Source organism: Pinus tabuliformis, chromosome Q (genome assembly GCF_031772625.1).
Source record: "Pinus tabuliformis cultivar Carrire ecotype Pingquan chromosome Q, CPIR1, whole genome shotgun sequence".
Classification (NCBI taxonomy): domain Eukaryota; kingdom Viridiplantae; phylum Streptophyta; class Pinopsida; order Pinales; family Pinaceae; genus Pinus; species Pinus tabuliformis.
Window position 1 is genome coordinate 1,123,214,603 of NC_142296.1, and position 72,089 is coordinate 1,123,286,691.

Genomic DNA, 72,089 nt, shown 5'->3' on the forward strand with positions numbered 1-72,089 from the left:
CCCAACAAGAAGGAAACCAACCTTTACTTTCAGAGAAATTTTCAATTCAACAAGCATGTTTAGATATCCAAAAACAATCTAATTTTTTTTTTTTTTATGACAAGTGTTGTCCAATTATAGATGCAAAACTTCAGGAAGATTACCAGACCAATGAGAAAGCACATCATGAATCATGGTTATTGTCAGATTTGCATCATTATGAATATTTGGAGCTGTGAAGTATACCCTTGGAGACATTTTCCCATTGAAGACCATACAATCGATCAAGTGATACTGAATAAAGTTTTCCTCCTGTAATTTTTTGGGTGTGCGAACAAAATGTGATAAAAGTGTTTTCTTCTGGTCCATACCATCAATTATCAAACCCAAATATTTATTTGGATTATCATAACACTTCTTTCGATGCTTGTACAACTTTTTCCTTTCACTTGTTTGTTGTTCGTGATGCTCTTGAAGTGCTTTGACAATGGAATCTACACAACATAAAAGAAAGTCATTAAGAAATATGTTTTCATAGTTGATGACTATACAATTTTAAAATTTAAAGTTATGAATTCTTACCTCTTTCTAACCCTTCACATTTATCCCTTTTTGATTTAAGAGAAGCACATGTACTACAAATCCCCATCCTTGTCTTATTAGGAATACAAACATTGTTGAATTTTTTCTTCTATATCTTCACAAAATATTGATATGTAATAAATTGACGATGTCCCTCAACACCTTCTGCATATTCTTTGTATAAGTTGTAGATTTCTTGTCTTGAGAAATTATCTGGAACATGTATTGTCTCTCTATTTTGCATACACTCTCCATGCTTTGAAAAGAAATATTTCATCCATGACATTGCAGTATTTGATAATGGCCCAAACTGTCGTTTATGACATACTTCTGAATAAAATGTGAGATCCTTTTTCAAATTTTCTTGGATTCTTGATAGATGAAAATTACCCATTGAATGAAACGTTTTGAAAGCCTTTATATAGATAAATAAAGACTCAATATGATGATCATAACCTGACAATATAGATTGCATGCACCCCACTAAATATGAATTTTGCATGCTTTTATTCATTGACAAATATATCTTCCTTTTCTCTAATGCAAACTTGAAATTCATATGTTTCAAGCAATCTTTTTGACAACATTCACTTGAAATGAGAGCAATGATAAAACTTCTTCTCGTCAGATATTCTGCTCTACCCCTTGAATAACTAGAATATCTTGAATTGATACAAAAATTTCTGCTCCTACTCCTCGATACAATATTTCCTGGCAACATCTCCATCATTGGATCATCATTTGTATAAGCATTTCATCATCATTATGAGGAATGCTATCCTCACAATGATCATCTGTGCTTTTGACATACTGACTTGGAGGATATTATTCATCTTTCCCCTCTTCAATGCTACTTTCATAGTCCTTAGAATTAGGATTAAATGGAAAATTTGACTCAATGTTTATTTGATATTCTTCATCATGTACATTGTTAGTGCTGCTCTCATAGTCCATAGGATTAGGATTACGTCGAAAATGTGACTCTTTACTTACTAAAAATTCTTCATCCTACCCTTCGTCACTGCTTCTCTCATAGTCCTTAGGATTAGGACTAAGTGATTCATCATGTCCTTCGTCACTACTGCTCTCATAGTCCTTAGGATTAGGACTAGGTGGAAAATGTGACTCTCAATTTATTGGAAATTCTTCATCCTGGCCTTCATCACTGCTGCTCTCATAGTCCATGGGATTAGGACTAAGTGGAAACTGTGACTCTTTATTTATTTTAAAATATTCATCATGCTCTTCATCATTTTTGCTCTCATAGTCCATAGGATTAGGACTAAGTGGACACTGTGACACTCTATTCATTTGAAATGATTCATCATGTTCTTCATCACTGCTACTCTCATAGTCCATAGGATTAGGACTAAGTGGACACTGTGACACTATTCATTTTAAATTCTTCATCATGTTCTTCATCACTGTTGCTCTCATAGTCCATAGGATTAGGACTAAGTGGACACTGTGACACTCTATTCATTTGAAATTCTTCATCATTCTCTTCATCACTGCTGCTCTCATAGTCCATAGGATTAGGACTAAGTGGACACCATGACACTCTATTCATTTGAAATTATTCATCATGCTCTTCATCACTGCTACTCTCATAGTCCATAGGATTAGGACTAAGTGGAAACTGTGACTCTTTATTTATTTGAAAATCTTCATCATGCTCTTCATCACTGTTTCTCTCATAGTCCATAGGATTAGGACTAAGTGGAAACCGTGACTCTTTATTTATTTGAAATTCTTCATCCTGTCTTTCATCAATGCTGCTCTCATAGTCCTTAGGATTAGGACTAAGTGGAAGATTTGAATCTCTATTCATAGTGGAAGAATTTCCGTTATATTCATCAATATGAATAGAGTTGTTACGCGACGAAGATGTTGATGCTTCACAAAGCGAAACTTCACTATCAGAAGAATCCATGCCTTTCAAACATAAGATTTTGAATGATACAAATGCACTCTCTCCTAATGATAATATATAGCTTAAAGAATGAAAATTTCCCTCCAAAAATTTCGTTTCATGTATTTTCCTCCTTAATTTTCTTCTACAATTTATTGAAAAAATTTAACCAAAATTTTCTTATGAAATTAATCTTCTGAACTAAATATTTAAATTAAAATTGTAAACTAAATCTTTTACCTAAATTAATTTTTTACTTAAACTATATAACATTTACTAGACAATTGAATGTTTATTTATTTATCTTATTTATATCTTTTATCATACATTTAAAATAAATTGATATATTGGCATAACACGATTTATATGTTAAGTTTTTATAAAAAATAAATTAATACCACATTCACCATGTAGTAAAACAATTCCATAGTGTTTGTTTTATCATAATTTACTATATCGTCATAACAAGATTTATATGCTAAAGTCTTTATAAAAACAAATTAATCCCACATTCATCGTGCGATAAAACAATTCCGTAATGTTCGTTTTATCATAGTTCCCTATATCTCCATAACAAAATTTACATGTTAAAGTTTTTATAAAAACAAATTAATTCCACATTAACTATGTGGTAAAACAATTCCGTAATTTTCGTTATATCATAAATTTCATTATCACTATTCCTCACATCACATCAAGGTTTTCTGAGATTCACTAAAAGATTTGGAGCGAATTTATGGAGTAGCTACATTGCTATTAACAACATATTCAATGAAAGATTATCGCATTTGAATGGTTAGCTTCCTTTTTGCTATTTGCAAGTTTTAAAATTCAATAGGTTTAATGAAATTTGTTTATTTTTTAGAAATTAAAAATTTAGATGAGCCAGATTTACCCAACAAGCTCATGGCAAGCAAAAGGCCACTACGTCTGCAATGGGCATGGTGTGCTTGATCGTGCTCGCCAGCGACACCCAACCCTATGGCGCAACGGGCCCGTGGGCGGGGGGGAGAAGGCGACCCAATGGCCCTGTTGAGCCGTAGGGGTTGGGGCAGAGGGGGCTGGGCTGCGAGGGTGGGGTGGAGGGGATGGTGCAGCCCCCTCCTACCACACTCGAGCTGCCCCAACGGGCCCATTGGGCCCGGGGGTGGGGTGGGAGGGGCTGCTCAGAATTAGGCCTCCACCCCTGGAAGCGCGTTGGACCGCGGGGGTGGGGCAAGAGGGGGCTACATTTTTTTAATTTCTTATATATATATATATATTTTAAGGTTATGTTTTACAAAATTATTTATCATTTATTATTTTGTTTGTTAATTTAAGCTATTATATATTTTTATATATATATATATATATATATATATATGTGTGTGTGTGTTTTTTTTTCAGGAAAATGACATCAAAGAATATTTTTGTGAATATTTTTGGACCAAAGGCTACTAAACCTAAAGGTGGATCCTCAAAAAGCACTGTTGAACGAACCAAGCCTAAGTTGATAACTACAAATCTATCAAGTGCTTCAAACAATAAGAAGACGATTTCATACTGGAAGAAATCAAAAGAAGTGAAGCTTACAGAAAATATATGGTATGTGAAAGGTAGAGAAGACGAAGATGTGCAAATATATTTATATGTTGATATCCCTAATGATAGTGGAATTTATGAGGTGTTGGGAAAGGTCATATACATGTGTTTGATACCAGACACTGAAGTTGTTGATGTACTTACAAAACCACCCAAGTCACATGACAAGATTAAATATCATTTATCATTGTCATTGTATGACACGACAAAGGAATCTAAAAAGTTGTGTAAACAAATTATAAATGACATTGCAAGAGAAATGGCAAGTATTGTTATCTATATTTGTGTTTTGAGTTATTGTAACTGTCCCATTATATTTTCATAACTTAGTTTTTATTGACATATGATATTTTGTTTGACATAATTTTATTGAAAATATTTCAATTATGTTGAGAGGAATCCATTTCATAGAGCAAGATATTATGAATGTCGTCAGCAGTTTCTACTCAGGGTCAGAAGAAGATATGTAAAACAAGTAAAAAGTAGTAATTCATGTTGCTACAAAACTACATCCAAGGGATCAGAAAAAAATGCCTCTAGTGGATAAATATAACAAAAGTAGACATGTTACTTTCGAAGATTAGGAAGTTGAAACTGATGTTGAAGAATATGTTGCCATTATTGAAGATGACATTAGAACTGATGTTAGAAAGGAGAAGAGCCATAAAAGAAAAAAGTAACAATGCCTAGGAATATCTTTGTTCTAGTTAATGATGAGAATGTTAGGAGGAACAAAATTAAAGTTGAACATTCTCAAGTAGTCATTGCCAATAGTGAAGATCCTAGTGAAAATTCAAAAGAAAATAGGGAAATCATTACACCATGAGTTGATTTAGAGGATGACATTATTAAAACAAAACAAAATGTCATTTGACAGAACTTGACAAAGAGAAACTTAATTGAGGGTGGTCATACATTTCAGCGTAATGTGAGACAAATCTATAAGCCAAGTGAAGGACAATGTAAATATCAAATCATAAAGCCACACCACCTATTTGTTCACAACTTGAGGACATTGATGAAGTAAAATCCATATACTCATGTGGTTAATTATGTGCTTCTTGTTGATCCAGTTCAAATTCCCAACAAAGAAGCATTTGATAAGTCAAATTTTTTTGAATACAATTATTATGTGCTTGGGGGGAACCATTCTGTATAAGCTCAAAGGCAATTGACGAAGGAATATCCCAATAACCCACATTTTGAAACAATGAAATGTATCATTTAAGCTGGTTTATCAGATACATAAGTAAAGTTATTGGCATGGGATCATAATTTAGATAATGAATATAGGATGTCTATGACTTTCATCCAAAGGGTTAGATTTATTCATAGTTAATTTGAAGAAAAATGTGGTGGACATAAGATAAATGTTACTATATAATTCCGAAATGAATGTTGTATGGAAATAGGCTATCAAATTGAGGAGAAAATCAGTTCAAAAGGTGACATAGTAAATACTGATACATTCAAAAGTATTGATAACATTTTCCAGTTGGCATTTAGAACTGTAGAGATATGGAAATTGATTAATGATATTTTTAGCATGTGGGAGAACGTTGGCATCAAAAACCAGAAGGTCAAGGGTCTAAACCATTGATATGTAGCAACAATAAATCAAGTCCTGAAATGAAGCAACTTCCAGAAGATATGACTATCACACCTTGGAGAGCATTGCAAAGAGTGAAAGATGAAAAACTTGTCAAAGCAATATTATCTCGTGTGAGGTCAGGGGAATTATCATTGGAGGAAATGTCTAAGGAATTTCAAAATTAAGTTTGTTGAATTATTTTTACTTATTTCTAGATTATAATTTTCTTTTAACTATAACATATTGTTCTTGGTAGTATTTGTTATACATATCATTATATTAACTTTTTTTTACTTTATCTATTCAGTCACAAAGTTTACATGAAAATACAAGAACAAATGGTTAAATTGTTGAATGAAGATAGTTGGGATGATGTTGTATGCAACTATCTAGATTCAAGTTCTACATCAACACTAAAAGTTTTTTATCTTGCATTTAAAAGGTATGTTGATTTATAAATTCATTTTTATTCATCTGTATAATATTTTTATTTTATAACTTATCCATATATTTGTTTATTTTACTGAAGACGAGGAAGGATGCAAATGGAGCACTAGATAGTTTCAGAACCTTTATTTAAAAATTAAGATCAAAAGACTGAAGAAGCAACATCTTAGGAATGTTGAACTTGATCCAACTCTTACTCATTTCATTTGGAATGGGCTTGAAACTATTCAATATCAAGTATTACAAGGCGACTGTGAAGACATTGCTAAACTCATACCTAAAAGGGATTATTCCTCAGTTATTGTAGAGATTCCCCATGGTTTCAATATCCCAAACATTGATTATGATAGTGACCCTTATACTTATCAAGCTCTTAGTAAAGTGGTTGCAGGATTTGTAGAAGTCACATCATCACCATTATGGAGTTTTGTGACATTTCATTTAGACACACAATTATCAAAATATGTAATTTTTTAGTTATATTTAAGTTCAAAATGGTTATTTTTATGTCAATTGTTAAAAATATTGTTTTTTAGAGTCAATTATTTGATGTGCATTGAAAAATTAATTAACGATATATAAATATATAGAATATCGAAAGTTTAAAATATCAACTTTCTTCTTTAACTATGCAAAAAAATAAAAACCTCACTACAATTTTTTTTTAAATAAAAACAAGAAAATATGAAGAAGAAGACCACTTCAAAAAATTGTTAAATTTAGAAAATAATTATTCACATTTAATACATTAGAAAATTTAAAGTCAAAAAATAAGTCTTTTAAAAAAAGGGCTTGATGCAGAATCAACACTTTTTAAAATTAGCACGCAAATCACTAACATTCTAAAAACTAACGTACATAAAAAATTAAAGTGTCAAAAACTATGCTAAAAAAAATATGTGTATTCTACATCACCACTTTTCAAAATTGGGTCACTTTTTTAATACCTCAACAAAACGAGTAATCATACCAGTTCCCATTTCAAAGTTTACATTGTTAACTACTAAAATAGATGTAAATTATATAATTATCCCTTCTATATCATTTTTATTATTATTGGATTTTTATTCAAAATAAGAGTAACTAATGGAAAGGCCTTGTTATCTCTATATAGTGGTGGGATTTCTCGCCTGTTGAGGAGTATTATGTTTTTTTGGAACTTATATTTGTGTTGTCTAGATTGTGTGGGGAGTTTGGCTATGCTAGTATTGGTTAGGGGTATTAGTTTTAGAGTATTTATGGTTGTCTTGGTTTTTCTTCTTATGAAGAAGGAGGTTTTGTATTTTATCTCTCTATGGGATTTCAGGTGTGTCTCCTTTCTATTTTATTTTGGCATACTTTGGTTAACTGGAAGCATGGCTCACCTTCCAACAAGTGGGCACCAAGGTGAAGGGGGTCTGATCTAGCCCCATAGGCCACATGCAAAGGCGTGTTGAAAATGTAACTAGTTTCGGTCTTCATAATTGTTGGTGTACTCATTTCAATATGTATCCCATGTAACAAGCAAAAGAAGAAAAGAAAAACTTGTTATTATAAAACATGGGTTTCATGCTCTTTATTTATGGTCTTATATGTAAAAGCATGTTCTTCATGCTTCTAAGGTTTGTTAGGTCTTAGGCTTTATTGTCATGAGTTAAAGGAGCCAACATCATGTTTATAAGACCCTTCTGGGCAAAATGTGATTGTTAAAACAATTATTTTTTTGAGTCTAGAAAGTCTGAGAATCTCCAAAAGTATAAGTCACCCCTAACAGTTACAAGTTGACCTAAAGTAGGGAATTCGACCCCCTGAAAAGGCTATATAAAGAAGTAGTTTGTCCTCAATTAGCACACACTCACTCAAGAAGTTTGATCTCTCAAGAAAGAATTTGATCTATAGCTGGGAAGCTGGAAAAATGAAGAGCGAAGGTCCAAGAGATGCAAGGAAGAAAAAAAATATTTCTTTTGGGCTCAATCTCTCTCACACGTGTGAAGTTTTAGGGCTTCTAGTGTTGCAGAAAGAAGCCGAAGTTGAAGGTTTGAGTTATAGTAGGACAAAGTACATAATATTGTAGCTTAAAGGAAGAATACCCTACCTTGACTTCGTTAACTTTGGGAGGAGTTTTCTTGCTCTAGAAAGGTCTCAGCAGGATGCAGGATTAGGGTTTCTAGATAAGCTACAAGGCCAAAATCGTAAAGTTGAACTTGTAGGACAATTTGCAGTAGTGAGGATGGAAAGACGAAGTTGCAATTTGTAGTTGTTTGGTGCTGAATCGAGGAAGGACTTCAAGAAGGGCTGACCTGGTACATAGGGAAGGACATGGTCTACGGTTTGGGTCTTTGTGTCTCAATTGAAGCAGATTCTATAAGAAGAGAAGATTTTTCTGGGTTTTCCCCTTGGAGGGGTTTTTCCCTCTCTAAGAGCCTATTTTCTGTGTCCTATGTAGTTGTTATTTCATTCATGATATTTGTTTGATGAAAATATCGAACTAAAGAACATAAAGAAGATTAACTAAGATTTACAAGCAAGTATTAAGGTTAAGGAAAATTCATATAAAAGCCACCACTTTGAATTTTCCAACATGGTATCAGAGGTAAGGTGAACAAGGAAGGCAACTCGAAGGACAATAGAAGGAATTGCCTGTCAAGGGGAAGGGGAAAGGAAACACTCAAGGAAAGCCTAGAGTTGAAGACTTCAAAATGGATTGTCTCTTAAAGGATCTAGTTGAAACACTCATTGATAGACCTGTCCAAAGAAAGAATAAAAGGATATTATCATTCATCTCTCTTGGAAGCTATTAATGGAGGAATCCTAGGGAACATATTTCAAGAAATTCTTTTCAAATATCTTGAAGGCATCAAGAAGGTTGAACACATCATCAAGGAAGAGGAGTATCTTGATTATCAAGTAAGTATTACATCATGTTTGAATCTACGGGTCATATGGGTTCTTTATGCAAGGAGAGAAATAAGCTCATCGAAGCATCAAATTATCTAGCATGGAAGAAAAGGGTTGAACTATGATCCAGGTGGATATTGGTGGCCACCTACCTATTCCACGTGGACCCCCACCATTGTTTCTTTCAGTTTTTCAGTTTCCTTAATTGTAGCATAGTTTACTATTTTTGGCAATTTTTTAGGTCCTAAACTTCTGGAGCTGTTTTGAGGCCCTAAATGACATTCTTTTGGCAATATTCCTCCAAGCAATATCTTTGAATTTGTGTTTTTCAGTTATAGTCCTTGGAGAGATATTTCCAACAAGGTATCATGCATGTCAAACGAAGATAATATGACCAAGTTACGACCCCAAGAAGTTGGCTGCCCAACTTACCCCAACGGGGCCCATAAACTCTTGGTGTTACATCTCTTCGGGTTATGGTTTTGGTTGTTTAGGATTTTATCTTATTATTCAATAATAGAAATGCCCTTGAGCCTCGTGAATCAGTTCAGAAGCATGTAGCTGCCACATCTCTTCTCAGAGACAAGCTACCATCGCCCAAGCTAGTCTCATTTCCACTATGTTTGTAAGCATATTTCATTATTTGATATTAATGAAAGATAGTGTTATTTCTGTTGCATCTCTGTATTTATGGTTATATTTGTAATTTTTTTCGTTCTTATTTAAATTCAGATTAGTGGTATCAGAGTGATCTGCTCTTTCTCTATTTTTCTTTACATGTCCCCAACGAGGTTGAGATATAAGGAGTTAGGGCTCGAAATGGTCGAACCTTTGCAAGACCAGCCTCAGAAATCCCGACGGCCTCCCATGGGGGAAGAAAATAAAGATGAGGGAGCAGGAGATCCTATCAAAATACTGCTCGAGGAGACCCTCAAGAAACAAAGGAATGCGATGATGGATAACTTTGCCTAGATCCTTAAACGGTTGCCCACCAGTGGCGCATCGACATCCAACAGCCACTCTGGAGATTCCACACCTTTTAAGGTACAAGTAAACTTTGAAATTCCCATATTTGAGGGCCAAATAGATGCAGACGTAGTAGATAAATGGTTGAATCTACTAGAAGGTTATTTTTTTGTTCATGATTTTTCCAGCTGAGAAAAGATTACTTTTTCTCTTCTTAAAGCTGCCCTCCACGTCAAGGACTGGTGGGAAACCTATTGTGAGCAGAAGGATGAAAATACGACCTCACTGTTTTCATCTGCTCCCACTTGGAATTCATTATGGGATGCCATCAAGGAGCAGTACTACCTTTTCGGGAGCTACAAGGACAGATACATAAGGTGTACCACTCTACGATAGGGAAGGGACCAAGATGTGCCAGAGTTTACCAATGTTTTTCATACCCTTCACATGAAGTTGGGTATCGAGGATTCTGAGAAACATTTTGTACTCAAGCACCGCGGCTGCCTACATATATACATCCAGGACAGGATGGAGTTCCTAGACATCTCCTTACTTGATACAACATACCGATACACCATCAATATCGAGCAGAAGTTTAAATAGAAGAAGCAAGACTTTGGATCTATGAATCCAAAGTAAGGGAAAGGTGCCCCCAAACCGTAGAACAAAGGACAAAGCCAAGGCAGGATGACCCATGACAACCCACCAAGGCCACAATAAAAGGACAATACTACGAAGCCGAAGAAGGACACGAGAAAGTGGTGTGAGTTCCATAAGAGCTCCACCCACAACACAAGTGAGTGTTGGGCCAAGCAGTCATTGGTGGCCAAATTGAAGGGTTTAGAATCAGATGCATGTTCTGACTTTGAGTCAGAACCCAACAAGGGGAATGAAAAAGGGAAGCAGATTATTGATGTGGATCCCAACACCACCATCACCACCACAAATATCCAAAAGGAGGAACCTGAAGATCTAGAGGAGGAGGAGTGTCTCTTCCACTCCTAGATGTGGGTAAAGGGTTCCCCACTACAGTTCATTGTCGATAGCGAGAGCCAAAAGAACCTCATTGCAGCAGAGGTCATGAAGTGGTTGGGCTTACCAACCACAACACACCCACAACCATACACCATCGGGTGGCTTCACCAAGGACAAGATCTGCGTGTGAGCCAACAATATCACCTTCCATACAACATCAAGCCCTTCATGAATGAGGTATTATGTGACGTTGCTCCCCTTGATGTTTGTGATGTATTATTAGGCCAACCATACTTGTGGAAGCGACATGCTATGTATGAGTCAAGGCCTCGTGCTATTATTGTTACATTGGGAAATAAGTTGTACAAGATACTGGAGGTAGCATCACCTACCGCCATCTCTCTGGTTACTGTAAAACAATGCAGTAAGCTCATTTCAAAAACCAGGAATTTGTTTTTCCTCATGATACACCCTAAAAAAAAAGAAATATGGTGGCCATGACCTCCAGATAGGGCCCCTCCTCGCGACAAAAATAGATGGACAAGGTCGTGGAGGAGTATGAGGACATCTTCACCTCCCTCGCAGGGGTGCCTCTGCAATGTCAGGTCAAGTACTCCATTAATCTAACCACAGATGTGTCATTACCCAATGGACCAATCTATCGATGCTCCATTATGGAGAACGATGAAATCAAGAGGCAAATTCAGGAGCTGCTACAGAAAGGTCACATTCATCTAAGTTCATCGCCCTGTGGGAGCTCGATCGTGTTGGTACAGAAGAAGGATGGGACTTGGAGACTATGTATTGACTATTGGGCGCTGAACAAGATCATTGTCTGTAATAGGTGCCCAATGCTGCGGATTGATGAATTTCTAGACCAACTCAAGGGGGAAAAATATTTCAGCAAGATTGACTTGAAGTCTGGATATCACCAGTTACCAATCGAACCCTCCGATGTGTGGAAGACTACCTTCAAAGCCAAGGAAGGCCTTTTCGAATGGTTGGTTATGCCTTTTGGATTGACGAATGCTCCTACAACCTTCATGAGGCTTATGGATGACATCTTGTGGCCATTCACCAACTCATTTGTAGTGGTATACTTGGATAACATCCTGGTCTTCAGCCAAAGTTGGGAAGAGCACCTCCACCAAATCCGACAGGTTCTCCAAACACTGCGGCAACACAAATGTGTGCCAATTTGGAGAAATGCACTTTTTGCATGACCCAGGTTTAGTATCTAGGATACATTATTGATGAACATGGGGTGCATGTGGATCTAGCCAACATCCAAGGCATTCGGAATTGGCTAGCCCCAACCACTCTGACAGAGCTCCATAGCTTTCTGGGTCTTGCCAATTTCTACCGTAGGTTCATGTTGGGGTTCTCTCATATCACTTGGCCCTTGAGTCAAGTCACCGAAGGAGGAGCGAAAGCAAAATTCTTTTGGTCTGAATCTCAGTAGAAGGCATTCACAGAGTTGAAACATCACCTCTGCTCTGCACTAATGCTCACATTACTAGACTTGTAGCAACCATTTGAGATTGAGACAAATGCCTTTGACTATGCTATTGGGGTAGTCCTTACTCAACAAGGGCATCCGATGGCATATCATAGGAAGACACTTTCAGACATAGTCTGGAAGTATCCCACTTATCACAAAGAGATGTATTCCATTGTGCAGGCCTTCCGACAATGGAAGAATTACATTTTGGGGAAGGAAACAATCATCCACACATGCCACCGACCCCTGCAGTTCATACAGGTGCAAGGGAAGTTGCAAAATGATCGCCATTAGAAATGGTCCACATACCTGCAACAGTTCCATTTGAATATCAAGTACAAGAAGGGAATCACCAATAATGTTGTATACTGCCTCACCCAACCAAAGATCATGGCGTTAACGACCATGCTCAACTTTATGGGCACAAGACTTCTGATTGGCCACTTCTCTACAAAAGCAACCCAGAATTTGGCCACACAACCATACGCTCTTGGCAAGTCAACAAGTTCCATATTTTTACCTCCAGGATGCTTTGTTATGCCACCTGGGACACCTTTGTGTTCCTTCAAGTGAGCATGCGAAGATGATTTGGGAAGTGCATTACAGTCAAGCCGCTGGGCATTTTGGGGTTGAGAAAATGGTGGCAGTACAACAAAAGTAGTTCTATTGGCCGAATCTTCGATAGGATGTCGGGAAGTACATTAGATCCTGCACTGCCTACTGTTATCAGGGAAACTAGTGTCTATGCAGAGCTGCTAGTCCCACTAAGGCTGGTTGCTACCTTAGAAACAAACAAACTAAAACTATTTTCATTTTCCTTTATGAGAAATAGATAAGAGGGGAATAAGGAGACCAACCTCTATCTTGCACTTGGTTCCTCGCTCGATTCCTCTCCCTTCTGATATATCTTTGCCACTCACTTCCTCATCTACCCAGCTTCAAAGAGCACCTGTAGAATCAAAGCAGCATAACACTATCCAAGAACATAGATCTATTATCATAAACAATATAGGACCAGATATATATTGACCACACAAATGCATATAACATCAATCATACAAGAATGGGGAGGAAAACTTGAATAGCTTTATTGATAATCAAGAAAGAGAAAAGAGGATTACAACCAATTGTTCTGACCTAGCATCATCCTCTCAGAAAGAAAGCCCTTCTTCGCCTCATGAAAAGCTTATATCACCCAACACTATGATATTGCACCAAGAAACCAGCAGCACTTGCTTACAAGATACAAAATTCCAGCCTCTGGATCTCTGGGATGAGGGATCCATATATAGATGTTTGCAAGGGGGTGAGTCAGCTTTTGAAAGTTGATTAGTGTCCTCTCTCTGATAGTTCTTGATTCCACTCGGAGATTGATGATCTCTTACTCATCCCTGGGCGAATGCAGAGAGGCAAGTGTCACAAGAGAAGTTTCTAGAAGATTCCATGATCCTCCACCTTGTAGATTGACCCTGCCATTTGTCCACTCTCGCCCATCGCACCCCATAGAAGGGGTTTTCAAGATGCATCACACCTCCTGTGTGTATTTAGGTGAGATGCAGTGCACTTTGACCATGGAGCAGGTGAGATGGTCCAATTTTGACCAGTTCTGAGCAGTTTTTCATGGAGAACTTCTGGGAGAAGATGTAATCAGTTGACCTTGTTCTTTTAGAGGTTGGAAAAACACTTTTAGGGACTTAAGAGCCCTTGGTTTATGGACATTTATGATTGGGGTTGCAGTGCCCAAAAATGTCTATAACAGTTTCCCCCTAAAGCATGAGGTTGTTAATCTGTTGATGTCGGGTGAAATGCTTTATCATGAGGATCTGAAGTTCTTTCAAGCTGGAAGGTGACCTATAATAAGATACAATACAATACATTATCTTCATAATATTTTCATGATCTAGTTGAGGCGGGAATTCCCATGCTCAGATTTATAAATTCATTTTTCATGTACATAAGATAGACAATCGTCTGAGTGTAGACTGATGATTCTGGTAGAGCCATCATCCCTTAGGTTGGATGATTATCTGTGCAGTAATGATGTACATTTGATGTCTTTATTTTCCTAAATATATATCGCAGCCTGGATGGATGAAACTAGATCCGGGGTCTTCAATCTCGTTCGATCTTCACTCAAAGTACAAGTCGATCCATGTGAGAGATGTTCTGGAGTCAAACATGGAAAGACATTGCCTGATTACCAGCCAATGATGTAAGCTATTAACAGGTGCGAGAGGAATCACTGATAATGATGATGACCCTCAAGGTACTATAGTACAATTCACATGGTGTGAATAAGGGACTTGGTGTCGAACACCACGCAAAATCTCTCGGTCGAAGGCCATTGATGTAAACCTGTCGCCGGAAGTGAGAAACTTGCCATTGAGGCATGCAAGCTTCAAAGTACTGAAAGGGGTGTTCCTAGATCGACTTCTTGGATAATGAGCTGATGTCGACAAGAAGCGATCCGTCATAGGAGGGCCTTAGTGAATCCCACATCAATGACACAGAACGAAGAAAATTATTTTAATGGAGGTGAAAACGATCTGGTGATATAAGGTTCAGGGTGGCGGTCATGAAAGAATGGAGCGTAAATGTATTGCAGTGGGTGAGACACAGGTGAATTCTCTGAGTGACTTCTCTTGAACATATCGGCAACACTGACATGATGGATCGGTATCATTAACCCCAAATATGGATGGTGTGACGGAACCATGGTGATGTGACCAGTGAATGGAACAACCCAACCCGACTCGGATGCGGAGTGAAAGTGTCATGTTCAAGAGCAACTTTGCTACCGATAAAGTTTCTTCAAGTTTTCTTCCCAATTTTTCCCCAGTCATTGCTGACCAGTACCTCTTTACTTTTGTCAAGCTTGAGGAGGATAACATATGCTTGTTCTATAATTTTTCCTTCGGGCAAACCCATCGCTATGTTTTAACGAGCCCAGCGATAGTGAAACTCATTCTTGTCTGTATGGACAAGTTTGTCGCTATTTCGGTTTTAACAAGTTTAATGACAAGGATAACTCGGTCCTTTTCAATTTTAGAGAGTCTGAAAAAGGGACGTAAAGAAAACTCCAATAATCCTTTTTCTTCATATAATCCCTTGAGCCCGAAAAATTATAAAACAATACAAAAGGGATGAATTTTCGGTACTTTTAACGATCCGAACAAGACAAGCGCTCGATCTTTTTGTGTAATAATCCCTCAAGTCCAAAAAGATTAAAATCTAAAGGAGGGATAGCACTTCCGGTCCCTTTAACGAGCTGGAGAGGCCAATGGCTCGGCAATCTTTTCATATTTTACGAGTCAGTTGAAAAGAGCTTAAAGGAGACTCGTTTTTTGAGGAACAAGTGATAAATTCGGGTAGCAGCTGATTCCAGGTAAGGTTTGGAATTTTCCAATCACGACAATGTCACAAGGATGGCTAACAGGATCACTCTTTGCAGCTGTTCCTCAAAAAGGGTAAACAATCAAATGGAGGTGAATGATCGGCCAATACAGAGTGGAGGTGATGATGAGAACACGACCAAGGCTTCAAAGGCTAATGATAATACATTCACGATGGTTATTTACTGGAAATTGGTTCATTTTTTAATGAGCTTAAACTCTGGGGGAACATTTGCTCATTGCTTATGTTTATTTTTTAACGAGCTTGAATTCCGCGTTAAAACTGCTCGATTAATCCAGTCGTATAATAAGGATGTCTCATATATAAAAACGACATTTTTTCAAAGCTTTGCCCCGCATCCTTTCTTTATGCAAGTTAGGAAACGACCAATCCTACGAGTTTAAAGGGTTAGAGGACCTATAAATTTAAAAAATAAATGGTCGCTCTTCGCTTGCATGCCAAAAGGTTTGCATGCCCCTAGGTATAGCGAAGTAGAGTTTCCAGGTTACCCCTCAATTTGCAGATAAAACACTTGTTTTATCGGGAAGGCCCTACCTTTTCTAGGTTACCCCTCAATTTGCAGACAAAAAATTTGTTCTATCGGGAAAGGCCTACCTTAATAGAAGTATCTTATTCCAGTCTAATCCCATTTTCCAAAATGGACGGGTGTGTCAGCCAGTCATATATCCTCTGCGGAAACCTACCCTATACCCAAGGTTCTCCTATCAAAACAGGCCAGGGTGCATGCCCCCTGGGTTTCAGTCATATCCTCCAAATCACTCGCACTCATCAGGAGGACAGACTGGGGATTGATGAGACATTCCTTGCGTAAAAAGACCATTCAGGGTTGGTATATGACTATTTACTATGTGTGACCCAGGGAATGAAAGCTGGTCTATGAGCTTGACCACTCTTCCTTCATGCAGAAAACACATTACTCTAAAGAGTGAGGAGACAATGTCTCCCATGCAATAAATATAGTCTTGTCCAAGGAGTAGATTATAATCCAGGGGTCCTTGGACTACCATTACGTTCATGTGAACGGTTTTCCTTCTCAACGTTATCGACACATTGGGAAGGATCCCTAACGGTCAACTGGTTCCTTTGTCAAAGCCTGTTATATTTCTCATCTCAAGCAAAAGCGATGGCGAACCAAGCACTTTCCAAGCAGTTGAGGAAATGATACTCACAAAAGCCCCTTCATCTATGATGGTACTAGCCATGACCATTCTGTATATTTGAGCAATGATCCGAAATGGTACAATAACCGGTAAACGGAGTCTGCCTAGTAGATTCCAATCAAAGGAAACAACCAGGTTGCTTGGAGGTGGGACCGAATAGACGGCCGGGTATGACTCTGACGAACTTCCTTCCTGCGGTAAAGGAACGGGTAGACTGGCCCCATGTTCATCAGAGTCTGTGCTTACGAAGAGAATTTGAACAGTGTCGTTCTTGTTTTCTTCAATGACTGTATCATCTGAAGATGGATCCTTTGAAGGCAAGACCGGGTCAACTGCGCCTCGACCTTTTGACTTTCGTCTGGTGTGGATTCAGATGGTTTATCTTCAATGATAGACGCTTCGGCCGACCATAAGGGCGTGTCAGCCAGATTTTCAACTAGTGACGGACTCGGCAAGAGCTTCTTATATCCAGGAGGAAGCCATAACGGTGAAACCGGACAGTCGTCCAAAACTCTTTTAGCCTCGTCTAAGAAGGGACAACGGTGGATGATGTGATCACCTTCACACAGTTTACAAAGAAACCTACATCTTCCTTTTTGTCCAGGAGCTTCACTTTCACTAGTTGATGGTGTACTTTCAACATGACCATCAGAGGTTGATGACACCGGATTGTGCAAATGAGGAGACCAGTGCCTTAAGATCCGAGGGATGCAAGGGCAATCTCGATGATAGTGGTCCCCTTTGCAAATGACACATGGCGATTTAGGCATGGATGGTGCAGTGTGTGGATTTTTTCTAAACGGTGTCTGGTCGCACCTTTTCTCCTTTGGCTCCTTCTTATTCTTCTCTTTCTTCTTCTTCTCCTTCTTCTTCTCAGTTACTTGATTTTTGGCCTTACCAGCTTCATCAAGCAAAGAGGAAGGAGGAGAGGAAGAATTGGACGAAGTAGAGGGTTGGGGGGTAACTTTGGTATTGTTTAGTTCATGACTTGATTGTTCAGGAATCACGGTGTTATGAACGACAGAGGTTGAGAAGAGCCATACGAGCAAGCTGATTTTCAATCCTGGAAGCGACAATGTGGCCATATGGGGTGCACCAACATCTCCCCAAGAGGAGAAGGGACTAGGATTTCCTCCAAGGGGAATTCCTTGGTTGGTGGACTCCATTTTTCTCAACCTAAGACCAACGTAGGAAAGGTGATATTTATTCCGTTTAAAATAAATTTTAGACACTTTGACACAACTTGCTTTTTCAATTTTTAAGATTCGAGAAAAAACAAAAGATGACTCTAGTCGCCTTCGATTTTTAATGAGCCTGAAGTGACAAGTGCTCAGATGGACCTTTTCCTTTAAGGAGTCTGAAAAGGAACGAAAGAGACTGCTCTGGAAATCTAGACAGAGGGATTACCAAACCAATCGCAAAACTGCAGAATACTTTTTACGGTACGATAGTCAATCTTCCCGAATGCTGTGTTCAGTGCATTGCGTTCGATAGGGTGGCAGACACGGCTTCCTATGGATAAAGGATAAAGCCTATTGTGGTCTCCCAATATATACTCGACGGTACGTGGGAGCACAAGTCCGTACTGGCACTTATTGTCTCAAAGTGGAGGAATCACCCAACCAACAATGAAAACAACAGTTACCAGGCTTTACGACGTCGGAATACGTCTCTAGCCTAGACTTCTAGATGTTGTGCGTTAGGTTCCAAAGCGTTTTTAGATTCATTAAATTTATTTTACAGTTGATCTTGCTTAAGAAATTTTCCTTTCAGGTTCACCGCGTGATGTAGATGTACAATTCCTAAAATGCAATCTAAGATGAAAAACAGTCGTTTAATCTTCTTTTTGCAATGAAAATCATAGCTACTAAGGAAAGAGAGATGATATTCTTTCAACATAGAGCAAAGAGCACACACTATATGCACTATCCTAAATCAAACCAACAAGTAGTCTAAATGCAAATGCACATGCATGTATTTGTTTTCAGCCTTCTTAATGTGTGAATGATAAAAAGAAAGCTAAGCAAAAATCTGAATTATTTTTCAAAGCGACATTACTAGTAAGTTTCTTTTCAAGACAAAATGAAGACAACGACGACACTTTGCGATTTGGAATTGAAAACTTGCTTTCGACACTTGAAAAACTACTAATTCAAATCAAATACAAGAGTAACAGTGTAATCGACTATCAAGAACAATTGGATTCTCTTCTATGACTGAAAACGACACTTGCGACACTTTCAAATCAAGAATCGACAGTATAATTATGCTACTTCTTTGTAAAAGAGAACTGAAAATGGCTCAAAATACATAAAAACATTTACAGTCCTTCACACAATGGAGGCAGAATAATGGCAAGGAAGGGGGTTTCAATAGAGGTGTACTGACTACAGGCAACAAAACTCTTGAATAGCGCTGAAAAGAGTGAACACAGAAACCAAATCTAGGAGCAGGAAAGGCCTTGTCTGATCAGCACACCTGTAACACAGTGAAAAAGAGATGCGGCGCACCTACTACACTCGGGAAGTGCGATGCATCTAGAATTCACAGAAGAGACAGTGCGCTGGACCAAGGACGAGACTTTAACTGGGTTCCAGGTCATAGTTTGCAGCTCAGTTCAGGGATTTAGGCCAAGCAAGTGGTAATCAGTAAATCAATCATAGGGGTAGATCTAAAGAGGTTACTAGAGCCCCCACAAGGGCAATTAGAGAGCTTGTAAATCAATTGTTCAGTTCATAAACAAAACCCGGAGATAGACTGAAGCAACATTGATCTACTTTGCACTTGCATAGCAAATGCAGTTCAAAGGCTAGCGGGCTTAACTTCAGGCTCTGTTTGTAAGTTTATAAAGCAAACAAATGTAGATAAACAAACAATCTATTCGCTCCCCAGCGGAGTCGCCATTTTGTTATCGGGAAAACTAGTGTCTATGCAGAGCTGCTAGTCCCACTAAGGCTAGTAGCTACCTTAGAAACAAACAAACTAAAACTACTTTCGTTTTCCTTTATGAGAAATAGATAAGAGGGGAATAAGGAGACCAACCTCTGTCTTGCGCTTGGTTCCTCGCTCGATTCCTCTCCCTTCTGATAGATCTTTGCCACTCACTTCCTCATCTACCCAGCTTCAAAGAGAACCTGTAGAATCAAAGAAGCATAACACTATCCAAGAACATAGATCTATTATCATAAACAATATAGGACCAAATATATATTGACCACACAAATGCATATAACATCAATCATACAAGAATGTGGAGGAAAACTTGAATAGCTTTATTGATAATCAAGAAAGAACAAAGAGAATTACAACCAATTGTTCTGACCCAGCATCATCCTTTCAGCAAGAAAGCCCTTCTTCACCTCATGAAAAGCTTAGATCATCCAACACTATGATATTGCACCAAGAAACCAGCAGCACTTCCTTACAAGATACAAAATTCCAGCCTCTGGATCTCTGGGATGAGGGATCCATATATAGATGTTTGAAAGGGGGGTGAGTCAGCTTTTGAGAGTTGATTAGTGTCCTCTCTCTGATAGTTCTTGATTCCACTTGAAGATTGATGATCTATTACTCATCCCTAGGCGAATGCAGAGAGGCCAGTGTCACAGGAGACGTTTCTAGAAGATTCCATGATCCTCCACCTTGCAGATTGACCCTGCCACTTGTCCACTCTCGCCCATCGCACCCCATAGAAGGGCTTTTCAAGATGCATCACACCTCCTGTGTGTATTTAGGTGGGATGCAGCGCACTTTGACCATGGAGGAGGTGAGATGGTCCAGTTTTGACCAGTTATGAGCAGTTTTTCATGGAGAACTTCTGGGAGAAGATGTAATCAGTTGACCTTGTTATTTTAGAGGTTGGAACAACACTTTTAGGGACTTAAGAGCCCTTGGTTTATGGGCATTTATGATTTGGGTTTTCAGTGCCCAAAAATGTCTATAACACCTACATCATTGCCAAACTGACTATTAAGAAGGAAGGTCTTTATACTCCACTGCCTACCCCTAATCAACCTTGGGAATCCATCTCCATGGATTACATGTTAAGCCTCCCTTCTACTAAGCATAGCAATAACTTTGTTTTGTGGTCTTCGACAGATTCTTGAAGATTTCCATTATGGAAACCTCCAAGAAGAGTATCACAGTAGAAGCCACTACTAAAATCTTCTTTGATCGAGTGTGGGTACACTTTGGGATCCCACAGTCTATCATCTCAGATTGGGACAATGGGTTCCTCAGTACATTTTTGTCCAGTCTCTCATTGATGATGGACACCAAGCTCACTAAGTCCACAACTTTCCATCCCCAAACTCATGGCCGAATAAAGGTCATCAACAAGATGAGCGTACACATTATACACATGTACAAATTAAAGCATCCATGCACATGGGATGAGAGCCTCCCCTATGTCCAGCACAACTACAACTGGGCTCTCCACAACTCGACTAGCCACAACCCCTTTTAGGTGGGCTTGGGATTCCAGCCGCTATGTCCCATTAATGTGGCCATACCATTTGCAGTGACTCAGGCAGAATTAGCTCATGTCCAGTCTGAAGCCAACAAGGCAATTAGATTCATTGAGCACATTCAACACATCCGCCAATAGGTCCATGACATATTGGACAAAGCCAATGCTAAGTACAATCATTGGCATGATAAGCATCGGGTACCACACAAATTCTAGGTGGGTGACAAAGTTTGGCTACATTTGCAAAAGGAGTGCCTTGCTGGGCCCCACCGCAAGATTCGTCCACTTCGATATGGGCCATACACCATCACCAAGGTTGTAGGAGATAATTCTTTTGAGCTCAACATCCCCCCATTCCTTGGCCTTCACCCAATGTTCAATGGGGATCTCCTTCGGCCATACTTTCCACCATTATTGGACACATCCGATATTGCAGAACAACCCACGCCAATAGAGTTAAATCAAGAGTGCATGGAACAAGATGCAACTGAACAGATCATGGACACATAGATCAAGAACACTCTGCAATAGAAGATTCATTTTTATCGAGTTGTCAAAGCCAGCCAACTCCTGCACCAAGGAAAATGGCTCACTAGGGACCAAGTTCAGCAGAAGTTTTCTCATCTCATGGAGGAACTCAACGCAATTGAGAACATTGTTTCCTAAGGGGTAAGGAATGATCCAAGTGGATATTGGTGGCCACCCACCTATTCCACGTGGACCCCCACCATTTTTTCTTTCAGTTTTTCAATTTCCTTAATTGTAGCACAATTTACTATTTTTGGCAGTTTTTCAGGCACTGAACTTCCAAAGCCATTTTGAGGCCCTAAACGACATTTTTTTTGGAAATATTACTTCAAGCGATTTCATTGCAATCGCATTTTCAGTTGTAGTCCTCAGAGAGATATTTCCAATGTGGTATCATGCACATCAAACAAAGATAATATGACCAAGTTACGACCCCGGGAAGTTGGTTGCCCAACTAACCCCAACGGGTCCCATAAACTCTTGGTGTTACATCTCCTCGGGTTAGGATTTTGGTTGTTTATGGTTTTCTCTTATTTTTAAATAATAAAAATTCCCTTGAGCCTCATTGTAACTTAGTTCAGAGGCATGTAGCTGCCACATCTCTTCTTAGAGATAAGCTACCATCACCCGAGCTAGTCTCATTTCCATTATGTTCGTAAGCATATTTAATTATTTGATATTAATGAAAGATAATTTTATTTCTGCTACATATCTGTATTTATGGTTATATCTATAATTTGTTGTGTTCATGTTTAAATTCTGATCAACCTGATAATCACAAAACAAGAAGTAATAGAATATGTTATTGGAGAAATTATCGAACCTAAGAACGAAAATACACAAGAACTAAAAAAGTACAAGAAAGGGGAAGTAAGCGCACAAAGGATAATAGTTGAATCGATCAAATATTCTCTTGTTCCATTTGTTGCAAAAATCCTCGTTGATAGATCCATCCATGTAGTAACAAAAAATTCAATCCCTAATGTAGGAGACCTCCTTTGCAACTATTACAAACTCCCCTGTATTTAGAAGATGATCCTAAGGAAAGTATTGAATATGCTATTGAGGTTTAGGAGAATCAATACTTTACTCTCTCAGAAGAAGAAAATGAAATAGAAGCACAGGGAGGAGAGGAGGATGAGTAGAATGTCCCTTTGGATGAAGAAGAGATAGATGCTTATTGTAAGTAGTTTGTTGATTTCATACAAGCACAATTGCATAGGAGATATGATTTGAGATCCAAAAAAATATTGTGGACACAAGATCAAAATGGAGAAACTGTCTAAACTTCTCCCCCGAAACAAACTGATAATAGGAAAAAACCTGCCAACCCTAACCCACCAACCAAAGGAGAAACCTCCCACCCAATCAATCCTAAGTATGAATATGCAAATGCAAAGAAAATACCAGTGCAAACAAAGCCAATACATAAAGAAAACAAAGAGCCAATTGAAATGGTGAAGGTGGATAGGGATCCCTCTATTTTCAGTTTACAAAGAGAGTTGGAGAAGGTTAAGATATATGTTTCCTTGACTGAATTGTTGAAACTAGCTAGTTATAAAAAACAAGTCTCTAAGTTCATGGATGTGTCTTATATTACCTCATTACAACATAGGATAAATCTGCAGGAAGAAAGGCCTATAGTCATGTTTGGCTCCCCATGTGGAGGAGTAGGACCCTTCCACACCTCCATTCTATGTTACCTAAGTAATCCATGATTTATCATTGCATAATTGCATGGTTGATTTAGGGGCCTCTCATAATCTTATGCCTTTAACTGTTATGGAACAATTAGCCATGCAAATAACAAAACCATATAAGGACTTGTATTCCTTTGATTCCAAAAGAGTGAAATTCCTTGGGATGATCAAGGATCTAGTAGTAACTTTGGCTCAAACTACTGCAAAGAGCGTGGTAATGGATATTGTGGTTGTAGGCATTCCTGCAAGATTTGTTATGCTTCTCTCCAAATCTTTTGGAATGAAGCTTGGAGGGTCCGTCAAACTAGACTTTATATATGCCACTATTCTAGTTTTTGGTGGAGAATATTGCAAGCTCTATAGAGAATATAGGTTTGTAAAAACTGTCACTAGGGAAGATAATTCAAACAAATCTCCAATATATGGCCAAGAAAAATAACTTTCATGCTTTCTGTTGGAAATGGATTATCAAGTTATGGAGGACACCCAAGTGAAAATTCCCTCTCAGGCCAATCAACAATAAATAAAATCTAACTATGTGTGGAAGTTATACTTTGATGGAGCCTACTCCAAGGAAGGAAATGGAGCAGGAGTATTGCTGAGATCCCCTGAAGGTAACCTCATTCCTCTTTCATATAAGTTGGAATTCAAAACTAAAAGTAACATTGTGGAATATGAAGCAATGGTGTTGGGCCTACAAGCTGCTAGAGATCTAAAAATGGAATGTTTGGCAATTTTTGGAGATTAAAAACTTAATGTGAAATAGATTAAGTATTTGTGCTAAACCAAGCATCCCAGGATGAAATATTACAAAAATGAAGTGTGGGATTTCATTGAGAATTTATTTCTGGCATGTAATATTCAATATCTAACTAGGGAGAAAAATAGAATGGAAGATTCCTTGGAAACAACAACCATCACTTTCAAGTCCCCACAAAATCCCCTACTAAGGTATGAAGTGGAAGCTAGGCACATACCCCATTTCCTGATAATGTAAAATAATGGGAAGTGTTTAAGGATGAAGATCAGATTAAAAAGTTTATGGAGGTAATTGGGGAGTTTTCTAATGTTTTAATAGACCAAGATGGTGAATATTTTAACAAAATTGAAGCAACTGAACCACAAGTGCCCTGGGAGGAATCTGTGGCCAGACAGAAAATTCTACAGTTGAAGGGAAACATGATCACAAAGGGGTTGGTTCCATTAGAAGGTTGCTTGCTGTTAATGATATGGCATCCAAACTAGCCAAGAAGGAGTTTGAGGAGGATACAAAGGACTGTAATATTGGCAAAAAGTAGCAACCCAAACTAATTAAGTTGGCTAAGGGGTTTCCAGGGAGATACAAGCAGAAGTACCTTAACCTGTTAAAAAAGTATGTAGATATTTTTTCTTGGTCTTATGATGAATTGAAGACTTAGGATATCAGTATCATTCAACATAAGATTCCTCTGAAGTCTAAAATTAAACCTCACAAATAGAAGCTAAGGCAAATAAATCCCCTGCTTCTCCCCTCAATAGAGAAAAAAATTAGGAAAGTGCTCCAAGCCAAAATCATTGTACCCTTGAGATATTCAAATTGGGTGGCTAATCTGGTCCCTGTTAAAAAGAAGAATGGATATATCAGGTTGTGTGTGGATTTTGGAAATCTGAATGGGGTCTCCCTAAGGGATAATTACCTTCTACCCAAGATGGATTATATTTTGTAGAAGGTGTTAGGGACATAGGGATTTTCCATGATTGATGGGTTCTCTAGGTACAACTAGATTGTTGTACATCCTGAAGATCATAAAAATAATTCCTTCACCACACCTTGGGGAACATTCATGTATGCCCGAATTACTTTTGGTCTCATGAACGTTGGAGCTATTTTTCAAAGGGCAATGGACATAACATTTGTTGGGTAGAAGGACTAATTTGTGGTGATTTACTTGGATGAAATAACAATGTTCTCAAAGTCTAATGAAGAACATTTACAACACACCTTTGAGAAATGCGGGAAGTATGGTTTCTCCTTGAATCCAAAGAAGTCTCAATTTTCTCTTAGAGAAGGCAAGTTATTGGGACATATAGTCTCAAAACAGGGAGTGACAATTAACCCTAAAAGGGTAGAATAAATCAATACCATCCTTATGCCAAGAAGAAAAAAGGAGATACATGTCTTCTTAGGGAGTATGAACTTATTGAGGATGTTTGTGCCCAAATGTTGAGATTGTGGAGGAGATTAGAGACATGCTAGAAAAGGACAAAGAGGTCAAATGGAGTGCAGAGGAAATATAATATTTTGCCAGAATTCAGAAGCCATTTGGAGAGGCTCCAGTCTTGGCTAGCCCTAATTACCAAAAGCCATTTCTTATCTTTACTTTTGCATTCCCTAACACTATTGTAGTTGTCCTATTGAAAAAGAATGAAGAATATAAAGAACAATGAGTTGCATTTTTTAGCCAAGTACTGAGGGATGCAGAGTTGAAGTATGACATCTTGGAAAAATAGGCCTATGTTCTGGTTAAGGTTGTGAAGGCTTTCAGGACCTATGTTCTACAGTCTAATATCATTTCCTATATTCCTACCATAGCTATGAAGGACATTCTCACACAAGGAGACAACGAAGGAAAAAGGGGCAAGTGGATAGCCAAAATTTTGGAGTATGACATGGACATCAATCCATCTAAACTAATAAAGGGGCATGGTTTAACCAAGATCTTATCGTAAGAAAATTGTTAAGTGATGGGAATAATTTTTTTGGCTGATACTTCAGGACCAAATGTAGTAAGAAAGAAGAACCAATATAGTGAACAAGATAACATAATTGCTTAATATATATACCTTTGTTCAGATTGGTACAAAAGTATTGTCCATTATATATTATTTGTTAGCAGCCCAACAAGTTTTGATAGAGAAAAATATAGGGCTCTAAGAATGAAAGCCCATAAGTATGTAATAACAAATGGTCAGTTGTATTGGCAGGATCTTGTTGGTGTATTTCTATTGTGCTTAATAGAAGATGAAATTCCAAATATTATTAAGGAATACCACGGTTGTGCTTGTGGAGGCCAATATAGTTGGAAGGTTACAGTGCATAAGATCTTGAAGGTTGGATTTTACTGGCCTACCTTGTTTTCTAATGTTTAAAGGATGGTGAAAGGTTGCAACGAATGCCATATTTTTGCTGAGAAGAAGAAGCTAGCTCCATTGTTGTTGATTCCAATTTTTGTGGAGGAACCTTTTATACATTGGGGATTGGAATTTATAGGAGAGATTCACCCACCTTCTAGTGGGTAGCACATATGGATTTTGATAGTTACTGACTACTTTAAAAAGTGGGTGTAATCCATTCCTACCCAAACTGCAATTGATTCAGTGGTCATAAAGTTTCTTTAAGAAAATATTTTTTCCAAGTTTGGATGTCTGAAGAAGATAATGACTAAAAATTCCTAGGTGTTTAAGTTTGCCAGACTCATTGATTTCTGCTAGAAGTATAATGTCATACTTGGTCACTCTACCACCTATTATCCATAGGGAAATGGGTTGGATGAGTAATCAAACAATACTTTGGTGAGAATTTTAAAGAAAACCATTGTAGAAAATAAAAAAATGGGACTCCCAACTTAAATTTAGTATTTGGGAAAGAATAGTTACAACAAATAGATCCACTATAAAATCACCATTTGCATTAGTATATGGTACTACTACATTGTTACCTAGTTAATTGGAATTTGGTTATATGTAGAGAAGGAACCCGATGCACTGATTAGGAGGATAAACCAGTTGGCTGAATTGCAGGAGAACAAAGAGCAGGTGACTTAGAATCTGATCAAGTGCTAGGATAAGATGAAGGCCTTGTTTGAAAAAAAGGCCAAAGACATAATTTTCTAGCCAAGTGACCTTGTGCTCTAATGGGATGTCAGGAGAGAAGACAAAGGCAAGCATGAGAAATTTGACCCTTTGTGGTTTGGGCCTTTCAAGGTAGGTGAGGCCAAAGGTAACAACACATTCTTGCTAGAAAATATGGATGGTGAATTTTTTGAGCTTCTTGTAAATGGGTAGTACCTTAATCACTACTTTTAGCACTAAATTCATTTACCCACTTCCATTGTAAATATCGATGAGCCATTATGAATACCATAATGTTTGTTTTATTTTTTGATTTGTATATATTTTTTAATCCATTCCTAGAAAAAGGCTATTAGTCTGCAGGTTACAGTGCCTTGCCACTAAGAAACTCTCCCTAGTTGGAGTTAATGTTGTAACCTCCTCTTCTTTCCTCTTCTTTTTCATATAGTAAATGGGTTGAGGTGTAAATAATAACAAAGTTTGGAGCCAGTTTTAGAGTAGCAGATGAGTTCAAAGGCCACATCTAATCCAGGTGGATATTAGTGGCCACCCGCCTATTCTATATAAACATCTAGTCAGTTTCATTAGTTTTGTTGATTATAGCAGCATTTACTAGTTTTAGCAGTTTTTCAGGTCTTGAACTTCCAACGCTGTTTTGACCCAATAAACAACGTTTTTAAGGTCTTCCATAGGCTCATAACCATAAGTAGGGGCTTGCCATAAATCTTGTAGTACTAAAAGTTAAATTTCTAACAAGGTATCGTATGCACCAAACAAATATCATATGACCAAGTTGTGAATCGGAGAAGTTTGTTTCCCAACTAACCCCAACAGGGCCACAAACTCTTGGCGTTTTATCTCCTCTGATTAGGTTTTTTGTTATTTATGGTTTCCCTTTGTTGTTCAATAACAAAAATTCCCTTGAACCTCATTGTAACACAGTTTAGAGGCATGTAACTACCACATTTCTTCTTAGAGATAAGTTACCATTGTTCAAGCTAGTTTTTTTCCATTCTATATGTAAGCATATTTCAGTTATTTGATGTTAATGAAATGAAGTTTTATTTCTACTGCATCTCTATGTTATGTTTATATATAATTCTGGATTAATATCATACCCACTCAATCAGAAGGTGCTTTGGAAGAGCTTTCCAATGGCATAAAGAAGTCAGAAAATGGCCTCCTGGATCAAAAGATAGGGGCAGTCAAATTTGGGACCATAAAATTCAAAATCTCGAGGACCCTACAACCTCAGAATCCTATGACTCATGATAAAATCAATTTCAAAAGTCTTTTTGGACCAAGGACCATGGATCCATCAACTATCAGAGTTGGGGTTGTCTATTGATGGAACCTTGTGATAAAAATTGGAAGCCCAGACCCCACGACCCCAGAACCCTGTAACCTTTGGTTAGATGAATTTTCAAAGGTGCCAAGATTGAACCATTTACAAAAAAATTGCTTGAACAAAAAAGGACCAGTGACCCTTATCTCTCCCCTCCAATTGGACAGGTGGAAAAATTTCATTTGGAAAATGTGACATCAACAACCACCCATTGGGAGGTGGACATGTGGCAGGCAGTTTTCAAGTACCCAAGGGCTCATATACAAATGAAACTTGGACCAATCACAGGTCAACACGTGGTTTGGTTGACATAAACGTGATGTCATCCCACCGACATACCCTGGAGGGTCAAAACCTTATAAAAATTTCCAATTATATTTCAAAAGGATCTAGGCTTCTAGGGACTAGGGGACCATAGCACCAAGTTTTTTGGGTTCCATCTTAGTAGTGAGGAAGCCTTAGACAACACCATTTATGGCCCACAAGAGCCACTAAGTGGCAGTGGGCCTTCCCATACTTTTCAAACATATATGGTTAAGTAACAACTAGAAACAGAGTGAATCATCATCCATCTTGAAGTGACATCAACCGGGAGAAGCTCCAATGAGCAGAAAAGCATGAGAGTTAATCTGATGCTTTCCCTCAGAAAGTCAGAGTCAATAAAGTGGATAATGCAAATCAGTGGTTGTGATTAATTCCAGGGGATTGAGCCTTATCTCCAAGCCCGCTCAGGCACCTTGCAGGAGGAGGTAAATAGGCCCCACCATCTATACGACCAACACGGAAACAACGTCAATAGCTGAGACTACTATCAGAAGAGCATGGAAAGTGAGTGCAAGATCATTTGATACATCACCCTCCTCCCTTGTCCTCCACCCATACCAAATCTTCCATGTTCCTTCCCTACACCATCTTTTCCTTTTTCCACTTGGAAAGCCCCTCAAACTGATTGTTGTACTCTACACGCTGACCATTGCAATTTATACTTGTCTATTTAAATATATTCTGTGTCAATCCACTTCATCTGCTCACACCTGCATTCACTTGAATGACCACTAGTTTAAGGACCTATCTTCACTCACAACATCAAATTCCCTCCGCTTACCAGGGAAGCCGCCATCACCCTCATTAAGAAAAAATGAAGAAAGCCAAGGGGAAGTCAAAAACCCTTGTACAACAACCATCTGGCCCGTTCAGGGAATCCATTGGTGAAAAACTACCAGGAGCACGATTATTTTTATATTCAATCTATATTAGGGATTCAAGACATTCTTCATGGGAAGCTATATATAAGTATTTTGAAGATGAAGGCCATAGGGTGTATGTCAAAATAGTCATGGTCGACGATGATACTGCCACGTCGGAGGCAACTCCATAGGACGCGACGAATGCTTTCCTACACAAAATTGGAGCAAAGCCTATTGGGCCACTAATTTGTCATTATTATTACCACTTTTTAAAGTCTATTTCATCCATTTCTACCATTCTTTATCACGTCATTTATCATAATTTATCATAATTGATCATATAATTCCATTTTATAATTATTTATGCTCTTATGGATAAATACTATTTTTTCTCCTTTATTTTTTATATATTAAAGATTATTACGCATTATTTTACCAATGATGGTTTATTAATGAATTTTTTATAACATCACTCACGATTTTAGCCTCCAAGATCTTTTCCAGATTACAAATTTGATTTCCAACTCATAATCAAATATTCCAACTCAGAAATTCGCTGGGATAAGAAGTGACAATTTTGCGTTGGACGTTTCAGGCAAATGAAGATAAATATGAAAAATCTGAGACATGGGTTTTGTCCAGAACGGACCAAATCAGTTTTAAAATGAGCAATTTTCCAAAATTCGGCTTGGATTGAGAGAAAAATAAGGTTATATGAAGGTGATTTTATCAGATTTGCTGTTGTGGCCGTTTTCCAAATTCTTCCAATTGCAATACCAGATTCGACTTGTTCCTGTTGAATGATGATGGGAAGATATTTTAGGTCTGATATTATTTATTGATGTTATGTAATCAATCCAAAATTGTAATGGAAATCATTTTGTAATCAACTTTGTTGTAACTTCCCTTTGCTTTCTGTGTATTTAAATGAAAACAGAGATCAAAGAGAGGGGATAATGAGGGATAATTAGGAGATAGGAGATGGACAATTATTAGATAGGATGTAGAAGAAGAGATAAGAAATGATAGATGGGAGATGAACAATTGTGGAATTTGAGGCAAATCTAAGAACTTCATTATGTTGTAATTATTTATCAGAGATCTTTTAATGAAGGAATTTATCCATTGAGTTCTACATCTATTATATGTAATATGATTTGAGTTATTTCTCAAGGCGGAACTGAGTCTTGGGCAGTTGGGCCCACTACCTTGGATGAGGTGCTGCCTTGAACATGTAAATTAGTGTATTTATGTGTTTTTTTATTTTAATTTCAATTGTCATTCCTTAAAGTAGATTTCCTTTCTTTTAACTAATTTGTTGTTTGCTACATTTTCCAGATTTGTTGTTTCCTGCAATTTCTAGATTTCATTTAGTTTACTGCTCTAGATTAGCATTTGAATTATGTCGGATGCAATAGATTAAATTTCCAATTTAGAAATTTGTGATTTAATTTAAAAATTATTCAAGTTGTGTGATTAGCATAATTGTTTTTCCTATCATTTACTTTCTTCTTTTTAATTTAGTTTTATTATTCAAGTCTTACATTTTATTTCTTGTTGAACAAGCTTGATAGTATAGAACACAATCATATAGAACCAGTGTTAGTTGTTGGTATTTGTTATGTATATATTTTTCCGATTGCCTTGAAATAAAAAGGCGCTCCTCGGGTTGATAATTAATGTCCAGGTAATTAGTTGTTTTTATTAAGAAATTAATTTTCCCCAACAAGGCCTTATATTTCGCCTTACACGTAAATTTTTAGATGGGTTATTGAAATAACAAATATCACATAAAGAAAGTTCCACACTCATAAGGGCATGATAATTGGATTATTCTTAGAAAAATCCTTTCAGGAGATGTACCACTTATCAGACCCTCAATGCATCTATGGGAAGAAGTATGTAGAAGAATTATTTAGAACTCACGAGGATCTGGCTGATTCAATTAAATACTGGTGGAGTGACTCAAACAAACACAAAAGGGATCAAGATGATAAGTACACTATAGATTCCCTTGCTTCTCCTTTTAGTCAAGTAGTTGCCATGCTTTGTAGGCTACATGCATATATGAACATCTCTAAATCCCTTGAGAGTTGGGTTCCTCTAATTGATGGAGCTTCTGAGGGTACATCTTTGATTGGCCCACTATAATATCCAGTAACCTAGCCAAACATATTTTTTTTTGTTCTTCCCACAGTGTCTCAGAGAACAAAATCCCTCCTTTTTATATGTCATCGTATGTCATGGAATCCCTTTGTTGTTCCCTTGATTTTCCAACCATGGGATGGAAGTGGACCATTTATGATCCTTTTCCAATTCATTTCTATCACAATGTACTATAGGAGACCAATTATTTTGGTCATTTCTATCTGATCAGGTGATCAATTTTAAGCTCAAAAATGAAAGTGCTCGAAACTTCTTGAAACCAACTCCAAATCGAAGAACTTGTCGATATGAATCCAACACAACTTGAATCGCTCAAAACTAATATGGTATGCTCTCAATATCACATTCTAATCGTTTTCCCAAATAGGCAAAAATTTTCCAGGTACGTTGACTGTGCAATCCGTACGTTGACTGGAAAGGCTGACTATACATATTGGGCCAATGGTAGGTTGACAAGTGTCCAAGTGTGATTGGTTCAAATTTCGTATGTTTTTATTGGTGGGTTTTGTGGTCCAGTAACTGGGAGCCACGTGGCCTCCCAACAATGGTAAAAAATTATGGTTATGGGCCAAGATACTCCACATGGATTGAACACGAGACCTCCCACTAAGCAACAAGGAGCCTTGCCACTATGGTGCATATTGTTTCTTATTAACTATAGCGTAAAACCCATATTTAAATGTTATATCAGTGCTATATGGGGGAATGGGCCAAGGCTAAGCCTTAGCCCCTAGATACACCCTACACCACATAATCATGGCAAAGGAGATCCAAGGGCTACCACTTAGCCTTGGCCCGAGGTCTCGGTGACCACAACATTACAACCCACCGGAATATAACCCAAAGCTAATACAGAGGAGCAGAGGTTTTAAGGGCCTAGCCCCAATCACATAACCACTACAGGTGACCACAACGTAGAGGCCATAGGTGCTAACAAGAGGGTGCCAAGGCATGGCCCCAGTCCCAGTCCTTTTGGCCTTGATACAAGCACAGGTGTTGAAGGTAAAAGGGCTCGATGGAGGTGCTAAGATGTGGGGGCTAGCCCCAAGTCCAATGGACCTTATATGACCGCACGCTAGAGGTAAAGGGGCATGATGGGTAGGGGGGACATGAAGGCCCAACCCTCGGACCTGTGGCACCCATGTAACCACTCATCTATATTTTAGGGGCTTAACTGGTGGGGGCAGACGTTAAGGCCCAACCCTTGGCCTTTTGTGCCCACACGACCCTGTTTTTCAGTCTCCAAGGGTCATTGGGTGAACTAAACATCCAACAGAATGCATCGGTGGAGGGTGAAATTGTTGCTCCGTTAGCAATTTTTAGGGAAAATTTGTAGGATAGTTAGCCAAAAGGTCGAATTTGTAGGATGGTTAACAATCCAGTGCATGAGAGAGCTTGGAAGCTCATAAATATTTGAGATTTTATCCAAATTAAGCTTATAAAGAGACTGCTTAGGCGGTTTTGGATGTTTTGAATCTATTGGTAACCTCAAATTTCTAATTTGACCACATCTACAGGGAATTTTTGTAGGTTTAATACTAAAGGTGTATGGATCAATCAAGGTTTGGAAGCAGTTCTGGGAAGTATTTAGGCATGGAGAAGACCTTGTAGGGGTATTATCACTTCTAGAAGGCTACTGTAGTAGTTATAAACAATAGGGTTTAGCTGAGGTTCAACTTCTCTTAATGTGAAGTTTTGATTATGTGCTTCAATGTGGAATTGAAGGATCCACATGTTGTTTTTAGCTTATTTCAGTTGAAGTATATCATCTTCGTAGGAGATGTTTTGAGTTGATGTTGTTGTGAGAGTTCTTTGTAGGGGAACATTACCTTGTAGGTGTAATAGCCACATATTTACCCGCTTCAAATGTTTATGTACTTCATTGATAGTGAATATATGAGTGGTCTAGTCATGTTGATAGGCCTAGATATGTAGCCCAGGAGGGGTGAACTCCATCAACAAACCTTTGTCTTGTTGTTCAGTATGCCTTCATGGATTATGTGTGTTATATTCATTATGTTCAGTTACATATGAAGACTAATTCATGTTTTAAGAGACATTGAATAAACTTGTTGTTTCAAGACCCAATTTTACGCTTGCAAAGCATTGACACGGTCCTAAGTTTTTGTTTATTTCATTTTGGAAAAGAGGAATAAATCACCTAATCCAATTTCAGATATGTTTGGTATCAAAGCACCAATTAACTAAGTTTCAAGAATGGCCAGCAAAAAGAATATCCAAGAGCTAGATGAGCATAATTTGGCTCTTCAGACGGATAACACATAATTGAGAAGGATGTTGGAGATAGCTGAAGAGGAGAAGAGACACATGCACTTTGTATTGCAGCGAGTTCTTGTTGAGAAAGTTACAAAAAGTTCAACTCCTACACCAGCAAGGGAAAGCTCCAGAATGAGGCCAGTATGTGGTCATAGTTAAAATAGTGGTTTTGGACCGTATGTGGAAGATGTTGCATGTGCATTTCTTAAACATCTTTAAGAAGAACACCAAATTCCAGTGGATAAGAGTGGGTGGCTAGATTCATCTACAAGTTGGCCATCATCGTCATCATCAAAAGCTAAAAGGATGCATGACAAGTTTAAAGAGGTAATTAGCATCTCAAGTTCCACTCCCTGTGTTTATATGCATAACAAATCTTTTGTAGCGTTCGAGCAACATACTAAGGGAATAAGCATGAAGTTTTATTTCCAAGATGGGATATGAAGGTGGAGGCCTAGGCATAAATGGCCAAGGTATTACCAATCTAATTATGGTTGAGGAGAGACCGAAATATATGTGATTGGGATATGGTGGAAAGGAGTTTGGAGAATGCTCCAAAAAACTTGAGGTACATCAAACATCTGAGCATGAGATGTAACCACCTTTCGACAACCATCGAAGCTGCAACTCTAAAGACAAGTATAACTCTCAAGAGTGTTTTGCAGTGCGTGGAAATTTTGAATACTTGTGGAATCAATACCCTTGTACATTTTATAATGCTTTTGACCATTGCGTGGTTGTATGTGAGAAAAATATGATAATGGTTAAATAAATGAACCAGATTTTGGGCATCAAACATAATCGTTTTATTTCACATGAAAGAACTTCTATGTCAGCAAACAAGAAGAATTTTTTGCTCATTGCAAAGTGCATGGACATGACACTTAACGATGTTGGAAGTTGCATTTGGAACTTCGTTCAAAGAAAGGTAAAGAGAATATGCTACATAATGCAAGGGAAACAAAAGGTGGAAAAGAGGACTCTCCACAATCCTAAGCGACCTTCAAGAGGAAGATAACCCACAAGCTTATGAGAGGCAAAGTTTGGGTACACTTATTGTAAAGTTGTTTTGTAAGATTTTGTAAATATTTGTTATCATTACCTATTTAGGTACTTTTGTAAATGAAAATTCATTGTCACTATATTCAACAAGTAGATGTTTCCATTGATATATGTGTTAGCTAATTATAAGTCCACATGTTCAAGGACTTTTGTGAATATACAAGATTGTCATTCAAAGTTGTCTACAAATTGTCATATGCTCACTCATACAATTATTTGATTTGAAACTTGTGTGAATTGAATCTTTTTTTTTAAGATTGTATAAGAAGACTATGTATTGTAGGCAAGGTTAATCATATCATGAAAATTTTTGGAGCAATGTACTTCTCATGTACAAGCTCAACTTGAAGATGTTAAAGCAAGTTTACTTTGTCTATGATTTCAAAGATGGGGTCAAGTTTATCTTCAACAGTCTAAACTTCAAGATGAAGTTTTTCAGAGCTGTGCAAATATGAGGGTAAAGAGAATGTTCAGATTCCACTCATTAATATTTTGGTCCTGCAACAACAATAAGAATGATGGCTCAATTCTTAACAGGACAGTAGGTCTTCATGAGGAAGTTAATTGAAGTGCCTTGATTGGGGCTTGAAGGGCACCAACTGAGAATTTTGCATTTTGGATTGAATTTTTGTGTGCTTTTGAGTTCTAGCCTCTTTATATTGATTAGGGAAGTAAAATTTTGGAGTCCAAAAGTTCCTAGTGGGGAGGTGTGATTGGGTGATCAATTTTAAGATAAAAAAATGAAAGTTCACAGAACTTCTTGAAATCAGTGCCAAATCGAAGAGCTCGCCAATATGAATCCAACGTAAATTCAATCACTCAAAACCGATATCGTATTATCTCAATATTGAATTCTTATCATTTTCCCAAACACATAATTTTTTTGTAGATACATTGACAGTGCAATCTATACACTGACTGGGAAAGGTGTCTGGGAAGGCTGACTATACATATTGGGCTAATGGCAGGTTGAAAAGTGTCCAAGTGTGATTGGTTCAAATTTCTTGTGTTTTGATTGGTGGTTTTTGTAGTCTTGTAACTAGGAGCCATGTGGACCAATGGGTGGCTACCACATGGCCTCCCAACAGTGGTAAAAAATTATGGTTATGGGCCAAGCTACGCCATAGGAATCGAACACGAAACCTCCCATCAAGCAGCAAGGATTCTTACCACTAAGGCGCACATTATTTCTTATTAAATATAGCGCAAAAGCCATATTTAAATGTTATATCGGTGCTATATGGGGGAAGGGGTTAGGGCTAAGCCCTATCCCCCATCCACACCCCACACCACATAACCATGGTGGAGGAGAGCTAAGGGCTAGGGCTTAGCCCCGACTCGAGGTATCGATGCCCACAACATTACAACCCACCAGACTATAACCTGGAGCCAATGTAGAGGAGTGGAGGTGCTAAGGGCCTAGCCCCAATCACATAACCACCGCAGGTGACCACAACATAGAGGTCACAGGCGCTAATAGGAGGGTACCAAGGCATGGCCCTAGCCCCATTAATTTTCGCATTAATACGACCACAAGTGTGGAAGGTAAAAGGCCTCGACAAAGGTGCTAAGATGTGGGGGCCAGCCCTAGATCTGATGAATTTTATATGACCATGCACCATAGTTAAAGGGACCCTGTGGGTAGTGAGAGCATTAAGGCCCAGCCCTCAGTGTTATGAAACCAACTCACAAAAAGATAGAAAAGAAAGATCAACACCTTAAAAATCATCCTCTTCAAGGGGGTAACGTCCTTTACATTACACAAATGAACAATTCTTGGATGATACAAATGACAAGACCTCCTTTCTATATATAGGAGTCTAACGGGTCATAATATAATCATAGCTGACATAAAAATAATAATGTAAGGGCACAATAATAACAATAGTGGACTTCTATGGGGCACAATAATATAATATGGGGACTACGTGGGCACAAAAATATAATAAGGGGGTTTTACTAATAACAATAAGGGGTTACACTAGTAGTATAGGGACCTAACATGCCCCTCTCCTTCAAAAAGTGTTGTCCTCAACGCTTGAGTAGTTCTTGATGCTTCTGTATAAAATTCTTGTCCTTCCATGTTGAATCTTCACCGGGTAAGTTCTTCCACTTGATGAGATACTCTGAAATTAATTGATTTCGTAGCTATCAATTTCTTATTTCTGTGACTTCTCTAGGTTCCAATATGATTTTTCCTTCCTCGTCAAGTTCTGGAAATATTGTTGGAACTGTGATCTTATTCAACTTTTGAATGAGTGGCTACACTTCTTCGTCCTTCTTCCATTCATCCCTTGCTTCGTTTATCCAATCTAGTTGGATAATAGAAATAGCACAAAACAATGCTTCCACATCCTCATCCTTTCTTGAGAGTGCATCTGCAACAACATTTTGCTTTCCTTTTTTGTAGATAATTTCAAATTCATAACCGAACATATTTGTGACCCATTTTTTTTGTTCTTCTAAAGATAATCTTTTTTATAAAAAGTATTTAAGACTATCATGATCCATTTTTACCTTGAAGTGTCTTCCCATTAGGTAAGGTCGCCATTTCTTAAGTGCATGTAGTATTTCCAACATTTCCTTCTCATAAATAGCTTGCTTGAGATGTAGCCGTAAGAATATCCAATCGCCTACATCAAAACTTCTTTCACTGCGATGTTGATTTGCATATTGTTTCATTTGATTCTGCACCAAAGTGGCATTATCCTTTAAAAGTTGGAGAACTTGTTGTTGATGCTCAATGTGATCTTTCATTGCTTGAATATTTTTCTTCTTGATATGTCCTTCTATCTTGAGAGTTTGAGGAGTGGTAATTTCTTCTAATGCATTACAAGATATGGTCAGATTCATTTCTTGATGCTCGATGAGATCTTTCAATTCTTGAACACTTTTCTTCTTGATATGTCCTTCCATATTGATAGTTTGAGGAGTGGTAATTCCGGCCAATGAATTACCATATATGGTCGGATTCATTTCTTCTTTATCGATGTGATATTTCACTTCTTGAACCTTTTTCTTCTTGATATGTCCTTCTATCTTGAGAGTTTGAGGAGTGGTAATTCTTGCCAATGCTTTACAAGATATGGATGGATTCATTTCTTCTTTATCTGGGGTTGGTTCCTGGTGTATATCCTCTTCTTTTGATGTTTCTTGATCCTTTTCTTCCTCCTCTTCATAATCTATGTAAAATAATTTCTTCTCAGCACACTTATGACCTTTAGTGTATTTGCTATCACAATTGTAACAAAGCCTTTTTTCTCTTTTTTCTTCAAATTGTTGTGGTGTAAACCTTGTAGGTTGTGGAAGGCTAGGAGAAAAAACACTTCCATAATTATAGTCATGAGTGGTGGGATTCCTTGTTTCCATAATTTCGCTTTCAATTTTTCTTGCCAACCTAAATGCCTTCTCCAATGAATTAGGCTCCCAAAGACAAACCTCATGTTGAATGTTATCCTTTAAAGTCCCTATGAAGACATCAATCCTTTGCTTCTATGGAATATCATTTACCCTTATATTCAATTTTTGTTTAAGATTTATCAATTGGCTAAAGAAGGTGTTTCTCTTTGTATCCTCATAATGTGCTATCATTTCCTCCGTGAAAATTGACCACGTGACAAGTAGTTTATGAGAACAAATCCATTCATACCATAAAAATTGATTCGGTTCTAAATATAAATATACAATACATACCTTTTGTAACAGTTGCACCTCATGTAGATCAAAATATTGCTCCATTTGTAGTATCCAATTTAACGGATCCTTGCTATCAAACTTCCTCATACATCATTTTCTTGATTTTAGGAGCTTGATCTTGAAACAACTGTAACTTTGTAATTTCAGATCTCCAAGTTCTAAAATTTCATTTACAGTAGCCCTATGAGTCCTCTATCTAACCCCATAAGTATGATCAAGATTGGATGCTGCAAGGAAGATTTATGTCAAATCTCCCATGATGACCTGATCATAGACTGGTTCAGTAGAGCAAACTTGTATGAAGTTCCACGTGTCACTATTTCAACCTTAGGACCTCAAACTGTTTCAAAAAAAACTACAATCCATCCTCTTTCTTTAACTTCTTACGAAATTTCAATCTGATGCTCAAAGAGAGAGTTATTACGATTTTCCCAAGGTCACCAATTTGGGATGTAATTCGGGAGCCTGTAGAAACCCTAAATGTCTTGGTCTGTATCTCCAAAAATATAGCGAAACAAGATCTGAAATTCAGGCCCGAGCTTCACCAAGTTTTCATATCAAATGGATTTTAATTTTAGAATCTAAAACTTCGTAGAAAACAAATTATAGCGAAAATTCCATGATGACCTATTTGAGATGTAATTCTGGAGCTTGCAAAAAACCTAACTTCCTCAGATAATATCTCCAAAAATGTAGCAAGACAATATCTGAAATTTAGACCCACGGTTCAGAACAATTTCATCTTAAATGGGTTTTTGTTTTATCTTTTGAAACATCACATCAAAATAGTTATAGAAAAAATTCCACGATGACCTGTTTGGAGCAGTGAAACTCTAGAATCCAAAGCTCTGATACCAAATGTTATGAAACCAACTCACAAAAGGGTAGAAAAGAAAGATCAACGCCTTAGAAATTAGCCTCTTTGAGGGGGGGAACGTCCTTTACATTACACAAATGAACAATTCTTGGATGATACAAATGACAAGACCTCCTTTCTATATATAGGAGTCCAAGGGTCATAATATAATCAAAGCTGACATAACAAGAATAATGTAAGGGCACAATAATAACAATAGTGGGCTTCTATGGGGCACAATAATAACAATATGGGGACTACATGAGCATGACAATATAATAAGGGGGTTGTACTAATAACAATAAGGGGTTACACTAGTAGTATAGGGACCTAACACTTAGACCCATGGCACCCATGTAACCACTCACCCATATTTTAGGGACTTAACTCGCGGGAGCAAGCGTTAAGGCCCAACCCTCAGCCTTATGTGCCCAAACGACCCTGTTTTTCAGTCTCCAAGGGTTATTGGGTGAATTAAACATCCAACAGAATGTACCAGCAAAGGGCAAAATTTTCGCTTTGTTAGCGATTTTTGGGGCACATTTTTAGGAAAGTTAGCCAGGAGGGCGAATTTGTAGGATGGTTAACAATTGAGTTCATGAGAGAGCTTGGAAGCTCATAATGTTTTGACTTTTTATCCAAATTAATCTTAGAAAGAGGCTACCTAGGGGTTTTTGGATGTTTTGAATCCATTGGTAACCTTTAATTTTTTATTTGAGCATATCTATAAGGTATTTTTGCAGGTTAAGACTAAAGTTGTATGGATCAGCCAAGGTTTGAAATTAGCTCTGGTAAGTATTCTAGTATGGAAAAGACCTTGTATGGGTATTCTCACTTCCAGAAGGCTACTGAGCAACTGTAACCAGTAGGGTTGAACTCAAGTTCTACTTCTCTTAACATGAAGTTTTGATTATGTGCTTTAATGTGGAATTAAAGGATTCACATGTTTTTTTTAGCTCATTTCAGTTTAAGTATGTCATCTTTGTAGGAGATGTTTTGAGTTGATACTGTTGTGAGAGTTCTTTGTAGGAGAAAACTACCTTTTAGGGGTAATAGCAACATATTTACCTACAACAAATGTTTATGTACTTAATTGATACTAAATATATGAGTGGTCTAGTCATGTTGATAGGCCCGAAGATGTAGCCCAAGAGGGGTGAACTCTGTCAACAAACCTTTGTCTTACTCTTCATTATGTCTTCATGGATTATGTGTGTTATGTTCATTATGTTCAATTACATATCAAGACTAATTCATGTTTGAAGATACATTGAATAAACCTATTGTTTCAAGACCCATTTTTAACCTTGCAAAGAGTTGACACGGTCCTAAGTTTTTGTTTATTTGATTTTTGAAAAGAGGAAGAAATTACCTAATCCAATTTTAGATAACTATCAAATATGTCACAAGGTCATGATCCCAATTTATGAATTCATATTTGAAACCAAGCCCACCATAATGTCTCAGAAAGCCATGGAAAACCTTAAGAGAATTTGGAGTTGGTTTGGTGAAAAGTCATTCACCATATATCAGAGTCTTGGGCAACCATGCACCCCCACATGTCTTGCCACTCTATGCTTTAGACAAGTTGTTTTGCAAGGAGTTGGCATATCAAACAGTTCATCATAGGATTACCAAAGCCCTAAAATATTCCAATGAAAAGGTTTGGCATCAATTCCCTTTGCCTTTTCTTATCTTTAGCCAATTATGGGCATGCTGAAAAGGAGCTGAAACCTATTGAGGTATTAAAGCTGGACACCATTCCATCTAGGTCCTATGACCCAGATGGAATAGCGAAGCAAGCTGTTGAGAAATCTAGGGGCACCAGTATAGGTGATTTATCTTGCTTATGATAATCGTTTGTAAAGAATTTTTATTTTTTCTTGATTAGTTTCTTCTTTAGCTTGATTATTATTGTGTTCTCTTCATCAAACAACTATCGAAACATAATGAACAATGAGACAAAGGACACAAGATATAGGTGATTAGCAAGGGCTAAAACCTCTCCAATATTGAGAGGAAAAAGCATAGAATTATTCTTATAGAATCTTCAATTTAAGGAATTCCAAGACCTAGACCCTTGACCAAAAACCCCTCCAAGATCAAGTCAAAATTTTCTCTTTTCTCTTCAAATCAAACACAGTCAACTTTGACTAGATACTACTACAAATTCTCCTTCTTCTTGACCTCATTCCTATAATACTAGATAAATTCTCCTCCTATAATCTTCAGTTGCCTGTAGCTTCCTACAATTCTCGCACGTGTGAGGAAGTAAGGGCAGTTTTGATCCTTCTTTTTTCTTTGTTGGGAGATGTCCCTTCTCTTCAAGATATTAGTCTTCAATTTAGTCTATAATGATATCATAATTCAACTTCTATAACATGATTGTAGTTCGATCTCCTTTCTATAATGGATGCCCTAGATACAACTTGCACGTGTGAGATATTTAGCTGAAATATAGTCCTTAAAGTATGCATCTTTCTTTTTCTTTGATCTCCTTCTTCCTTTGATGATTTCCATTTTCTTCATTGAGTTTCTTATGTGTTATCCTTGCTACCAAAAAGAGGTTGACTAGACTCCTTTATATAGTCTTCTAGTCCATAAAAATAGACCGACTTGTCCCAGTTTCTAGATTGACTTGACATGATTGGAAGGCTGACTTTTTGAAAGTATTTGACTTGACCTTGGAGGTTTTTCTAGACTCTATATTGATTCAAATAATTTTATTTTACATTATGTAACTTACCCAAATGGGTATTTCATACATGACAATGACTCATAAGCCCTAGAAGCTCTCAATGGGAGCTTTACCTATAAAATAAATTTCTCTTTAGCATGAAACCCATGCTTCAAGAAAACAATAATAAATTTATTTTTCATATTACATAAAATCATGATTACATATGTCATTATGAAGACCGAACCTAGTTACATATTTGAACTCTTCCTCTTAACTAGGGAGGTATTCATAATCCATACAAGGTACTTGGACATTCTCAATCTGAAGAATTATCATAAGAAGAGTTGGATTGTTTACCCATCTATTTAACATCATATCATCTAGCATTGTCACATAGCAAGGCCTTGATTAACAAATCTATCTCTCCACAATATCAGAGCACAATGCTACAGATACCAATGATTTATAGACACCTTCATAATTGTCTCTCAAGTAACATACCCCACCGATGTGTTCACAGGGTATGTTCTTTCAGGGATATTCTTATCTTGGATTCCCAGTCCTCAAATAATATCGGTCCTCTACGACTGCTCTTATCTTAGAATTATCAAAGAGTTTCAAATGCCAGATGCTTACCAAATCCTCCATTCTTTCTTCCCAAGTGAAGACAAGAATGATGTGTCTATCTCTCCCTCTCAAATAGGGAGGATATACCCATTCTTATGAAGGAATGTACCATTCCAATAAAAGAATTTACCCAAGCTCGCTCTCAACTAGAGACTTGACTAATCTCCCTCTAAACCAGGGACTTGGTTTCAACATCTCTTTTAGCTGGAGAACATGGGATAATCAGCTGCTTGTAGGGACCCCTCTTTCTATGTCATGAATTTCATCTTCTTTAGTATGGAGCCTTCATCCTTTTGGGACTTCTTTGTAGGGCATCGACCGTCCATCACTTTCCTCAAGTTAGTCATGTCATTCTTCCTCTTGTATGAAAGAGATCTTCTATTTCATATATGGCTTCCGTTCATACAACTACCTCCTTTAAATCATGTTTCCTTTAGGACATTTCATCCCATCACATGAGTACTAGTTGTAGGTGACATCCACAACTCTTCCTTCGGTATCATATTATCCCATCCAGATATTGTTCAAAAATAAAATTTGAACATTAAATTAACATTACCTTTGTGATGGTTTTACATCAGGTCATCTACTTTTTGTAACATCAACATCTTGCATACATATTGATACATCTCTAAGATATACAATGTCAAGGGTCTCCTTCTTTTCTAGACTTCATTAGAGCCTTCATATCTTTCCCATGGAGATATCATAGTCAAATATTTTAGTCATTCGATGTTGATTTCCTTCTCCATAGTTGCATATTTTACCATCTCTTTCTTTCTTTATTCCCATACTATTTCTCAAGAACTTCCAATTATAGTTCCTTTATCTTTTTCAACCACATCACATTTCATATGAGGACATATTATGTTGATTTCATCTAGTTAATATGTGAACCCTGCCTTCATGCATCCTTTTAATGAAAGATATCCCTTTCCTTAGATCATACTCATGAGGTAGGGTATTCGTCCCTAATATTTGCAACTATATAATGACATGACTTAATTTATTAAACATATGTATACATACCTCTTTCCTTCTTTTGGTCATTTAGACTTCCTTCAACAGCTTCCTTTCCTTGAGCATACTTTATCCATCTTGAAATGTTGTATTCTTTTTTCATCATACCATCATTATTTCAAACAATGAATCCCATCCAAAGTGATTCTTAGCAAGACATTATCTTTTCCAAGAGATGAATCTTCCAATGAAGATTTCATTAGAGGACCTTGATTACAACACCCTTCTCCCACATCTACCCAAGCAACTGGCCAGCCGGGGTAAATATACGACGAGAGGCCTCTATGATATGATTCAACCTCTTAAGTCACATTAAGGAAGTGGAACCAATGGAAATATACATACAAACATCCAACATCAGCATTAGGACCCTCAAGAACCAACCAACCTTTCTGCCAACCATCCCCTGGGTCCCACTGACATTCTCAACTACCTGGCCTTTGGACGCTCTCATGCTATGGGAATTCTAGTGGCCAGGTACCTCTGGACGCTCTCACAGACCTACAAGCTAGTGTCCAAGGACTCTTTTTGTCAGTGTTGTGTCAACGTCCCCAAGATTTGAGCCACTTTTTTAGGCCCAGAGCCCAGGCCATTACCTAGAATTGAATTACATCTTAAGAACAATAAAATAACATGGAAATGATAGTATAAATGTAATCAATTGAATGAGACCTTGTCTCAACCCCTGCTAGCCATGACATGAATTTCATCAAACATATCACGAATATGTAATCTACAGGTGTAAATAACATATCCGAGAATAAGGGTCTCACACTTAGTTGAGAATCGCTAAGAGACATTGATGCCTCAACATATTAACTACCATTTCATCCATTAGGTCATAGATACATTAATCATTCATTTACAAGTAAAAACATGATGAGATCCATACATAGCTACTATCATAAAACACATACGTAACCAACATAATAGCAACAAAAATACCAATGAAGTCACAACAATATAAACCACATAAAATCCAGTATAATACTCATAGAAATACGAGAAATAACCTCATATTAATGATGAAAATCCAAACCTAGGATCGGAATTCCATGTTCCACCCAACTGTATAATGGCTGAGCCAAATCTCTCTTCAAAAATTCACCCCCATGCCATATTCCAAGCATGAATGTGGGATTTCATAGAACACATCAATCCAAAACCATCTAGGGCTTCTAGAGGTCATCCACGTCAACCTATAAAATAGTGATTCCACCTCACGGTCGAACATCACAAAACCATCATCAAATTGGTCTCTATCCAAGCCTTCTAGGGATTCTAGAGCATTTCTCCAGATAGAGCTTCCAGGACTATTAACTCAACCCACAACTTATCTGAGATTCTAGGTCATTTTTCTAACCAAGGCTTCCTAGACTAGTAATTCAACCCACCAAGAGATTCTGGAGCATTTATCCAACCAACACTTCCAGGACTAGTAACTCAACCTAAGTTGTTACAGGGCTTCCAGAGGGTTTCTCTAACCAAGGCTTCTAGGACTAATAACTCCATCCAAGCTAAGGAAACATGAGAACCAACCAAAAAAAAAACAAGGAAAACAAATCCACAATAACCATGGCTATCTAGGAAATTGTAAGGCTAGTAAATCCATTATCAATCCCAGCCATCCTCCATTTCCATGACGGATCACAACCAACAAAGCACATGCATATGCCATGCATGCCAAAACTAGTGAGGAAAACATACAAGAAACTCAGTACCTACAAGAAAAATCTAATATAGGTACTGATCTCGATGTCCCCTTGCGCTTTCTCACTCTTCCTTTGCCCTCTTGCTCAAAAAATCCAAGTAAGCCATACCCTCCAAGAGTGCTCCAAGAAAACTCTAAGTCTCCAAGAATATGAGAGAGAGAAAGAGAGAGAGAGAATAATGATTGAGCTCCAAAACTAAACTGAAAAAATGTTACCAACTGATCCTCAAAAGCCTTTTTATGAATGAGGCCTCTATTTTCTCCATTTTCCATTATTTTCCTTCATTTTCCTCCTCACATGCAACCTATGACCTTTGACCTCCCTTTTCTCCTAATTTCCATTATTTTCATAAATAGATGTGCCAAAATGCCATTTTTCCTTTCCAAAGCTTTAATCATTTCCTTTGCTAATTTCCTTAGCCATTAAACAATCACAAGTGATCCCCATCACTAGGAGTTTTCCCATCATCCATCTTGGAATAAGTGTCTCATCAACGTGGTTATTATTTTTCCTTTATTAACTTTTATTACATGGAATTTTCACTAGGGCTATTACAGAACCCTCCCCCTTGGGGGAAAACCATCCTCAGTTTTCAACAACACCTATAACCACAAACTACTGTAAGAAAAATCTACTATCGATGGAGCTTTATAACCTAGAATGATCAACCTATTGAGAAGAAAATCAACATGAAAACATAACAAGCATAACATCATAATGACATGAAACCCATACCTCTTATTGGAGATTTATAACATAGCTCATGGCGGTATTTACATCCATATATATATGTACATATAGCAACATCACCAAAACATATACCAAAACATATACCAAGACATATACCAAAACACCATGCCAAAATTGCTTGCCTCAACCAACAAACAAGGAAGGATACATAGATCGCATCTAATCCACCATCTCCCATGTAGCTTCATCGAGCCCAAAGTGCTTCCATTTCACCTTAACTTGCTCGATTTCTCAGTTCTGGAGCATGAGCACCTTTTTCTGCAATATACACTGAGGCTCTAACTGGAATTCTCCATCTGATTCCACCTGCAATACAAAACAATCAATCACATGATCAACATCTCTAACATACTTCTTGAGAAATGACACATGAAAAAAATCATGGACTTTCACTGTCAGGGACAATGCAAGTTGATAGGCTACTAGCCCAATCCTCTCAACAATATTGAAGGGCCACAAAACCATGGTGCCATCTTGGCACATGATCCAATTCGTAAGGATATCTTCTTTGGTTTAATGTGCAAGTACACTTGTTCCCCAACATGTAACTCCTTGAACAAGTTGTTCCATCTGCATAGTTCTTCTGCCTATCCTATGTTTCCTTTATATTTTTCTTGATCACCTTCATTTCCTATTCTATGTCTTCCAACATTTATGGTCCAATCAACACCCTGTTAACTAGATTACTCCAACTGATGGGAGTATTGCAACTCCACCCATACAATGCCTTAAACAAACTCATCCTCAAAGATTCCTGATACTCATTGTTGTAAGTGAACACTACTAGTGGAAGGTACTCTTCCCACTTCTGTTGTTGATGCATCACATACATCCTCAACATGTCCTCTAATATCTTGTTGACCCTCTTTGTCTGTCCATCTTTCTGTAGATGATAAGTTGTATTGAAGGCCAACTCTATGCCCAAACCTACAAATAACTCCTTCCAAAACTTGGAAGTTAACTTCGCATCCCTGTCTGATATAATCTTCTTCGGAACACCATGCAATACGACCACATATCTAATGAATACCTGTGCTACATCGCTAGCTGAGAATGTAGACTTAACTAGAATGAAATGTGCAACCTTTGTCAACACGTCCACAACAACCATGATGGAATCATGTTGTCTCACTTTCCTTGACAAACATGTGATGAAGTCCATGGAAATGACCTCCCATCTCCATTATGGAATCACAATCAGTTGTAGAAATCCACCTGGCTGTTTACACTCTGCCTTCACACGCTGACAATCAAAACACCTAGCCACAAACTCTGCTACATCCCTCTTCAGGTTCGTCCAATTGTAATACTTCTTAATTTTCCTCTACAATGATGTGATATGATAAGAAATATGTGAGAAATTCCTGATGAACCTCCTATAATATCCTGCCAACCCCATAAAATATCTCACCTCATCTACATTCTTAGGAGCTACCTACTCTATGATGTCCCTTATCTTTTCTTGATCTGCTGCAATGTCTTCCTTGGGGACAACATACCTCAATTAGTGTACCTTAGGCTAAAATAAGCTACACTTGCTGAGCTTAGAATACAAATGATGCTCTCTCAACAACCTAAACACTGCTGCTAAATGTTCAACATGCTCTTCCTCATTTTTAGAATATACCAATACGTCATCAATGAACACAATAACAAACTTATCCAAATATGGACACAACACACTATTCATCAAGCACGTAAATATAGCTGGAGAATTAGTTAATCCAAATGGAACTACAACAAACTCATAATTCCCATACCTGGTCCGAAAAGTTTTCTTGTAAATGTCCTGCTCTTTAATGTGTACCTGATGATATCCAAATCTCATATCAATCTTCGAGAACACTACTTCTCCTTTCAACTGATTGAACAAGTCATCAATCCTCGGTAACAGATACCTTTTCTTGATGGGCACTTTTTTTAACTGACTATAGTCAATGCATAATATAAGAGTACCATCTTTCTTCTTCATAAACAATATCGGTGTGCCCCATGGTGATACACTTGGCCTAATGTACCCCTTGTCCAACATTTCCTTCAACTGTAGCTTCAACTCCACCAACTGAGGTGTGCTCATCCTATAAGGTGTTTTTGATGTTGAAGCTACCCCTAACACAAACTCAATAGAAAATTCTACTTCCCTGTGAGGTGGAAACTCTATAATGTCCTTAGGAAATACATCCTTGAACTTTTGTAACACTGGGTACCTGCTCAAAACATATACATCCTCAACTTCCTTACCCTTTTCACTAGAAATGCGTACTACAAATAACACACACCCTTTTCTACGACTACGCTTTGCTTGCATAACTATCACCATCCTAATTTATGTGGCTTTCTTCTTTCTTTGCAATACTCTTGGTTGCCCATTGTAATCCAAGAACTCAATAGTTTTTTCATAACAATCTACCTTGGTTCTATGAATATACAACCAATCCATGCCCAACAACATGTTGTATGATCCCAATGGTAATACATTCAAATGTGTTGCGGTAGGCATACCATTCGAATAAAATGCACAATCTATTACCTAATGACAAAATCGCTTCTTGGTACCTGTACCCAACTGCACTAACCAAGATTATGTATGCAATTCCTTACTCACACCACACTTATCCACCAAGCCAGGACTAACATAACTATAATTAGATCAAGGGTCAATCAAAATAGAAATAACCTAATCACAAATCTTACCATCTATCTCAATAATAGATGCCTGATGGTATTCCTGTTTGTTATCCAATGCTGCATAAATACGAGGATTGCTCTAACCAACATCCCCAATAGTCTGTGCCTCCTATGCACTATATCTTTGAGGCATACCACCCTGATTCTTTGGAAAATATCTCCTGCGATGGTCTTTTCCACAAGTCAAATGCTCTATAGGTTTCCAACTTTCACCCTTATTCTGCTCCTCAGATCGATGTCTGTTATGAAACCAGCTCACAAAAAGATAGAAAAGAGAGATCCACGCCTTAGAATTCAGCCTCTTCGAGGGGGCAACCTCCTTTACATTACATAAATGAACAATTCTTGGATCATACAAATGACAAAACCTCCTTTCTATATATAGGAGTCTAAGGAGTCACAATATAATCTAGCCAACCTAACAATAATAATATAAAGCCACAAAAATAACAATAGAGGGATTCTATGGGGCACAGAAATAACAATATGGGGGTAATAGGGGCACAACAATATAAATAAGGGGTATAACTACAATAGTAATGGGGTAATCACTAGTATTATAGGGACCCAACATGCCCCTCTCCTTCAAAAAAGTGTTGTCCTCAACGCTTGAGCAGTTCTGGATACTTCTGCATAAAATTCTCATCCTCCCATGTGGAATCTTCAGCGGATAAGTTCTTCCACTTGATAAGATACTCTGAAATTGATCGATTTCGTAGCTGTCGAGTTCTTGTTTCTGTGACTGCTTCCGGTTCCAATATAATTTTTCCTTCTTCGTCAAGTTCTGGCAATATTGTTTGAACTGGGAGCTTGTCGCCTATAACCTTCTTTAAACATGAAACATGGAAAACTGGGTGCAATCGAGAAGCTGCAGGAAGCTCCAATTTGTATGCCATAGTACCAATCTTTTCCAACACCTTGTAGGACCATAATACTTTGGTGATAATTTATTATCCTTCTTAGCTTGCTTTAGGGACATTTGCTTATATGGTTGTAGCCGTAGGAATACCCAATCACCTACATCAAAACTTCTTTCACTGCGATGTTGATCTGCCTGTTGTTTCATTCTATTTTGTGCCAACACGAGGTTATCCTTTAAGAGTTGGAGGACTTGTTGTTGATGTTCGATGTGATGTTCCACTGCCTGAACCTTAGAATTTTCTCTTAAATATGATGTGATTGATGGTGGTTGGTACCCATAAAGTGCCATAAATGGGGTCATTTTTGTTGCTGTATGGAAGGAAGTGTTATACCACCATTCAGCCAGAGGCAACCATTTGACCCATTGTGTCTGTTTATCAGATACAAAGCAACGAAGATATCCTTCCAAACATTTGTTTACTATCTCAGTTTTCCCATCAGATTGAGGATGATAAGATGAGCTATGAGCTAACTGAGTACCAAGACAAGAAAATAATTCTGTCCAAAAATTTCCAGTGAAAATGGGATCTCTGTCACTTACAATAATCTTTGGGTTTCCATGTAGCTTTTGAACTGTTTCCATAAATGCAGTAGAAACTGTACTGGCTTTAAATGGATGTGATAATGCACAAAAGTGTGCATACTTGGTAAGTCTGTCAACTACCACCATGATGACACTCTTTCCCTCAGTGATAAAATCCATTGAAACCTCCTCCCAACGTTGGCTTGGAATGGATAAAGGTTGTAATAGACCCGGTGTCTTAATTGTTTCAACTTTATTTTGTTGGCAAACCAAACATTCCGCCACAAACTTTTGAATATCTGATTTAAGGCCATCCCAAAAAAATTCCTTCTTAACCCTGTGGTAAGTTTTTAAAAATCCTGAGTGCCCTCCTAAGGGAGAAGTGTGCAATTCCATAAGAATCTTTTGTTTTAGCTGGGAATTCTTACAGAGGTATAAGCGATCTTTGTACCATAATGAATCATTTTGCCAGCTAAATGTATCAGAAGTACTGGAATCTTGTTGTAGCTTTTGAATAAGTGCCCACACTTCTTCGTCATTCTTCCATTCCTCCTTTGCTTCGTTTATCCAATCTGGTTGGATAATAGAAATGGCACACAACAATGCTTCCACATCCTCATCCTTTCTTGAGAGTGCATCTGCCACCACATTTTGCTTCCCTTTTTTGTAGATGATTTCAAAGTCATAACCCAACATCTTTGTGACCCACTTTTGTTGCTCTTCAGAGGATAATCTTTGTTCTAAAAAGTATTTAAGGCTATCATGATCCGTTTTTACCTTGAAGTGTCTTCCCATTAGGTAGGGTCGCCATTTCTTAAGTGCATGGAGTATTGCCAACATTTCCTTCTCATAAATAGCTTTGCTTAAAAACTTTCCCTTGATTGGACGACTTTCAAAAGCAATGGGTCTTTCATCTTGCATTAGAACAGCACCAATTCCATTTCCTGAAGCATCACATTCCACAATAAAGGTTTTTGTGAAGTCCGGTGTAGCTAAGACCGGTGCTTGGCACATTGCCTCTTTAAGATGTTTAAAGGCCTTTGTTGCTTCCGGAGTCCATGAAAATGAATCTTTCTTCAATAATGTTGTTAGAGGTGCTGCTATTCTCCCATAATTCTTAACAAACTTGCGATAATACCCTGTCAACCCAAGAAATCCTCGCAGATGCTTTATGGATGTGGGGATTTTCCATTCCTTAATGGCTTTAATTTTGCTAGGGTCTACCTTAACTCCTTCATGAGATACAATATGACCCAAATATTCCACCTCCTGGACTCCAAAGAAACATTTGGATCTTTTTGCATATAATTGTTTCTCCTCCAATAGTTGTAGCACCTTGTCAACATGTTCAACATGATCCTTCCAAGACTTGTTGTAGATTAGTATATCATCAAAAAATACTAACACAAATTTTCTAAGGAATGGTTTGAAAATTGAATTCATCAAACCTTGAAATGTTGAAGGTGCATTGGTAAGGCCAAAAGGCATGACCAAAAATTCATAATGACCCTCATGAGTTCTAAATGCCGTTTTCGGAATGTCTTCAATCTTCATTCTGATTTGATGATATCCCGAACGAAGATCCAACTTGGTGAAGTAAATTGATCCATGCAATTCATCCAGTAATTCATCAATGACAGGAATGGGGAACTTATCTTTAATAGTGAGCTTGTTGAGCTCCCTATAATCTGGACACATGCGCCATGATCCATCCTTCTTGTGCACCAATACTACTGGAGCTGAGAAAGAACTTTGACTTGGTTGAATTATACCAGCCTCTAGCATTTCTGCAACCATACGTTCAATTTCACTTTTTTGGACATATGGATATCTGTACGGCCTGATGTTTGGAGGAACACTTCCTGGAATCAGATGAATAGCATGATCATGATCACGCATAGGTGGGAGACCTTTGGGAGTCTCAAATACCTTGGAATGATTGTCCAGGACTTTTTGGAGATCTGGAGAAATAGATGATTCCAATGTGGAAACATCTAGCGAACATAATTGTGCAATTACACCTCTTTGCTCCTTTTTTAGAAGCTTTGTCATGCCATTAGAGCTGATTATCTTTCCTGGTTTCCCTGCAATACCCCTTAATTCAACTTCCTTTCCTTCCACAGAAAATTTCATGAAAAGTTCTTGAAAATTAAAAGCTATTGTACCCAAGGATTGTAGCCATTGGACTCCTAGTACAACATCAACACCTCCCATTGGAATGGAAAGCATTGGGCTAGTCAATACATATTCTCCCATGGATAGCTTGATATTATGGCACTTTCCAGAACAATTTATTGTTCCTCCATTTGCAATCATCACTTGACACTCTGGTGCTGGATATAGGAAGCAATTCAATTCTTTTGCTACCCTACAATGAATAAAATTGTGGGTGCTTCCTGAATCAATCAACACTATTACCTTTTTCTTCTTGATTTGTCCTTCTATCTTGATGGTTTGAGGAGTGGTAATTCCCGCCAATGCATTACAAGATATGGTCGGATTTATTTGTTCTTCATCTAGGCTTTGTTCCTGGAATATATCCTCTTCTTTTGACCTTTCTTGCTCCTTTTCTTCTTCCTCTTCACAATCTATGTAGAATAATTTCTTCTCAGCACACTTATGACCTTTTGTGTATTTGCTATCACAATTGTAACAAAGCCCTTTTGCTCTTTTTTCTTCCAATTGTTGTGGTGTCAACCTTGTAGGTTGTGGAAGACTATGGGCAACAACACTTCCATCTTTATAGTTGTGAATGGTATGCTTCCTAGTTGCCATAATTTTGCTTTCCATTTTTCTTGCTAACCTGAATGCCTTCTCTAATGAATCAGGTTCCCAAAGGCGCACATCATGTTGGATATTATCCTTTAAAGACCCTATGAACACATCAATCCTATGCTCCTCTGGAATATCTTTTACCCTTATGTTCAATTTTTGGAACTCCTCAATGTGCTCCATTATTGAACCCTTTTGTTTGAGACTTATCAATTGGCTAAAAAAAGTGTTGCTTTTTGTATCCTCATAATGTGCTATCAATTCTTCCGTAAAAATTGCCCAAGTGATAAATTGTTTACGAGAACAAAGCCATTGATACCATACAAACTGATTTGGTTCCAAATATAAAGTTGCCATACGTACCTTTTGTGTGTTTTGCACATTATTGAGATCGAAGAATTGCTCCATCTGTAATATCCATGTGGCGGGATCCTTGCCATCAAACTTCCTCATATCGATTTTTGGAACATGGTGAGTCTTCGATCCAACATTAGAGTCTATGGAATCATGATTAACATTTCTTTTGTTCTCATCATGAGTTTCCTTTACTACCTTTTCACCATTAGTGACCCTTTCTTGTAGCAAGTTCTTCAATTCTTCCATGTCATTCTTCAAATCTATCTTCAAATTTACCATCGAATCCTCCATCTTAGCTTCCATGCCCTTTATATTAGATTCCACACCATTTATCTTAGATTCCACGCCATTTATCTTAGATTCCACGCCATTTATCTTAGATTCCACGCCACTTATCTTAGCTTCTGTTAGCTTTTGTGAGCGTGACATTTGTTGCACTTGTTCTTGTAATTTTGATATATCATGTAGCATTTCTTCCTCTTCTTCATGAGTCATGCTAGAGCTTTCAGGTTCCTTACTAGGTGTTTGCATTTTCTTTCCTCGGGGCATCAGTTACCGATAATAATGCTTTACTATGCCCTTTGAATTCCGTTAAACCAAGCTTACATAAAAATTAAAAAAAAAAAAACTACACACCTTTTTTCACTTTATAGAAGCCTGATATTGAATCTGATGTATCTCTGTAATTTCGGATCATCCAGTTCTGAAATTTTTACCTATAGTAGCCTTCTGTGTCCTCTTTCCAATGCCACAAGTCTAAGCCAAATTGGATTCTCCAAGGAAGAGTTATGTGAAATCTCCCACAGTGACTTGCTTTTAGACTGGTTCAGTAGAGCGAACTTGTACGACGTGCCACGAGTCACTGTTTCAACCTTTGAATCTGAAACACACATAAAAGAAACTACAGTCCGTCCTCTTTTTGTACCTTTTTACGAAATTTCAATCCGATCCTCAGAGAGAAAGTTATGACGATTTTCCCCAGGTCACCTGTTTTGAATGTAATTCAGGAGTCTGCAAAAAGACCAACTTCCTCAGATCATATCTCCGAAAATATTGTGCAAAACGCTCTGAAATTCAGTCCCAAGGTTCAGCGCCAATTCTTCTCAAATGTGTTTTTTTTGCGACTTCTGAAACGTCACAGAAAAAGAGTTATAGCGAAAATGCCACGATGACCTGTTTGGAGCAGCGAAACCCTAGAATCCAAAGCTCTGATACCAAATGTTATGAAACCAGCTCACAAAAAGATAGAAAAGAGAGATCCACGCCTTAGAATTCAGCCTATTCGAGGGGGCAACCTCCTTTACATTACATAAATGAACAATTCTTGGATCATACAAATGACAAAACCTCCTTTCTATATATAGGAGTCTAAGGAGTCACAATATAATCCAGCCGACCTAACAATAATAATATAAAGCCACAAAAATAACAATAGAGGGATTCTATGGGGCACAGAAATAACAATATGGGGGTAATAGGGGCACAACAATATAAATAAGGGGTATAACTACAATAGTAATGGGGTAATCACTAGTATTATAGGGACCCAACAATGTCCCTATCCTCTATCTGATGCATCGAACCTCTTAGGTGGTACAACATTCTCCTTATTACCTGAATCTTGTGGTACTACTCGCTTCTTGTCCCATTTCCCTTTGTTCTTTGCATTTCCCTTCCAATCTGGCTTAGTCTCAGATCTATGGTTCAATTGGTCATAGAAATTCTTTAGCTTCTGGATGGCCCCCTCCGATGATCTAGGCTCATCAAACTCAATCCTATCTTTGAATGCCATTGGTAACCCATTGGTGAATCTGTGAATCCCGACCTTTTCCTCCTTGAGGTAAGGCACATACATCAATAGCTCCAAGAACTTGTTAGTGTACTCATCATCTATCTTAGACCCCATATTTAGCTCATAGAATTATTTTTCCCCATCATCAAAGTATCTATCTGACAAATACTTCTTCTTGAATAACTTCTCAAACTCAATCCAAGTCAAATATTCCTCATGTATACCTCTGAAATTCTTCATATCTTCCCACCAAATGTCTGATTTACTTTTGAGATTGAATGTAGCTACTCTGGCTTTCAGGTTCTTTGAATAGTCATGCAAACTAAAGAACTCCCTCATACCAAGAAACCATGTCTCTTCATCCTGTGATTTCTTCATCTCTCTATCAAATATTGATGGCTTTTCTTTCTTAAACTCATCTAGAAATTATTCCCCTATCACTCCTCATATATGGATGATAACGATACCGATCATCATGCCTATTAGAACCAGAACTAGAATGGTACCTGTGTCTAACCCTCCTCATATTTGGAGTGTCCAACAATCTGCCATCTCTTACTGTGTCACCACCATGCGACCTACTACCATATGCCCCATTAGTTTTTTCCTCCTGCTCATGCTTGATCCGAAGTGGTCCCCGTTGCTACAAATATGACAAACTCTGAAGTATCACTACATTTACCTCTACTAGATTCTCTTGTGCTTGTATTATTAAGTCATTATCTGCCTTACAACTCATTATTTCTTCCATTATGCTTCTCAGTGTATCTCCCAAATCGGAAAAGTTCCCAACACCATACCACTCTTTTGATTCATAGGGAGAGTATTTCTAGTCTACCATCTTGCTAGCCATTTGATATAATTTCTTTCTGCAAGGTATACCATGCCAGCTAAACCAAATCATAATAAACCAATGTACCTTAGTATAGCTCGTGTAGGATGCCTTTTCTACAAGATCAACAAATCAGCGTGATACATGTATAACATAATCATGACATCATATAGAAACATAACACATATGTATATAACCATGCAACCATCATTCTAGTGAGGGTCCAGTCGTCAATGCATGACCTCAACAAAAACAAACATCACGACCTCATGCATGACAACAACCACTACCTCACTATACACTTGACCACATGCAAACATTAACATGCATACCAATGCGTAACTAACCATACACATGCATAAACACATGTAATCAAGCATAAATGAACAACACTTGTAACCAAACCTACAAGAATGGTACATGTAACCAAGCATAGAAGAATGCAACCAGACATACAAGAATTTAACCAAGTGACATATAACAACATGTAACCAGTCATACACTCATGACGATGCACTCTCCAATAACAACATCAAGTTTTTCTTCAGCAACATCACTACAACCATGATCAACATTATGAAACTGCAACAAGAACATGGAATGAAAGTGTAAGAGACACACATGTAACTGACATGCATGAATAACCAACAAACAACCCATCCAGTTCGAGGAGTGAGCCATTCTCTGATACCACTCTATAACACCATCCTCCAACATCTACCCAATCAACCAGCCAACCGAGGTAAATATGTGACGAGAGGCCACTATGATATGATTCAACCTCCTAAGTCACACTAGGGGAGTGGAACCTATGGAAACACACCATACAAACATCCAACATCAGCATTAGGACCCTCAGGAACAAACCCAACGTTTCTGCCAGCCAGCCCTTGGGTCCCACTGAAATTTTAGACTACTTAGCCTCTATGCAATCTCATTCTATGGGCATGCCATCATCCAGGGACCTATGGATGCTCTCACAGGCCTTCAATCCAGCATCCATGGACTCTTTTTGTTAGTGTTGTGCTAGCATCCATAGGATTTGAGCCACCTTTTTAGGCCCAGGGACTAGATCACTTCCTAGAATTGAATCACATCTTCAGAACAACAAAATAACATGGAAATGACTGTATAAATGTAATCAATTGAATGAGACCTTGACTGGACCCCTACTATCCATGACATACATTTCATCAAACATTTCATGAATATGTAATCTACAGGTGTAAATGACAAATCTGAGCATAGGGGTCTCATACTTAGCTAAGAATCGCTAAGAGAAATTGTTGCCTCAACATATTAACTTCCATTTCATCCATTAGGTCATAGATATATTGGTCATTCATTTACAAATAAAAATATGATGATATCCATACATAGCTACTATCATAAAACACATATATAACCATAATAATAGCAATCGAAATACCAATGAAGTCATAGCCATATAATCTAGTATAATACTCATAGAAATAAAAGGAGAAATAACCTCATATTAATGATGAAAAATCCAAACCATAGATGGGACTTCCACGTTCCACTTGGCCATAGAATGGCTGAGCCAAATCTCTCTTCATCCATTCACCCCCGTGCCATATTCCAAGCATTAAACTGGGATCTCATAGAACACATCAATCCAAAACCATCTAGGGATTCGAGAGGCCATCCACCTCAACCCATCAAACATTGATTCCAACTCATGGTCATACATAAAAAAACCATCATCAGATTGGTCTCTATCCAAGCCTTCCAAGGCTTCCAGAGAGTTTGTCCAACCAAGGCTTCCAGGACTAGTAACTCAACCCACAACTTATTTGGGCTTCCAGAGAGTTTTTCCAACCAAGGCTTCCAGGACTAGTAACTCAACCCACCAAGGGCTTCAGAGAATTTTTCCAACCAAGGCTTCTAGGACTAGTAATTCAACCCAAGCTGTTACAGTTCTTCCAAAGGGTTTTTCCAACCAGGGCTTCCAAGACTATTAACTCCACCCAAGCTAAGGAAACATGAGAACCAACCAAAAAAAAAAAACAAGGAAAACAAATCCACAATCATCATGGCTATCTAGGAAATGGAAAGGCTAGACAATCTACTTTCAATTCTAGCCATTCTCCATGCCCATGACAGATCACAACCAACAAACCACATGCATATGCCATGCATGCCAAAAATAGTGAGGAAAACATAGATTCAACTCAGTACCTGCAAGAAAAATCCGATGTAGATGTTGATCCCAATGCCCCCTTGCACTTTCTTGCTCTTCCTTTTCCTTCTTTCTCCAAAAATCCAAGTATTCCACACCCTCCAAGAGTGCTCCAAGAAAACTCTAAGTCTCCAAGAATATGAGAGAGAGAGAGAGAGAGAATAATGAGAGAGCTCCAAAACTGAACTGATAAAATGTTACCAACTGATCCTCAGAATCCTTTTTATGAATGAGGAATCTAGTTTCTCCATTTTCCATTATTTTCCTTCATTTTCCTCCTCACATGAAACTTGTGACCTTTCACCTCCCCCTTTTCTTAATTTCCATTATTTTCATAAATAAATGTGCCAAAAATTCCATTTTGCCTTTCCAAATCCTTAGCCATTTCCTTTGCCAATTTCCTTAGCCATTAAACAATCACAAGTGATCCCCATCACTAGGACTTTTCCCATCATTCAATTTGGAATAAGTGTCCCATCAACCATGGTTATTATTTTCCCTTTACTAACTTTTATTACATCAAATTTTCACCAAGTTTGTTACACTGATTATCCTCATTTTGCAAATGTTTCTTCCTAGTGATGTATGATGAGATCATTACTAGATGGATTTTTTCTACCCATAAGTACCACTTATGCTTCCAATGAGGTTACCAATATCTCATTCCTTCAAATAATGATTTCCATAGACTTTAACTATCTTTCAAGTTTCCCATAATTATGTCATGGGATCTTTTTTTCAATCGTATGTTATTATGATGCCATTCTTAATGTGAATCATTCCATCATACTCTATTAACTGTAATTATTTAATCATCATTAGAGGTATTCCATATTCTACTCCTTGTTAGTATCCATACATCATGAATAGTGCCCAAGGGTCTATATAGTTCCCTCCTTCTATCATGCTTTTTAAAACAAAGGCTTAGCCCATCCACCTTTACCTCTTCTACCTGCAATTTTTATTGACACGCACCCCAAGAAAATTATATAATACCAAAACATGATGTCGAGTTATCTTTCTAGGGTTTTATGCAATTAAGAGGTCATCTTAGGGTTTCTTAAGTTCAAATCCTAGATCATATTATTTTCTCTTCATGTCATTCTAGGGCTTATACCATGTCCTAGAATGCTAACAAACCTTAGAAATCATAAGGAACAAGTACCTTAAGACTAGGGTTCCTCATTACTGGACTCTTGAAAATTAAAAGAAAAATTTCATACATACCTCATGGATGCTTACCTGTAATGCTCAGTGTTTCAGGATGCCATGGTATTGTTGTCTTTACTGACCTTTCTTCTCTCTTCGAGAATTATTTAACCAGGGATATTATTGTCCTTCTAGTTGAGATATTCTTCTTCACGAGTTCCTTTGTAGCTCCTTTCTGCTACCTTGATGGCTACATGACTTCTTTGTAACAAAAAGTCATAATGGAGACTCTTTTTGTTGCACTTACTTTTTTCTTGTAGTTTCTTGATTTAACTACTTATCAAAATGTATAGATGATTATATAGGAAATTTAGCCTTCTCGATTGAATGATTTTTCTACAAAGAAGAAATATATTTGATTTGAAGATGATTGCACCCTTAGTTTCATAGATGACCAGTTCATCCAAAACTCGGTGCTTTGCAAACTGTGATATGAATTATCTTCATGAATTTCTCGGTCTTTTTGAGGAATTCGATTCCTTTCTGAGGTTGTCTAGAAATTGGGCCATGTGGTTGCAATAGATAATTTGGTGATGAAAAAAAAATCTTCTTCAAGGGATAAAGATTCGATTTTCTTGTCAAAGAATTCATACTATTATGAATATTTGAATTAGGCCTTTGATCTCTTAAAACAGTGACGTAGTATCTTCAAAAATCATTCCATTATGCACACAATTTGGAAGTCTTCTTGGAGAAGGACTGATATTGTGGCCAATTTTTTTAACTTTGGAATGAATTTCAATGTCTTGAGAGAGATATAGTATTCTTGATATTTATTTGGTTTTTAGACTTGATAATTTCATAACTTGGTTAAGCCTTCTTCTTAAATTTTGAGTATTCCATTCTTTGAGTTGATATTTGAGCGAGGTTTCCAAGAATACTAGTGTTTTTGAGATATTCTTTTATGTAATCCTTGTCCTTGAAATTCCTTGGAGATGAGAGGATATTCTTGATTATTGATGCCCTTGATAATCTTTCGATCCTTGAATATCACTTATTGAGCTTCCATTTCTTGAATTGATTCCTTAGCTCTAATACCATGTTGAGAAATCTAGGGGTAGCTATATAGGTGATTTATGTTTCCTATGATAATTGTTTGTGAAGAATTTTTATTTTTTCTTGGTTAGATTCTTGTTTAGATTGATTATTATTGTGTTCTCTTCATCAAACAACTACCAAAAAATAATGAACATTGAGACAAAGGACACAAGATATAAGTGATCTTCCAGGGCCAAAACATTTCCAATCTTGAGAGGAAAACCCATGGAATTCTTCTTCTTATAGAATCTTCAATTTGACGAATTCCAAGACCTAGAACCTTCACCAAAAACCCCTTCAAGTTCAAGTCAAAATTTTCTCTTTTCTCTTCAAGTCAAACAAAATCAAATTTGACTAGAAATTGCTGCAACTTCTCATTCTTCTTGACCTCAACCTTGTAATACAAGACAAATTCTCCTCATGTAACCTTCAACTACCTGTAGCTTCCTTCAATTATTGCATGTGTGAGGTACTAAAGGTAGTTTTTATCCTTCTTTTTGCTTCACTGGGGAAGGTCCTTTGTCTTCAAGATCTCGGTCTTCAATTTAGTCTATATTGACATCAAAATTTGACTTCTATAACATGATTGTAGTTTGATCTCCTTTCTACAATAGATGCCCTAGATATGGTCTTCACGTGAGAGATATTTAGCCCTAAAATAGTCCTTAAAGTATGCCTCTTTCTCTTTTCTTGATCTCCTTCTTCCTTCGTTGATTCTAGTGTTCTTCGTCGAGTGTCTTATGTGTTATCCTTGCTACCAAAAGGAGGTCGACTAGACTCCTTTATATGGTCTTCTAGTCCATAAAAATAGGTCATCATGTCCCAATATCTATGCCAACTTGACATGATTGGAAAGCCAACTTGTTGCGAGTATTTGACTTGATCTTGGAGTTTTTCTAGACTCTATATAAACTCAAATAATTTTCTTTTACATTACGTAACTTGCCCGAATGGGTCTTTCATACAAGTAAATGACTCATAAGCCCTACAAGCTCTCAATGGGGGCTTGTTTGGTCAATTTAATGTTCTTAAATTGCAAGCATAAATTATCGACCGAAGTTGGTAAACTTATGAAGTGCAGGTGAACTATATATGCTAGAAGCCTATTCTTTAGTTTGTAAGATGATGGATATGTTTGTTTTCAGATTTTCGTTGTTATCTAGATTCTTAATAGAGTTAGATTTCTACAAATGGAAGTTAAGCTAATGTTAGAATAAGTGGAAATTAAGCTACTATTAGATTACTCTACCAGGTCATATCTATTTGAGTATCATCTTTAAATATCTTATGTTATTCATCCTAAAATTATGAATCCATCTAAACTCCTTGCCGCTATGAAACACAGTATTGAAATTGAAACAAAAGCTTGTATACTATCTATCTATCTATATATATATATATATATATATATATATATATATATATATATATATATATATATATATATATACAAATTCTGATTTTAAAGAGCATGAAAGAAAACTCTAATTGCATACTACAGAGTAGATACAGGTTCTAATTCTAAAATGCATGAAAATACTAACTGTAATGAAGTGAAAAACATTTGAAGGACTAAATTATTGAACGACCTTAAGCATAAATGAAATAACGAAATGGTAAACGAAATAACTGAGTTATAACGAAATAATGAAAACAAAGAGGCAAATAAACTAAACTAGAATGCAGTGATAATAGAAAGCGATTAAATGAAAACAATCATAAAGCAATGAAATAAAGTAAACTAAAATCTTGACTTTCTGTAGGGGCCCTCTGCATCTAGTAGGTGTAATTCACACTCACATACACATCAAATCACAGAAATGTAACTTCAAATTAATACGAGAACTAAGGTCTGTTTCACTATTCTTCAAAAATTAACTATTACGTCCTCCATTTTATCGTTTACAGAGGAGACATATTTATATAAAATGTGTGCTCAACAGTTTGAGACTTCTACGTCTACTATTCTGTTGTTCAATCCTTATTCAAATTTAAAACTAAACAAAAAAGTGTTATTTCGTCGATTTGCTATTTGGAAAGAAAACCGAAGAAACGTGATGCACTCAAACTTTTACTGCTACAAGTTTGACTTGTGCCTTTGACTGCACCACTGTGTGATTCCTTTGGTGAATTGGCTCGAGTGAATAGGAGGAGGTCCATGAGGGGATTGATCCTCAACTACCCATGTGCTTAGTTACTTGATTAGAGCACCAGAACCTCGTGAACCATGGAGGTAGATGTAGATTTATAAAATAGCTGCATAATCATGTTAATTTTGTAGCTAATGCAATCTTTAACATAACAGTAAGGCACATTAACTAATATGAAAAATAAGACATGTAAGATTTTTTTACCTTATCAAAATCTATGATTTACTACCTTTATTGTGTTGACAACGATGATGAAAAAGAGGAAAGTGGAGGAAAAAGGGTGTCGAAACAAAACAGTTATGGAAATCTACATTTACCTGTAAAATAAGTTCGTCTTGAGAATGATACCCATCCCTCAAGGAAAAAATAATAAATTTATTTTTCATATTACATAAAATCATGATTACATATGTGATTATGAAGATTGAACCTAGTTACATATTTCAATACAAGTATCCCTAAACTCTAGTATCAAAATAGTCTTCCACGAAGAAAAAAATTTTGATGACTCGTTCGCCAAAGAAACTTCCTATGATTCAATTTTGAAAAAGGGGAATGAGGAGTTATTAGTGCAGGAGCAAGAGAAGTTCCTCGCCTTTAGAGATGCAAGAATGTCCCCCCTGTCATTAGATTTGTTGCATTTTTCTCTGCAAGGAGATATATATTTAAAGGACACCATAATATCTATTCAACAAGGAATTTCCTCCCAACAAATGGTCCCTCCTCAATAATAGCAAACAACAACAATTGGTTCTTGAATCTTGAAGGACATATGCATATAGTGGACCCAAACATGGAGAAGGTCTGGGACTAGTTTGATTGGGCCTTGAAGTAATATAAGAAAGATAAGTGAGGGAAAGAGGTCCTAGAGGGAGAAACTATTTTTTAGTAGAAGACTCCATTAAATAATCCACCTTCTCAGTAGTACACCATGTTAGAGAAATTCACAGCTAAGAAGACACCATTGGTTACCTGACCTGAAGTAGAGATTATTCTAGTCAATCCTACTTTCAGATATCTTCCTCAACATTGAAGATATCCCCCCAATGGATATTTTTTACATCCCTATGCACAAATCAATGGTAAAAAGAGGAAGGAAGAAAAGGAAGATAGATGATTCCCAGGCCTTTGTTCCAAGGAAAAATTCATAATTTTCTCCTTGTGAAGTCCTCTAGAAAGGTACTCCAGCTACCCCTTATGATGAACTTTGAAAGTTAACTCAGTTTATAGGTGCATTTTCTTTTTCCACCATGGACAAAGCCATTGAAGTACAATAATTACTAAGGGAGAAGGATGAGAAGATTGCCTCTCTGGAATAGACACTCATCATTAACGAAGAACAACTGGGAGCACTGTGGAAAGCTCAACTACATCAAAAGGAGATTGCACTAACAGAGATATCAAATAGTTCAATTCCATTCAAATTCAACATGCAGAGGAGATTAAGGCTAAGGATAAACAACTCTGAGAATCTTAGTAGAAGATAAAAAATTTACAGGATGGAACCCTTCAGCGGAAGTATTTCAAATAGGAGGCCCGTGATTTGAATATATAGCTACAGAGGCAACAACAATTAAGATGTGAGAATTTGAATTTAATTCAAGACTAATGTAGATTGGGAAATACCCTAACTAATGAGATATTGGAAATGATATCATGTTTTGATGTAGTTAAGAAGGACCTTAATTAACATTAGAATGGAAGGATAGTGTTGAATGGAGGAAATCCAACTTTCCTACAATTGATGCAATTCATAAATCAATCATCCTAAAGCTAGGATATGTTCAGTTAAAAATCTCATCAATGACACTCGAGAGATGTCAAATTCCCTAGTGGAACCCATTAATGATTCCTTACTTCAATGGAATCTCATCTCCAATTGTCCATAGGATTCCCTGCCAGATGTGGAGAGCTTGATTAAGAATTGGCTTGAACAGGAGCCAAGTTCACAGAAAGGGTTAACCAGTTGAGTAAATTTAATCTCGAAGCTAATTGGAATTTTCTAGTGAAACCCCACACTAATTGGTTGGTTTTTAAGTCACTTACCAAAATCTCCACTCAGATGCCGCCACCATTGCAAGAGGTTATCTTCAACAGCCATATACAAATCAAGCCTCGCTCCCCTCCTAAGTTGGTGATCCTTATTAACATTCAAAAATCATGGAAAAGATGGATAGTGGAGCATGGATCCACTTCGAAGGATCACACGAGCCAACAATGAAGATATTTTCTAATTTGGAATCATAATATATCTCTACCATTTTGGAAATTTTGTAAATATTTTATTTTCAAGAAGGAATCAATTTTGTTATGTAATAGTTAAAATAGCTAGGCCATTGACACGCTTGCATAGCTGATTGGTTTAGGCAGTTATCACACTAAAAGATACTTTTGTAACTAGTTTTAGTAGGACTCTCCCTATAAAAGGGAAGAGGAACTAATTTATAGGGGTTCAATTTTGTATTCTAAAGGCTGTAATATTCTATAAGTTTTGCAAGTTATGTGGATTTATGACATGTATGCTATTCTAGAATATGAATGAAGAAGATTTTGGTGATAACAAGCACTTATATGTGGATTATGTGTTCCTGTCTTTGTTTATCATTTTCATATGTGTTTCTTTCCTCTTAGAAATCATGTAATAGTAGTTGTTGGAACTCAATATTGTATGTCATATTTATCTATGTCATGCTATGGAAAATGGTACTTGTAAATGTGGGATTGAAAGCCTTAAAATGAAATCCATGGTTTTTTATTTCATTCCTTTGTCTACACATAATTCTGTTGAAGTTTAGTGCAAAAGATTATATATATATATATATATATATATATATATATATATATATATATATATATATCCCTCTTCACCATATTCTTTCTTTTATCTCTTCCCTCACCTATACTACAACAGAAAAACAAACTTCACTATTTGTTTGTAGGCCACCACAACTGAACTTTAATTATTTGGAATGAAATAAAATTAATGTGTAAAATACGATTTTCCTTTGAGTAAGATAATTGAACTAGATCTAAATCATTTTATATTTAACTCGTGAGTAACATTGATCTATCTTCAAGGGACTCTAAGATGTCCTAAGAACTGACCCTTCTCCTCAACCTGAGGGTTGTCTCTAGGAGTGACAACGCCATGCATTAAATTTTCCTCTCTTGATGAATTTTCTTCCTCATTTTTTGTAATGAAAGAAGAAATAATGGGTTTTACTATCCTTCTTGATTGCAATTGTATTTCATTTCATTCCATATGTGAGATACAATAGGGAGGGATAATTGTTGTTTCAACTTTATTCAATACCTTATTATTGAGATTAGAGTTAAGTTGTATAGGTAGTTGAGGACGTAATGGAGGACCACTCATAGGTATCCTAAGGGTCATGAGGGAGAAGGCCACTAAGGCCAGGGTGTAGGGTATTGAACCAAAAGGGGATTAAGGGATTACCATGGAGGTACTAGATATTGCACTTGTTGGGTAATTTGTTGAGGACTATACATACTAGACCAAGAATTAAAATAAGAGAAGGGTTCTTGCACCATACCTGACAGTCGAGGCTATCAAGGCTTCTTCGTGCCAATAAAATATGCTCCTTCAGTATCCTCTCCTATCTCCTTATAGATTGATTTTATTCTATCTAATGAGGAGCAATGTTTTATGGAATGATCCTACTCACATATATTGCAGCTATTAAGTGGGAATTCCCTTAGAGGATGTTTCTTCCTGCACTGAGATAAGAATATAGCCAAATCTTGTTCTACCTAAATCTATTTATGCTTTTTCTATAATGCATAAAGATGAGAGTACAATGAGCTCATAATATTGGCTTTGAAATTCTCCAGCATATTTTTTATTTCTGCTCATGTTTCCCTAGTATTGGTTGACTTTTAGATCATAGTAGAAGCATCATGTGTCACAGTCTTGTTTCTTGTTGATCATCTAGAACTCCTTCAGAAAATTTAAACAATTTCGTCATAAATCAAATATATTGCTAAAATGCCTCTCTAACCAATGGTCCCTGTAGAGTCTCCAAAATGTCTTCAAAATATCATCCACTTTCACCTCTATCGCCACCATTTCACTCACATGTTGAAACTCTGTAACCATATAACCTTTCATTAGCCTCCATTTTCATAATTATATGGGTTCCATTTGTGTTTTCCAAAAATTAATGATTTCTAGTATTATAAGTGAATTAAATAGTTAAAACATAGAAAAATGACATATACTTGCTAATACTTAAAAGTGGCTTGAGTTTCATGATATGTGTAGGTCATTTGGAAGCTTCCAAGGCACCCTTATGTGGCCTCTAATGCTCAAATTCGAATCCCCTTCGAGATATGGAAGAAGATTTGGATAAAGGTCAAAGAGGATATGTGTCTCATCATTACCTCTTTGAGTTGTAACTCTATGAGATTTTCTAGGGATCTAGGGAGAGAATAATGGATCTCCATTAATGAGGTAGCTTCTTATGTTTTTGTATAAATAGGAGAGCCTCCTCCTTTCAAAGGCATGTGTAAAGTTGGGGAAATGCTCATGTTTTGAATATAGAATTTGGATTTGGGACCATGCTCATGAGTGATGCTTACTTTGATTTGGTTATGCTTGCATTTGGAGCCTCTCAACTTTCCATCCCTCATGCTTTTGGATTGGCCACCTATAATGTGTGATATTTATTGTTTTTCATAGATTAAGATTTATTGCTTTCATAGATTAAGATTTATTTATTTCATGTATTTCCATGTGTGAGAGGTTAAGAGTGATTATTTTTATTTTATTTCATATCTAGAGGTTAATAATTACTGTTTTTGCTTTCATTTCATATCATGTGGTTTTGATTATTCATTTCATAGGATGCTGATTTGATAATGCACACACGATCCCTTAGAGTAGATTTCATTTCATGTAATTTCATTTCTGAAAGAGTGGTGTGCTTTTCAATTCTTGCAAGTGTGGTAGATTAAGATTTCAATTCCATGCACTGTACTATAATTTCTTTTGAATTGATTATTGAATTAGAATAGGTGAATTTGGTTTGTCATTATTTGGTTTCGTAGTTAGGTTGATCTAAATTGGAAGTTAATTTCTAGCATATACAGTGCACGCATGCTTCAAAAGTTTTATGAAACCCCTGGGTTGACAATTAAATGATAGGTAATTAATTTTCCTCAACATTTTGGTGTTGTTGCCGGGGAAGTGTGCATAGGAACTAGCTTTCAATTTAGAGTTCATTTTTTTCAAGTTTTTTTTCTAGATGCATGATTAAAGCATGTAGATGCATAAATCATTTAGTTGCATATCATTTTTATATATATATAAAAACCTTCAATCACCTACCACCCCCACTATATCATGTGGTGCAGTAAGAGCCACACATCCACGTCATGAATTCTTATTTTTACAGGTAGAAGAGATGACAAAGGAGGATGAACAAAATGAATGGAGATCCTTTTGGATTTCCCATTCAAGAAACTGATGTAAATGTTCAAATGAAGAACATCTCTCCATTTGTACTTCCTAACTTCAAAGGTATGAGATCAGAAGACCTGGAAACTTTTCTTTTTGAATTTGAAATCATTTGTATATCTTATGGCTAATCATTACATATTCAAAAATTGAATTTGTTTCCAACAACATTGAAGGATAAAGCTCTTAGATGGTTCATGACTTTAGGAACAAATTCTATAAGGACATGGGATGATATGAAAAGAGTATTTTTGGAAAAATATAAAAATCATTACAAACATCATGACCTTAGAAATGAAGTCTTTAAGATGAATCAAAAAGAGGATGAAAATCTAGAAGACCTAGTGGAGAGATTTACTTATAATATCAAAAAAGCTAAAATGCATAATTTAGGATCAAACATATTAAAAACTCTCCTACTAAATGCTATAAAGGATGAATGGATTGATCTTCTTAACTTGGTGGGAAAATGAGATGTTTATCAATTGTCATTTCAAGAGATTTGTGAACTATGCAAGAACATATCAAGAGGAAAAGAAAAGTATGGAAGATCTCCTCAAGATCTAGTTACGGCAAGGGAAAGTAAGTTGACAACAGGATTGGTAAGTCAAACTAAACTTAACAATTTGCTAAACATTCTTGGTAATTTAAATGAACAAATTGAGATGCTAAGAATGCAAAACAAGAAAAAAGTTGAAAATGTTTCTTTGCATGAATGTTCACTTGATAACATTAAAATTTGTAAAATTTGTGCAGGATCACATGCTATTAAAGATTTCCCATCATTACGAGGGTTAAAGGTAGTTTACCAAAAGGATAATGGAGTGAATCAAGCTCTAGGAGGAACATGGCAACCTCGTCAACCCAATATGATGCAATATCCCTGTGCATAATTTAAGGGTTATGCACAACAATCTCAAAGTAATTGGCAAACACATTTTCCTTGGCAACCTTGGCCATCTCAATCCAAATCTCAAAACCAATATTGGAAACAGGGTTGGGAAGAGCCTTACAAAGGAAAACCACCATATACTCAATCTTTCCCTCACTATCCTCAATACCAATATCAATGTTATCCATACCATTCACCTCCACCACAACATCAGTTTCACCCTGAGTTAATCTCAATTCAACCTTTCCCATTACCACACACACAAACACCCCAAATATCCATTCCCACTCCACTACCTGCACAACCAATTCGAATCCCCAAGAATAAAACACCTCAGTCCACTTACAATGTTGAGGTATTAGAAAATGATTCACCAAATGTCATTGAAGAACAACAACCAAAAGAACAAGATTCAGATAAGATCCAAGAATCATGGATGCCCATCAATAAAGAGAAGTTGTTGGAACCTAAGAGTGAAAAGTTTCATGCATGCCTATCACTAGATTCTATGAATGGAGATCACATATGTGAGGACTTGCATGACATGATAGAAGGAAGCCAAGGAATACAAGATTATATTGAATCTTGGTTCAAGACAGTCATTAGATCCCAGTATTCCATTCTTAAATATCTTCTAACATCATCTCAATCAAGACAATTAGTCCCTCATACATGGGTACGTATCAAATAATATATTTCAAACCTGCATATGAGCATATCTATCATTTTGTTACACACATGGCTCTATTGGAAACATTCATATACTTAAAAATAAAAAAATTCAAGTAGATAAATTAGGAAAAATAAAATCAAACTTGATTGCATTTTTTTTTTAAGTTCTTAATTGCACTTTTATTTAGAATTTAGAAATTTTAATCTGTATTTATTTTCTTGCATTTTAATAATTTAACAAAAAGAAATAATAAATAAATAAAAAGACAAAGACAAAAATTAAAATAAAACAAATTTCAACCAATCAAACAATTAACAAAACCCAATTAAAATAAAACAAAACAATTAAAAAGAAAAAAAAAAACTCAAGGGGTTCTTGAATTTGATTTTTTTTTCATTGCTCAGGCTTCATCTCCCTTAAACCTGTAAATAAGCCATTTAATCTAAATCCCGTCAACCTTTGAGCTCTGGATGGATGGAAAAATAATGTTGCATTCTCTTGCTTTTGAAAAAAAATGAATTTCACCCAGCATTTACCTGAGCAGAGGCCAAATATGCAGAAGTTAAAAAGGTCATTTTTAAAATGCATTTTGTGACCAAATGAAAACGAATCTCAAAATATAAAACATGGGTTTTTCTCAAAACGGGGTGAATTATGATTATTACGTGATATTTCCTCAAAATTGATAATTGTTTGAGAGATTTTCAGGGTTCTCTGGAGCCTTGCCATGACCATCCCACAGCCCAGCCACATAGCCATGGCCAGTCACCCAACATCGTTTCCAAGCTGCAGAGAAAAAATAAATAAATCAATAAATTTAAAAAAAAAATTGATAATTTTTTTTTAATAATTAAATAACCAAAAAATATTAATTATTAAAAAGAAAAAAATCTTACTACAGAAATTTTCAGAAATGATATTTTCTCCATTTTCAGAAATGATATTTTCTCCATGCTTACAACCTGCAACAAAAAAAATTATATAAAAAAAATCATAAACATTTCCCAAGCTTTTATAGAATAAAAATTGGTTAAAAATCCACTTTCTAGGCAAAAATGATGAGTTCAAAAGATATGAAAAATGATTTAGCAAATATTTTGGAATCCCATTTTCCTAAAAATCTTGGAAAGGATGAATTCAAAACATATTAAAAATGATTTGGCAAATATTTTTGAATCATATTTTCCTAGAAATTTTGGATTTAGATTGGCCACTTGTCAAGTTGTTGTTTCAATTTTCATTTTTAGAATAATTAAAATTTCCAAAATTCCATTAAAGTCATAAATGTGACTTGTGATTTGTTGATAAGTCATTCAAATTGCATAATGGAGGTCATGAGTTAAAATCTTCTGGGGATTGAAATTTGTTAATTATTCTACAATTTTGACACAACATTAATTAAACAACAATTTTTCCACCACATGACAGCACAACATTGGCCAATATTGCACATTCATCACCATATCATCAGTTAAACAATCAACATGTCACATCATCTATTTTCCATGTCACCCACTGCCACATCACTATTACACAGTCACCCTCCATCTTCTAGCTCATTTTTCAACACTAAAAATGGATCAAGAAGAATAACGATAAGGGTGCTTCATCTATAGGATTACATTCTACAATTTTGACACAACATTAATTAAACAACAATTTTGCCACCAAATGAC